The sequence below is a fragment of the Pinus tabuliformis genome, chromosome 7 (genome assembly GCF_031772625.1).
Source record: "Pinus tabuliformis cultivar Carrire ecotype Pingquan chromosome 7, CPIR1, whole genome shotgun sequence".
In the NCBI taxonomy this organism is placed as follows: Eukaryota; Viridiplantae; Streptophyta; class Pinopsida; order Pinales; family Pinaceae; genus Pinus; species Pinus tabuliformis.
Window position 1 is genome coordinate 1,616,567,274 of NC_142293.1, and position 72,089 is coordinate 1,616,639,362.

General features: G+C 34.7%; 2 protein-coding genes and 1 long non-coding RNA gene across 3 annotated transcripts; 1 reads left to right on the plus strand and 2 right to left on the minus strand.

Annotated features, from left to right (window-relative positions):
• The first annotated feature begins 8,418 nt into the window (after nt 1-8,418).
• LOC149254406 (uncharacterized) lies at nt 8,419-9,683 on the plus strand. The gene is made up of 2 exons (XR_016266290.1): nt 8,419-8,785; nt 9,421-9,683. It is a non-coding gene; the product is annotated as an uncharacterized LOC149254406 (long non-coding RNA).
• Nucleotides 9,684-13,075: 3,392 nt separating this feature from the next.
• LOC149254407 (FRIGIDA-like protein 4a) lies at nt 13,076-14,635 on the minus strand. The gene is made up of 3 exons (XM_089454772.1): nt 14,629-14,635; nt 13,772-13,872; nt 13,076-13,654 (listed from the first exon to the last, which is right to left on the minus strand). Exons 1-3 carry the CDS (start codon nt 14,633-14,635, stop codon nt 13,076-13,078), a joined length of 687 nt encoding a protein of 228 aa, XP_089310898.1.
• A 3-nt stretch (nt 14,636-14,638) lies between these two features.
• LOC149254408 (FRIGIDA-like protein 3) lies at nt 14,639-39,457 on the minus strand. Its single transcript, XM_089454773.1, has 3 exons — nt 39,406-39,457; nt 22,847-22,974; nt 14,639-15,073 (listed from the first exon to the last, which is right to left on the minus strand). The coding sequence occupies exons 1-3, from the start codon at nt 39,455-39,457 to the stop codon at nt 14,639-14,641; spliced, it is 615 nt and encodes a 204-aa protein (XP_089310899.1).
• Nucleotides 39,458-72,089: the final 32,632 nt, after the last annotated feature.

Genomic DNA, 72,089 nt, shown 5'->3' on the forward strand with positions numbered 1-72,089 from the left:
ACTACCCGCTAGGAATTTTTTTTTTTTTATTTAACCTTATTATCAGCACTTTATATGCACTTTTACCCATGGTAACATTATTCTTAGTAACAACACTTTATAAGTATTTTACCCATGGTAACATTAAGCGTAAGCATGTTAACATTGGATTATGGTAACAGTATGATGTTCGGATAATTGTTAGGCTTGACCCTATCCTCGATCTCGAGAAACATCTGGCGGTTTGCAATGATATTCATTACCTTTATGGTTTGAGTGATTTAAATCTTAATTAAGTATTCGTCCTGCGGATTCTGCAATTGCTATTTATGATTTTCATATGTGAACGATTACTATCCACATCAACATTTATTTAGACGGGCCTGGGTTTTCGCGATGCTGGAGAGCTTGCTCCGGTTATCGTTTTTCCGACTATACGTTTTTGGTACACGATGACTTGGACCTCCATATGTCGTCCACTTGGCGTGTAGGGCGTGCAACCTGCCAGCTAGCTTAAGCTACAGCATGCTGGTTATTACTCCGGTTACCAACGCTAGAAACGGAACTTAATGCGCCTGGTACACGGCACGAGCAATCCCATATGACAGCTTCCCTCCTGAATTCCTGCGCCCATTCCTACGGTGGAGATGAGACCTCCTAGATCGACGGTTGGAATCAATCCAGGTATGGGTAATACGACTTGAGGGTTTCAATGCTGTAATTGAACCCTTGCAGCTCATTCTCGTGGTAACTCCCGACTCCTACAGGTCTCTGGCGATTTGCATTCTCGCACAGCGCAGACTACCCAACATGCCCGTCCACGGTGGAGATAGAGTTCTGCCTACCAACCATGGTCACGGTAATCACACGCTTCCTTGCTCACGGTGAATGCCATCTTGTTTACAGTTTTGGGTCCTTTTGCTTTGTTACAGTTCTGGTGCTCACTCTTTTTCTTTGTTTTCTGGTAACCCCTCTGTCACAGGTGCAGAATACAGGTGTCGTGACCAGCGTATGGTGGAAGACTGGCTCCGTCTATCCTCATACCGCTTTCCTGGTAAGAGGAATCTGTCACCATAGATTTTAAAGTTAAGAGAAGACCCTGAAAGAAGGTCTGGGCCAACTCTCTTCTTGGCAGGCTTCCTGAACCTATGTTTGAACTATGGTGTTTTTTTGTTGTTTTGAGTCATTCCCTTAATATGGGAAATCAACGACCCGCTCTGGTTTCTCTGTAACAAATTTGGGTTCTGCCCAGAACTGGTTTGGCGGCGATGCCCAAATCGGGTTGCACACGCTACATGGCTCTTATTATGTATTTTAATACAGGGCCAAGGGTTAACCCTGCGGTGAACATTCATGTAATACCTTAGCTGTTACAGATATTTTAATTTCTCTTTGACTGGATAATGAATTGTATATATTTTCCATGGTAACGTGTTACTGTTCATTATGGTTCTGAGTTTTGTTGGGTTACTATTGATATTCTCATCTGGATTGTGGTTACGGTTGCTCACTGTGGAACGTTTGCTACATTTATCTGTTCCGAAGATTTTCCTGTAAATTTCAATTAGGATAATTAATCCCAAAGTTTTGCTTGCTGTTATTTGTTTGTTGAATGAGGGTTGCCGGTTTCGACTTGGTAGCTTTCGCTGGCATCCCTACCCTGTTCACACCGGCTACGGCCGTCCATTTTACAGTGGTGTTCCACGATTATTCGGAATGATTGATACAGGGTTAAGACAAGTTTATGGCATGGGCGCAAGCCCTCCCTTGCCCCTCAATACTGAGGTATTTCACTATCGTATTGCACATTCATAAAACTACATTTTTAAGGAAGAAGTCTTGCGGTCACTGTTCGGAAAATTAATCTAGAGAATACACGAGTCTATTTATTCTTATCGTCCTGTTGCTGCTTTCTTTCGTTTCATCAGTATCGTCTATGGATCTTTGTATACATATACTTCTATAATGTTTTCCGATTTAGATTCATATGCTGAAATAAATGTTCACAGAATTCTATTTCATTTAGCCGTTACTTATTTTATTCAAGATTCATTTTCAGAAGGAAATCAGTGAACCTAACTCTATTCTGGGTTTTGTTCTTTTTTCTTTTTGCTGTTCTTTCTTTATGGCAGATGTACAGGAATTTCATTCTTTAAAAGATTAATGTCTATACATATCTCATGTCTTTTATTGCTTGCATTATTTCAGAAAATGTTTTCCATATACCATTCACAGTTTCCTGCTCTGTCATAAATTTTAATTAATTCTACAGTGTATACAGACCATCAAATTCTCGGTTATTCCATACCTGTTCAGAGGCAAACCTCTTAATGCGCTTGTCAACCTCCCGACCTTAGGAGGGTCCTCCTCGACCTTCCACCCCCAAGCACTCCTGCAAGATTCTTGCTGTCTGCAAGCCCTCTGGCACTACCAGAGTTACGCTATCTGGTCCTTACCAGACGTAGCAGTTCCAAGGAGTTTTCTGCTTCCCAACATACGCTATCTGGTCCTTACCAGACTTAGCGTTCGCTGCCCAATTACAACCTTTCGAGCCTTGCTATCTGGTCCTTACCAGACGTAGCAGTCTCTTTTTTTTGACATTATGTATCCTCCCTCTATGAGGGTCTCAACCGTCATCTGAAGGTAGTTAGGTTTTTTTTTCCTTCTGACAGATGTCATATTTTAATTCTAATACCCCTCTGATGAGGAAGCACTATAACCATTATCAGTTGTTTTTCTTCCAACCACACTTAATGGCAACCAATAACAATTTATCAACATAATTAATTAAAACAGTAACAACAATAATAGTTACTCAGTTTCACCAAACATAACCATAGTCAACAGTTAAATTTACTGCCTTTAATTTAAACAGTAACGATTAACTAAGGGCATTACATTATGTCTATAAAATAAATATTTAAATTAAAAAAAACACCTATCAACTTAAATAATACAATTTAGCTTTATTTTTTTTTACAAATTCTAAAAACAAATGTCGATGACTTTTTCGGTAGCATTCGTAAGATCATAACAGTGCAATTTTCCCTGCAGGAAGAACATCTTTACGACTATGTAAAATTCTTAAAATTACGGAATTTATTCTTTTCCGCACAGACATGTTAGTAAGTATCTTTAAGACCTTCCCGTCTAAAACATAACGAACAATCCTCCACAAACTTTGGGAAGACTATCTTTATAAGACACTCTCCAGAATTAAAGTTAAAGTTAAAAACATAATGATTAATTTAACTTTTAAAAGCAACGAGGCACATCCTTACGTATAAGTTTTTATTTCTCGAAAAGTGTATAATATAAGCTTTCTTTATTATTAACTCTGAAAAAAGCTTTCTTTATTATTTGTCAACTTACACTTCTTGCTTCTGTAATGTGTATTACCTTGTACTTTTTCATTTCAATAAGCCTTGCACAGTTCTCAGCCAGATGGAGAGAATGCCACACTTCAGCATTCGAATCCATGGCAGGTCGTCCAATTTCTTTCCATCAACTTTTCTCGTATTTTTTCTGACTAACCAGAGAGAACCTACATTCTTCCCGTAAATCTTTGCTTTTAATGTATGGGGTTCAACAGTTTTTAATGCGAGGGACGCTCTAATTATCTTTTTGCCGTTTTTAATGCGAGGGACTCACTCTAATTATCTTATTGGGTACTGGACACGTGTGACCTCGTGAGGTCCGAATTTTCTGGAGTCCTTTATTTTCCTGTTTGTTTTACTGGATTCTGCGCAGAGATATTTTCATTACTCAATGCATTTGTCTGTTTGCTGCCTCTTTTCCAGTGTCTGATCGGATTAACTCTTAATTGTTTTGGGAGTCGTTGAATGAGGGGTCGTCTAAAGACTATGAGGAATTGCTAGGATGGTCAAAAGTGATCAGAATCCCCATAAAATTTTTTTAAAAAATCCTGTAAAGGCAGTGTTTGATGGTGGAAATGGATTCAGCACCATCAAAAACGTCTAGGACACCTAAAATTTTGAAATTTAACAACTATAACTTGGATTTACAAAAAATTTTGCTGGATTTTCTCTAAATATAACCGCAATTTCCATAACTTTCAGCGCACCTTGTTAGACTAGCCGATTGTTTTGAATGTGAAGAATGTTGTAGTCTAAAAATTATGTTTTTTGCCTTGAAAGTTATGGAAATTATGGCCATATTTTTTAAAAAATCTGGGTAGGATTTTTGTAGATCTAAGTAAAAGCTATCAAAATTCATAATTTTAGGTTCCATAGACGTTTTTGATGGTGCTGAATACATTTGCACCATCAAAAACATGATTCAAATACTGCATCTACAAGATTTTTTGAAAAAAAATTGTCTGGATTCCAGCCACTTTTAACCATCCAGAAATTCATGTCGTCCATAGACAACTATGTGAAGAATTCACTCTAATGCTGGAAAACCATTCACCCTCTCACAACATTCAATACGGCTAAATAATGAGAATAGTGTTAACATTAAATATTAAATATACAAATAATGTGAATAGTGTTAACATTAAATATTAAATATACTAATAATGTGAATAATGTTAGCATTAAGCATTAGAATATACTAGACACTTCTGACCTCTTTACATTGAATTTCTAAAGTCCTTTCTGTTTCGTATTTTTTTAATCATTGGACATTTCTTTATGTTTGAATGCTGCATAATAGGGTGAATAATTGTAGAATTGAGGCTTCTGTGATCTATATCATGTTTATAAGAGATTTTTTGGCATAAATCACATGAAATACCATTTGTCGATACATAAATATATAAAGTAATATTAATAGAATGTTAAGATAATAACTAGTTAGAATTAATAAATACATATTAGAATGAGAAAATAATATTAAGTTAAATTAAATATCTAAATGTTAAATTAACCCAAAAAAATAAATAATAATAATAAATAACTAACTTATTCAAAAATAATAATAATAATAATAAAAATAAAAATAAATAAATAACTAACTTATCCAAAAAAATAAAAAAAATAAATAACTTATCAAAAAAAATTAATTAATTAAGAACGAAATTGGTTATAAAAAGTACTAATATTCTAAAAATATCAGAAAAATAATTGTATATGTTAAATTAATTTAATAATGTCTAAAAAATAAAATAAATAAATAAATTAGAGGAGCCAAAAAAATAATTAATTAATTAAGAACGAAGTTGGTTATAAAAAGTACTAATATTCTAAAAATATCAGAAAAATAATTGTATATGTTAAATTAATTTAATAATGTCTAAAAAATAAAATAAATAAATAAATTAGAGGAGCCAAAAAAAACAATGAGGAGGGGGGCGGAAAAAACGACTAGGAAGAGAGTGCTGGGACCCAACACGTATTGATTTTCCAGCCATCCTCTCTATTGAGATTGCTCGGCCTCTTTTCAATCTCAAGAGCTTCCCTAAATTTGTGATGATGGAACTAGGAAACTCTAGCAATAACACTAGCCTCCTCAATACAAACATGATAGTAAATATTAAATATAGGGTGAATAATGTTTGTAGTAAATATTAAATATAGAGTTAATAACTTCTTTAGATTTGAATTTCTGAAGTCCTTTTTGTTTCATATTTTTTAAATGGCTAGACACTTCTTTAAGTTTGAACGCTGCATAATAGGGTGCATAATAGGGTGAATAATGTCTGTAGTAAATATTAAATATGGGGTGAATAATGTTTGTAGTAAATATTAAATATATTAAATATTTTTGAATTATTTATATTTAAATTTATGGTATTTTTCCATTTTAAAGTTTTTTTTTAATTATTTAACATTTTTATTTTTTTATATTTGAATGTTGCATAATAAATGGAATAATATGAGTATTAAATATTAAATATCTTAGACATTTTTGGTCTTTTATGTTTGAATTTCTAAAATTCAGTTTCATGTTTTTTCTCCATTTATCTATTTGTCCGTTTTCTATCATTCTTACAAACATACTTGTTTTGAATGTGAGAGATTCAATTTTATAACTCATTTTTTTCTCCATTTGTTATTTTTTTAGATGTTAACTATACAACATTTGATTAATATCGGCTTTACTATGCAGCAATGAAAGTTATTGGAAGGTGGGTAGTTATATATCATCAAATTATTAATGGTCATAATTTGATGAGAATATTCATCCACCCTCACATGATATTTAATGTTGTTTAACAAGGTGAATAATGTTCATCTTAATTATGTTTTAAATGTATTGAATATTTCTAACCTCTTTGTATAATTTCGAGAGCTCCTTTCCATTTCATGTTTTTTTTATTGAATTCCATGTGTAGATATATTCAGAACTCATTTATTTGTCTAATTCTTTTTCCAATGTTAAATGAGAGTAACTCTTACAGACATAATTGCCATTTCATGTTTTTTTATTGAATTCCATGTGTAAATATATTCAAAACTCATTTATTTGTCTAATTCTTTTTCCAATGTTAAATGACAGTAACTCTTACAGACATAATTGCCATGTTTACTAGACACATAGTTTGTTGGGAACCTTCATAGAAGCACATTGTAAGTGAATCTTGCTTCATCTATTTTTATTCATATCTTCTCACTATTCATCATGTAGATATAGGGTTGGACATCTCTTAAGAAGATCAACGTGGTGCAATTTATTTGGATGATAAGAAATATAAATATGTTATAAGCAATTTACCCATAACATTAGTAAGTCTATATGCAATTCCAAATTTGATGAGGGCATTAACAATAATATATATCAATTACATGCTAAGTCAAAGGAAAGTCGTAAATTGAGAGGAGTGCTTAAATATTTGGGAAGACCATTCACAAATAGAACTTTTTGACCAAATCAGAGGGAACAACAAGACACTAAGATAATTAACCAATAAGATGATCAATTTAGAAAATAATTAAATTGGAATATCATGTTTCATTGATTCATAAACACGCATTTATACTATAATTTCTTTTAAAAAATCGAAGGATAATTCTCTCGAAATATGAGGAATCATCTCAATCGGACTAATTTAATATACTCAATTGTAATGTCTCCTAATAATAATAAAAATAATAAATAATATAATGTAATATTAAAATACAAGCAAATAAATGATAAATAATAAATCAAAGATAATAATGGTAAATAAATAATAATTAAAACAAAAGAAAAGATAATAATAGTAAATAAATAATAAATAAGGAAAATAATATAATAATAAGAAATAAATAAAATAGTAAATAATAATAATGGAGTTTCAAATAAATATATATAAAAGTAGACTATAAAAATGGTAAAACTAAGTAAAGTTAACCAAAAAAAATAAAATAAAATAAGAAAGAGTTAAACTAAGAGAACTATAAAAATATTAAAAATAAGTTAAGTAAAAAAGAATTAAATAATAAAGAATTAAATTAAGAGAAATATTAAATTAAGTAAAACTTAAAATAAATAAATAAAAGTTGCATGTTGACACATGGAATGTGTGTATGCAGACTCATTTCTATTGTTTTGTCTATTTAATAGACGATGAGGAAGATGAGATTTATCATTCCTTCATCCATTCTCTTGGGAGAAAACTGTTGTGAGACAAAAGATTCCCTAGCAGTAATACGTTGATTGAGGACTCGGGAGTGGCCAACTGTAGAAAGGTTATGTGCAGCTGAGCATACGGTTGGGTGGAGAGTCGTCCTCAAAACTTTGTTGCAGTTAGCGGGATTCTAATAACATTCAACTCCGAAATCATATCATCTCGGGGATGGCCAACTGTAGAAAGGTTATATCCAGCTGAGCATACGGTTGGGTGGAGAGTCGTCCCAAAACTTTGTTGCAGTTAGTGGGATCCCAATAACATTCAACTCCGAAATCATATCATCACCATAGGTAAGTCGTATTTGCTCGTGTTTTTGAAAATTCTATATTAATTAGAGGAATAGTTGTGTGTTGATTATTAATCATATAATTTGATGTAATCATTTGTATATCTTAAATTGGAGTTGTTATATATGGTATCAAAGTAAAGTTGCAACCCTAAAGCTGATGAGTCCTAACATCCAATTTTAATTAAGAAATAGATGTACAAATAGATTATTAATTTTGTTAAAAATATCTATGATTTTATTGATTGATTAGATAAATTTATAACCAACTTTTGTTCCCTTATTAAATTGGAAATAATAAGAATTAATAATTTTATTTTAAATATTTAAAAAAATTAAAATAACCCTAAGGACATAGGTGTTAGGGGGTATTATTTAAAAATTATTACTACATGGATATTAATTATTTATAATACATACAATTATAAATAATATGTGAGCATTAATTAGGTGGATTTTATAAATAGGTATTATTAAATAATAGTATTAACTTTTAAATCAAATATTTATAATGGGTTAAATCAATGCCATATTAATAGTTAGTGTTAACTATATAGGAATGGTTAATTTATTACGCAGTAAGGCGTTTCCCTCTGAGATTAACTCCCCAAATTGCTTTCGTGTCAAAATATGTGCCATTGGATTTTGGTGTTAGACGATTAGGTAATCCTTATCCGTTGATTTGAATTGAGCAAGGCCAGCCGCAACTGTTCGTTCGATCCTGCAATAACTGCGACTGTTCGTTCGATCCTGCAATAACTGTCCACTATCTTCCTTACGAACCGTCAACCGACTTAATTTATTCTATCGATAATATTTTGCTGCATGAACAAGGGTTTTCTTCATATTTTCAGGTTATGCAGTTGGTATTTCGCAGGCAGAGGCGCAGCAGATCATTAATCCCCTGCAGCGGATCAGTGGTTTTCCGGGCTCAAATTTGTAAGGTAGATATCGTATTATTGTACTCACCATTCTATATTGTACTATCTTTTCAAAATTTTCCTTCGGTCTTGATACTCAATTACTGCAACACAGCAGGACCTACAAGAAACAGTCTATTATCGCACACAAGAAATTGCCTATTGTCGCAAGAAATTTACAGGAAAGAGTTTTTTTGCAGGGCGGAATCAAAGAATAAAATAATGAGAATTCTTTAAGCCAATATTTCAAAAACAAAGCTTCTACTTTTATAGGAAAAGAGTAACTAATCCATTCCCTGTGTATCGTCAAATTTGAACTATTTACATTTTGTACAGCAATGTGAACAAGTAGATGTAAAGGCAATTGCATTTTCACCAATGATTTTTGTATTGTATCATCTCTTTAAAAATTCCCATTGGTCTCGTTACTTCCATTAATGTATTCCAGTTGTATTTTCAATAAACAGTGCATTTTCACATGCAAGAAACAACCCCATGGCAAGAAGTTTACAGGAATTTTATTTTTGCATGGCGGAATGAAAGGATAAAACCATGAGAATTCATTAAGCCAATATTTGAATTCTAACTCATTTCTAAAACGATATACTTCCATTGGGAAAGAGTAAGTGATTGTTTACCCATTGGATGTGCTATATTAGAGATCTGGCGAAGTCCTTCAAGCACATCACATTCTCCCACATTTACAGAGAGCAGAATATGGTGGCTGATCTACTATCGAAACGTGGCAGATCTATCATGCTGGCGAAATAAGCTACAATTATTTTGTTAATGGATCCATTTGTAGCTCTGGATGTTTCAAATATAATGGTATACACTGCATTGTCTGTCTGCCCTTCTAAAGCAGAGACAGAGTATCATCATCGCTGAAATAAACAAGGAAAGATGTTCATCGGGTTTTTTATTGAGTTGAGAGGTTTTGTAATTCTGTCTTTCTTTTATCAAAATTGAGATTTTGCTAATGTAAACCCAAATTTATCATGTAAGCCCAGCCTTAAGCAGATTACAGCTCTATCCATAGAGCAGCAGTTGTAGTACTGTGTCATTTTGGATTTCAGAAGGGTGAATATTGTAACTATTTTTTCTTATTATAATGAAAGATAGCCTATTTTTTCTTTTGTGAAAATAGGTAATTGTTTACCCATCTGGGATTGGGTATTATAGAAATGTATGCGCGGCAGATGCAACACAAAATTCTGTTGTGTACAGTGGTGATTTCAAACGGGAAAAGCGATATTTGATGCATTGCAGTGCCTTAGCCCAAATTATAGTATAGGTATTTCGTCAAACACTTTGTGCACAACATCAAACAAAGGCAAATTGCTTCGTTTAAGCGTGTGCTTCACAAGGGTTTTCACACCGCCATTGAACCCATTATGGGTACCATTTTAAAGTTCACAATCAACATAATGAGCATACATTGTACCTTAGGCAAAACTAGAGTTAATCAGCAAAAACTTAACACCGACAAAGCAAACAGAAACAAACTTGTTTCAGGAATTTCTCCAAAAATCTAGGCTGAGAAATTTATACGAACACGGGGTAATGCAGTAGAATGAATACAAGCAAAGGTTCATTTAACGGCCATTAAAACGGTTCCATTCAATTCCATCATTAATTCAGTACGCGACAATAAAATAATGAGGACGATTTTTTTGGTAGAACACTCCATTAATGAGAAACTATATTTAGCTAGCATTACCAGTCAACTAATTTTCAAATCAACTGAAAATGAGGTCAGTCGCCATTGTTGGTTTCTTTTAAGCATGCCAAATAGCTTGACTAAAACGCGTTCCTCACTTGTAACGCGTTTAATATGGCTGAAATATTCATATTAACTAGCAAGCTCAAGCCAATTCATTTTGCTTCAAAATATATTTTCCAGCTGCCAAATATATAGAAAGTAAATGAAGAATGTAACTACACAGGCACTCACACAACCCATACCAAATGGATTTGCATGACAGAAAATCCACTGAACTCTGCAAAACACTTCGAAAACAGAATTTAATAATTCATACACGCAATTTTTTTTGCTATTTCTCAAGTCAAATTAATCTTCCACATAAAATAATTCATTTCCCAATTTACACTAACAATTCAAGCAATACAAAACCAATATGTGCATCGATTTGTTTCCATAAATCGATTTTCGCATTTATTTGGTTGAGGTGTAAGTTCAAACAGTGTGCATACATACTCATTTAGGTAAATGGATGTGACCATTTTGTTGAAGCATAAATTCAAATGGTCTGCATACATCCTCACGGTGGCTGAAATTAACCATTGTATACCCGAAAACATATGCCTAAGAGCCAGCATATCTGCTTTCGCTCCAATATCAAGAGAGTATATAGCTTTCCTGAGAATCACTATCCTAGCTGAAATCTGGATTGCAAGATTTGAATTGAAAGCTTTGGTTTCCCCAAATAAAGTGGCTTACCTTTGCATTAAACTGAATTTGTGAAATTTCAAACAATGGATAAATGTTAATGTAAGAACGTGAACTTATTCTTCCTCATTGTTTGTCTGTAACTTATTATTGCAGACTTTGAAATTACTACGAGGAGAAGGAGATGACCTACCTTATTGGACCAAGAGGTAATTGACAATGTCCATGGAATTTGATGAATTGATTGAGGATGAGTCCAGAGAAAACTCTGGGAGTTGTGACATCCAAACTCATCTATCACTTGCAATGCTTGGAGTTGATGATGATTTGGTATCAAACAGTAGTCCAGATCAAAGTGTAAATCTTGTACATGAGAGCAGAACATTGGAAGATTATTTCTATGGACATTATAGCCATTCAACAAGCTTTGATTGATTTAAATCTACTTCTCTGAGCTTCATAATTTTTCTTACTCCTTGCTTCTGTAAAAGCTTAAATATTTTATACTTGGTGTATTACTGTGAGCCAATGCCACTACTTAGCTATGTTCAATTTCAATCACTCTCCATATTGGCTGAAGCTGCGTCTGAAGTTGAGTGGAGTCCATGTAAAGTCCCTTGCCAATTCCTTGTATAAATGTGAAAGCCATTAGTGGTCACTCGTTTTGGTGACCCACTGGTGCTCACTAGAGCTGAAAAATTTTCTTGTCCTTGCCTTTGGAGCAATTGTATGTATGTGGAAGGAAAAGCAATTATGATATCGCTATTGATATGCCAAACCATTTTTATGTACTTTTTTAGGTCTGAAGATGTGTAACTTGTGGTTTAGCTTGGTACATTCTCTTGTATACCAGTTTACTTTGAATTTGTCAATATCATAAGCCCAATAGCGATTTAAGTGTATGTTTGCATGGCAGAACTGCATTGCGGTTGAACTTTTTCTAAAATTAAGTTGTATTTAAAGAAATATGGTGTCTAAAAAGCATAGAACTCCAAACATCAAATCTCTTTGCTCCTTGTAGGCTTGAACCAACATCTCTTCTAGAGAAATTCAACAATTCTAATTTAATAATCCTATCGGCCTCTCTTTGTACCTTTTGAGACAATTGCTAGTTCTAGATGGGACATATAACTCCAATGTGCGTTTTCCTCGTTACAGAGAACACAAAAATATTAATGCAGGGTATAACAACTATACCACTAGCACTACAAATCATTTCTGCTCAAAAAGGGGGATTTAAATATTTCTGCTCAAAAAGGGGGATTTAAATCATGCAGCAGCTTAAGAGGGGCAGGGTCCAGCTTAAGAGGGGCAGGGTCCAGTTTCAAAAATAGCCTTACAATTGGACTAATCAAAATAAAATCTGATTCGCTTCATAGGCGTAGAGTAAACAGGTACCAATGAGGTAACGTGCAAGTGGACAATTAAATCATATTCAGCACAAGACCAACCCTCGGCATACAATGCAATTGAAAGTCTTGTGTTATGAGCTCCGAACAAGATCACAAATGATATATTATTCACCAAATTTTAATCTTCCACAAAGAGACATATTGATCCTCTCTGATTTGTCAAACAAATAAAAAATACCAAAATTATGCATAGAATCATCTTTGAACTGTAAACACTACAATATATAGTAACCTGGGAAAGTGATGAAGCACTCAATACCATACAAAAATAAAATTCCTTAATAGAAGATTCCTTAATAGAAGAAAACACCACTGAAAATTGTGAAAAGCTGCCAAATGAACTTTGCCAATCTTTTAGATTTACATAAACAAAGTCAAAAAACCTCTTCAAAGCTAAGTGCTTACTACCAGCCACATCCAATAGAAAAGGTTTTATGGGGCCTGATAAGATCAGAACTTGCTTGACCACGGTAAGATAAGCACCGTACCTACCTAATGTATAAAAGAAGACTGATAAGCTGGAGGAGGGGCAGGCAGTCTACTGCCAAAGTGATAGTTGCTATAATTAGTAGAGGAATTGTAAGAATCGGAACCCAACAATGAAGGCCCCATGTTATCTGATGGATACATATATGGCCTTGAGAGCGAGACTGGAGTCCTATTTCCAACACCATAGCCTGCTCCATATAATCCTTGGTTTGATCTGTCATATGCATTTTGGCCCTGTAGGTTGTAGGATGTAACACCTGGAGCTGCACCAGAATATTGTACTCTATCAAAATACCTATAAAAGCTTCTGTCTGCACCATTGGAAGAAGCATAAAGAGTCGGAGTTCTTTCATCTGCACTTAACGGAGGCATATATACACCAACATTTCCTCCATTAGCACGAGGACCCTTAGGTTGAGACTTAACAGCACCTGCAGACCTTTTTCTGTCAGCCTTAGCTTTCTCTAGCTGAGCTTCACGCTTTTGAAGAGGATCTGGTGAGAACTGCGATTCAAGTTTGTGCTCCTCAATGCACTTTATAACAGCTCTGTAAGCAGAAAGCTCTTTTGTATTTACTTCATTCTGTAGCAGCAAATAAAAATATCGGTCAAAAAAGGAACTTCCGATATAACCAACAATACTAAGCCAAAATGATCATCACATAACAAGACATTTTGTATAATAGTAATACAATCGTACTTGTGCAACAGTAGAGTTATTCCCGCTTTTTAAACTTGCCTGAGAAGCTTTCTTAGCATCTTTCAGATATTCCTTCAACAAAGGAACAGGTGCAAACTTCTCTGTCAGCCCAAATGCATGAGCAAAGTTGACTGCCTCAATTTGTTTTCAACAAAGGAACAGGTGCAAACTTCTCTCTCAGCCCAAATGCATGAGCAAAGTTGACTGACTCAATTTGTTTTCCACTATTGACCAGGGTTTCTACAACATCTGCATGAAATTGTCACAAAATTTTCAGTTAATCTGAATATGTCACAAACATTTGAAATACCAAAAGACAGTTTACTGTGAAAGAAAAAATAATACAGACAACTTCAACGGATTTGTCAATAAAGATAATAGCTATGCCAGCTTGAGACCATTTTCGTAAGTAAACAGTTCCCCACTCATGAAAGGCCTTATGACACTTTACCATAGCTGATCATCTTCAGGTGCCTTTATTAATATCAACAAAATAACTTACATACAACTTTCTACCTCATAAAAAGATGTCTACCTAGTAGAGGCCACTCAGTATCTGCCTTGCATATGAAATGTTGAGATCTAAAGAAAAGACTACCAACCCCGTCATCTTAGAAACCCGTTCACTGGACTAAACAAAAAACGTTGGGAAGGTTTACTACAGCCAGGATTACCAAAATTTATCTTCAACTCAATCAGCCACAACCAAGTATACTGATAAAATCCACCAGTCCCTCAAAAAAACCAAGCTAGCCATGAATGCCAGAAAAACAACAAAAAGCCTATCTACCAAAATGGATGGAAATTTTGCCAACCTGGCCACTGAGGCTAACATTACAGAACACCAGCCAACCAACCTGGCATTTTTTATTCAATTCCAAGGGAACGACAGAGTTCAGGTGTCTGCCTGCACCGTGCAAATGCAAGAACAAGCTTGCATAAGTCATCTTTATCAAACTCTGACGCAATTCCAAAAGTAGCTAGAAGTTGCAAGAAGGCCTGGGCCTCCAACGAATTGCCATTGGCAACATCTCCTTCAAGGTTTATCTTCGACTTCCATTCATGTGCAATACTTTTGACTTGCTCCTTTATATTTAAGGGCAGAACTGGATGTTCAACACCCAAAATAGGATCTGCCAAAACAGGTACAAGAGATTCCAGTAATAATGTACAGGCCCGGCGTAGAGCCAGGAGCCCAAACTCTTTCTTGTCACTTGACTTTTGTTCAAGAGAATAAAACCCCTCCAAGGACTCCAACACTAACCGTGGTGGGTCAGTTGCAGAGTTTAATGCAGAGGGAACCTAATTGCAAAGCCCTATTTCCAATTGCAAAAGTCATTAAGAATGGGAAGAAAGGATTTAGGGATTATAATATCTGAAAATTTCTATTTTTAAAGTATTATAAAATGAGTTTAGATATTTATATAACAATAATAAGTGGAAATCAGAAAAAGAAAAAGAAAAGAAAAGAAATTGATTGGAGATAAACTTTTTATAATTTTGTAAATGTTATTGAGTTCCAATGCTCAAACAAAATATTTATAAAAGGTAATTCACTGGTCTGTGGATGAAGCAAGCATTTGGAGGCTAATTCGTGAAGTCTGACAATAAAAGAGGTGAAATTAGAATGAGTAATGATAAGACAGACATCCTTGTATAGAAATTGCAATGAGGTTCTTCTTAAAGGTGACTTAATTGTATCACATTGATTTTGAAATGACAACATCAGCAAAATGATATAAAAGTCGTTGCAACTAGTACATCTATGTTTGGTGCATTAATCACTATATGAGATTGAAGGAATCTGGCGCATTCTCGATCAGAACTATTGCTTGATTGACAACAACATGAGTCTTGTGTTGTACAACAATTGTATAATTGGTGCATTAATCACTGTATGAGATTGAAGGAATCTGGTCGCATTCTCAGTCAGAGCTATTGACAACAGCATGGGCCTTGTGTTGTACAACAATTGTATAATTTGATTGTGAAGGATTTAAGGAGAAGTAATGTTGTTTTTTCTGATCCTAGCAAGGATTAGCAAATATACTATTTATTGGTCCCTGTTGTATACATTGTTTGGACCTTGTTTTCTCCCTTAATTGTAAGTGCATAAAAATATTAGATTCATAGGACAGGGTACCATTAATCATGTGATCCAATGATCTTGGACGTTTTTTATTGAATTCTTCAAAACTTATTTCCATTTGATCTTCCAAAATGTGAAGATAGTTTTATTGGTTGGAACAATGCTACAACTTACAAGTTATAATAACAAAGATTCTTTTCTGCATAATGCTTTCCACCTTGCAATCTTTTTGTGGATATGGTTAAGCAATATTCTCTTCGAGTAAAGAATAAATTATTGTGTGTAGAGTCATTGGGTTTACTATAGTAATGATCGTAACATTTTGTAGTCTTTTGTTTGTTGTTATGTGGTTTAGTGGTTGAGACCGTGCATTACCATGTTAATGACCCAAAGACAAACTTAGAGCTCAGAGCCCTCAATTATAAGTTGGTTGAATTTTATGAGATTTATATGCAATATTAATTCAATAATTAAAAAAAATATAGACTTAAGCACCCTAAATAAACTTCAATTTATACATCTTTAGAATCTCATTTATGCTACATATCTGCATCTTATGTACATTTTCCCATTCCCATGTCGGAATTGTTCCTCAATTTATGCCTTACGGCGTTTCCTTTGCAACATTTGGTGCAAATGCTAGTATTAAACTATTTAAAATATATATAATTTTGGAGTTGTGAAAAATGGTCAAACAAACTAATCCATATGTCTATCTGACAATTACATAGCCATTTGTTGCATGTAATTATTACTTCGATTTCTAAAAATTGTCCAACCTGATTTCCCAAAACAATAAAATTCAGCACTCTCCTTTTAAATCAAGGTACACTTTGTTAATTCAAGGTGAACTTTGTTTTGTCATGGTTACAATCTATGGTGGTTGTGATGGTTGCAGGTTAAACCCCACTCGCTCACCCGTTTGAAAAAAAAAAACTATCCTCGAAATTGTGAAGGCTTTATCCCTTGAACTACTAGTAAATTTTTCAAGTGGTCAAAACATACGACCCATAAATTCATGCATGGTGGTCTTTTAATTACACACAAGAGAACTAATACATAGGAACTTAAAGTTTTATTTGTTAGACAGTGATTATTTTAATGTTTCGATATTTTTAATATAGAAAACGTTAGGTATATATAAATTGTTAAATTTAAATAGGAATATAAGAATAAGAAATGATTTTATATTAATAATTATTATATATGTAATTGATTAATAAAATGATCATAAAAATGATGAATACAAAATTTAAATTTAAATTATTTTATGCGACATTATAAATGGGTTAAATAAGTGTATAATTGTTAGAGAGAAATTTGATAAGTTATTTTTATAATATAAAAATATTGAAAAATTATATTTAAAATGCGAAGTTGAATTATGATTATTTTAATTTTTAAATTTTGTTAATAACATTTTTCATTTATAACAATGTATCGAAAATAATGTATCCAAAGTAATTTTGTTTTCAAAGCAATTTGTAATAATTACTTAAATGCTTATTCCTGTTTAAAATCTTTTAAACACAAATACGACCGTTTTTGTTCTTAACAAAAATATAGTTGAATTATTGTCCTTTATGGAACCAAACTCACTCACGCATCGTTAATAGCCGAGCCAAGGCAACCTCATCTTACAAATATTATTAAATCAACATGGCCCCACAACTTAACATTCAACGCCCAATCAACAATCAATGCTATACGCCCTTCATCCCATGGCCCACTCACTATGTTTCAATTATAGGCACTTCAATACGTAGGCCTTTAGTTGTTTACTTAACTAAATAAATGAAGAAAATGATCGTATTTATTTAATATTTATGTTGGAGATCAGATGCACAGCGGAAATTTAAACAAAATAAACAGCAGAATAATCAAGCACATAAGACACAACAATTTAACGTGGTTCACCCAACCAATCTGGGCTACGTCCACACAACATAGGCATCGGCAATCTTATTAATTAAACAAGAGATTACATAATGAAATCCTCACAAAACTCTCACCCTCATAGCAAACAATCCGAATGGTTGCCTGTTATATAGCAAAGAGAATCTAACAACCTCATTAACTCACTCACATCAAATATAGGAGGCATTAATCATCTCCCAACAACCTGGAGCTAATATAGGAACAGATTCCTATTGTTGTCATCAACTGAGATTTTGCCTATCTTACTCACAACAGAAAATCTCAACAATCTCCACCTTGACAACAATTAGCCTGATGCCCTGTTATTATTATTTTATCTTTTCTGCAAGCCAAGAGAAGCCAAACACCAGCGTAGCTTCTCTAACAAAACTGGTTTTGTGAACATGTCTGCACAGTTTTCCTTTGTATGCACCTTTTCAAGAGAGACTCCCCTTTCAGTGATAACCTGTCTTACAAAATGGTACTTAATTGGAATATGCTTTGATTTACTATGATAGGTCGGATTCTTAGCCAAATGTATTGCACTTTGACTATCACAAAGTAACCTGATGTTGTCCTGTAACCTACCAAACTCACCAAGCAAACCTTTCAACCAAACCGCCTCTTTGCAAGCATGCGAAGCAGCAATGTATTCTGCTTCAGTAGTGGATAACGCGACAATGTTCTGTAGCTTTGACATCCAACTTATAGCTCCACCTACAAGAGTAAAGACATACCCCGAAGTTGACCTCCTCTTATCCAAATCACCTGCAAAATCGGAATCAACATATCCGCAAACAAATTCACTACTCTTATTGTAAGCAATACAATAACTACTTGTGCCTCTCAAGTACCGAAGCACCCATTTCACTGCTGACCAGTGTTCTTTACCCAGATTTTCCATGTACCTGCTGACAACCCCAACTGCATGTGAAATATCTGGTCGCGTACAAACCATCGCATACATTAAACACCCTACTACATTGGCATATGGAATTCGAGACATATAATCCTTTTCTTCATCTGTATTAGGACATAAACTCGAAGAAAGCTTAAAATGGGAAGCTAAAGGGACTGACACAAGTTTCACATTATTCATACCAAACCTCAAAAGTATTTTCTCAATACACTTTTGTTGTGATAGCCATAGCTTACCATTGCTCCTGTCTCTGAAAATCTCCATGCCCAAAATCTGTCTTGCTGCTCCTAGATCTTTCATATCAAATGTCCTTGCCATCTGAGCCTTCAACCTGTTGATTTCTTCTATGCTTTTGCTTGCTAAAAGCATATCTTCAACTTACAATACCAAGATAATGAATATGCCATTATTCAACTGTTTAAAATAAACACAATGATCATATTCACTTCTAACATATTTCTGACTCAACATGAAAGAATCAAACTTCTTATACCACTGCCGAGGCCATTGCTTCAGGCCATATAATGACTTCTTGAGCCTGCAGACAAATTTCTCATTGCGATGGTGAACAAACCCTTCCGGTTGTTCCATATATATTTCCTCATCTAAGTCACCATATAGAAATGCAGTCTTAACATCTAACTGCTGCAACTCTAAATCAAGCAAAGCCACTAATGCTAACACAATTCTAATTGAAACAATTTTAACCACTGGTGAAAAAATCTCATGAAAGTCAATACCGGCTTTCTAAGAAAACCCTTTTGCAACCAGCCGTGCTTTGTACCTGTCTTCCGTATCATTCACACCCCGTTTCAGCTTGAAAACCCATTTACACCCCACAGTTTTCCTACCTTTCGGAAGCTCAACCAGATCCCATGTGCCGTTCTTACCCAAGGCCATCATTTCGTCCTTCATGGCTTCTTTCCACTTATCACTTTTCGAACCTTCTATTGCTTCCTGATAGCACAAAGGTTCATCGTCATTAGCAGTAAATGCAACAGAAGTGACATAATCATCATACCTTCTCGGTGGTCGTTTGATTCTTGTCGACCTCCTTAAGGATGTTTCTGGCGCTTCCTCGATTGGCTGACTACCATCTGTAGGAACTTCTTGTCGATCCGTATCTGAGACCTGTTCATGATCTAAACCTGAACCCTGTTCATGTTCTGATTCTAAAACCTGTTCATGACTAGTATCTGAACTATGGTCATCATGACTATTGTTAGAAATGCTATCAAACTGAATGTGCTGAAAATCAGATACATCATCCTGTGTCAATCTACTATCTACATCTAACTGTACAAGAGAGGATTCATTAAACTTTACATCTCTGTTGATGATGATTTTGCGGGTAGTAGGATCCCACAATCTATATCCCTTTGTTCCAACACCATACCCAACAAAGATATACCTTTTAGACTTTGGATCTAACTTAGTTCGCTGATGTTTAGGCACTAGAGCATATGCATCACAACCAAACACTCTGAGTTTAGAATAGTCACAAGGGTGTCCTTTCCATACCTCTTGCGGAATCTTGCAATCTATGGCCATCGATGGAGATCGGTTTATCACATAACAAGCTGTTGCCACCGCTTCCGTCCACAACTCCTTCGGCAACCCGGCGTTACTCAGCATACTCCTTGCTCTCTCTAGAAGAGTTTTGTTCATGCGTTCAGCAACTCCATTTTGTCGAGGAGTATAAACCGTGGTCTTATGCCTCTCGATCCCTGCATCCTTGCAATAGCTGTCAAACTCCTTGGAAGTAAACTCACCACCATTGTCAGTTCTTAAACACTTTATTGTTCTATGAGTACTATTTTCTACCAATGCTCTAAACTGCTTGAAAACTGAAAAAACATCAGACTTTCTTTTCAACATGTAGACCCAGACCTTCCTAGAAAAGTCATCAATGAATGATACAAAATAAGACGAACCACCATATGAAGTTGTAGGAGCTGGACCCCACACATCTGAATGGATATAATCAAGTATGCCTTTACTAGTATGTTTGCCTGTTTTAAACTTTTGTTTACTTTGTTTTCCAAACAGACAATGCTTACAGAAATCTAACTTTCCAGACTTTAGATTTGGAAGTAACTTGCGATTAGCCAAAATTTTTAATCCTCTTTCACTCATATGCCCCAATCTTTGATGCCATAAGTGAATGGAACTACTGTCATGTTCAGACACAGTAGACACAAAATCTGACCTTATACCTCCTTCTAACTGAAATAGATTTCCTACTTTCTTAGCTTTCATAACTAGTAAGATGCCTTTGTAAATTTTCATTACTCCACCTTGAATTACAGTTTTATATCCATTTGAATCAAGTGCTCCTAATGAAATCAAATTTTTTCTTAAATCTGGTACATGCCTCACATCAGTTAATATTTTTGTTGTCCCATCAAACATTTGCAGTTGTATGCTCCCAATTCCCACAATATTACATGTTACATCATTACCCATGTACACAACACCATCATCAATTGATTTATATGTTTTAAACCATTCTTTATGGATACACATGTGGTTTGATGCATCGGAATCTAACAACCAATGTTGACCATGATTTGACACATTAACTGATAATACTTCATCACTCATACCTGAACCAGATGTCGAACCTGTATCTGTTGTATTTGCCTCCTTCTTCTCTGTCGAAGAATCTGCTTTTGAAGTTTGCTGCTGTCGCTTCCAACAATCCTTCTTTAAATGCCCTGATTTGCCACAAAACCAACACTTTAGCTTACTCTTCTTCCCTTTCGACTTTGAACGTGAGTCGCTCGGCCTCCTGGAGTGTCTTTCTTTCGAACGACCTCTAACCATCATAGCTTCTGATGTAGAGGTTTCAGAATGCGACCTTCTCCTTGTTTCTTCCGATAATAAGGATGCAACTACATCATCAAACTCAATAGTTTCTGATGAACTAAGACTTATAGAAGTAACAAAATGATCCCATAATTCGGGCAACGAGCACAATAAAGTAATAGCTTTATCCTCGGATTGAATTTTTACTTCTATACTTTGTAATTGCACAAGAAGAGTATTAAAAGCATTTAAATGATCAGCAATCGATGTACCTTCCTTCATTCGCAAACTGTACAACTGTCGCTTCAGGAGAATCCTATTGGTTAAGGATTTGGTCATGTACAGTTTCTCATGTTTCATCCACAAACCAACAGCTGTTGTCTCCGACACGATATTAAACAGGACATCATCAGCTAGACACAGTCGAATAACACTTATCGCTCTTTCATCCATCTCGGCACACTCATTATCTGTGATGTTGTAAGGCTGTTTGGATTTGCCCAACAATGCCTTTGCCACACCATGTTGGACAAGCAAATCATACATTTTCACCTTCCAGATCTCGAAATTATTCTTGCCATTAAACTTCTCAATTTCAAACCGGGCACTCTGAGTTTTCACCTTTTTGTATAAAAAAAAACACAATAATCTCCAAAAAAAAAACAATCCAATGTTTCAATACCAGCAATTAGCAAAACCAACTGCCTATGCCTTTCTGTCTTTGCCTTTAAATAAAACAAAAAACAATAGTTTTGCTGTGTGAATCACAATGTACCAATTCTGCAATTTATATATCTCACCGCACACCATAAAAAAAAAGTTCGAATCACCAATGGAAGAATTGATCCGCTCCACAAAACAATCTACTCCACCATATGCGTTCACCCACTTTAATATTAATCCACCATTTTACACTTTCAATTACGTTAAAATGGTTTGTAACATGGTGTGTAACATATGCGTTTCAACTTTTTTGTTTTAACATATATATGTTATATAATTTAAAAAATCTGCCCTTTAAAACTGCCACAAACTCCACGCAGCAACGGTTTTGAACATATATATGTTATATGATTTTATTTTTTTTTAAACTGCCCTTTAAAAAACTTCCACCAGTTCCACGCAGCAACGCATACCAACTGTTAAAAAACAAATAATTTGACACAGGCTGCCACGCCAAACAGCGTCCATGCAGCGACGCCAATGGAATACCACGCAGATGCTCAATCCATAATTAACACGCACGCAGATGCTCACTGGTTTCAACGCAGGTTTTTTTAAAAAAACAAAGAAAAAATACCTCCACTCAAACGTTTGCTCTCCGGTGTGCAGTTCTGAATACCTCCACGCAAACAGCAGTGCGCAGGTTTGCTCCGCTTGTTTGAACAGCAGTGCCTTCAGTCTTCTCGCAGGTAGGAAACACCAGCGCTCCACCAACCACGCAGCAATCAATACAGCAATACTCCAGTGCTACACGCAGGTGCAGCAACACGGCAATCTCTTATACTCCTCAGCGCTGTAAACTTCCACGCAGGCGGACACAACAGCAGTCCAACACGCCTTTGCGCTCCACCTCCAGCCCGGTCCAGCTGAGCCACGCCTCCAACTGCTCTGATACCACTTGTTGGAGATCAGATGCACAGCGGAAATTTAAACAAAATAAACAGCAGACTAATTAAGCACATAAGACACAAGAATTTAACGTGGTTCACCCAACCAATCTGGGCTACGTCCACACAACATAGGCATCGACAATCTTATTAATTAAACAAGAGATTACATAATGAAATCCTCACAAAACTCTCACCCTCATAGCAAACAATCCGAATGGTTGCCTGTTATATAGCAAAGAGAATCTAACAACCTCATTAACTCACTCACATCAAATATAGGAGGCATTAATCATCTCCCAACAACTTGGAGCTAATATAGGAACAGATTCCTATTGTTGTCATCAACTAAGATTTTGCCTATCTTACTCACAACAGAAAATATCAACAATTTAGTTGTTTAGTATTTCATTGTAATTATAGAAGTGTGTGTCTGGGATATTTTGTTCAGTGTCTGAAATAAGGTTAAAATACAAAGTAAATTTTATAATTTTTGTGAGAGTGAGGAATTAATAACATTGATAAATAACAAAATAAATAGTTATTTTGATATTTTGTAATATTTTTTCTAAAGGCACATTAATTCATTATTATTATTTAAGGAAAATCATATCACTTGAAATAAACTACGTGTAGGATATATATATCATTCTTATAAGAAGCTTTGTGTCAAGCCCACGAATCAGCGATTGATGTATGACGGAGTGGGGCGACGCATCCTTGGTTAAACGCGACGAGTCGGTGGGCGACGAGCCGGTGCGATGAGTCGGTGAGCGAGCGAGTTGGTTGCGACGTTTGTTGCGACGATGGGACGAGTTGGTGTTGCGACGGGTTGGGGTGGTCGGTTAAAAGCGCCCGGGACATAAGTTTCAATGAGCCAACAGAGAGTCGAAAAACTGAAATTTGGCTAAGTGTGGCGACTTTGCGAAGGTAAGCTTATACGATGCAAAGTTGGGCATGTGGACCCAGCAGGGCGACGACATGGGCAAGCCAACATAAAGTGGGGGCGAGTTCGACGAGTTGAGAGGTCAGCCTGGGCAGGTCGACCTGTGTTATATCCCTGGAGAGGCGTATAAGTAGAGGAGGCCATAGAGGAGAGAAGGCATCACTTCAAGTTCACAAACAAGTGCAAGCTCAAGGAGAAGGGCGAGCCAAAGAGGTGGATGAATAGGCGAAGGAAAGGTGCAGGCGGCTCTTGACCGAAGAACCAAGCCGAGGAGTAGGAACACAGAGTTCGAGAGTCGCAGGTTGCAGGTTGGGCACTCTGCCTGACGGGTGAACCAAGTTGGGCGCTGCTACAAGCGGTGGGCACGTCTATCTAACAGGTGACCCACAGAGGGCGCGCTACATGATGGGGCAAGCTGAGCCGAATGACAAGTCTACGGAACGACTGCGGATGAGTTCTGCGATGCGGCTACGAGTGTGAATACGGTAAGTCTGTGGTTGTATCTACGGACGGGTGAAGTGTCGAACGTTGGGCGAGACGTAGACAGGCGTCGAGTAAGGCGACACGCTAAGGGCGAAGGCTGAATGGGCACCAAGTTGTGGTGAATGGTGCACTGCACTGTTGTGATCGATTTATGCGATAAGCTGCAAAACGACATGCTATGAGTTAGTGTGGAGGGCGGCCCGGGGGTGGGCGCCTCTGCCTTATGAGTTGGGCGACCCGACCCGGCAAGGGTGGGCGCTTGCTAAACGGTGGTTTGAGTACGGCTGAATGTGCAGGTTGAACTTTTGATTTTGGTAGAAATTGTAAGAAAGAAGTTGGGGTTCCTCTTCAAAGACTGTAATTGTATATTTTATAAGATTATTATTATCATTGTGGGCAGACTCATATTCAAGGATTTGCCCCTCCCGTTAAAGACTGTATCCGTTGTGCATATGTTGTAAATGATAATGATGATGAAAAATGATTAAATGAATGTTTCCACTGTGTTATGAATGTTAATGCTTAGAAACTGAAAAATAAACTAAGTATGGAATGTTAGGCGTAGTCCACACTTGAAAGTATTTTTGGAAAGAAATCAGGTGGTGGTGTCGCACCTATGTATGAGCAGTTAAAAGACTACCTCCAAGATAGGGGTGTGATATGTGGTATCAGAGGTCTGGATTCTGCGGGCTTTGTTGAAAAAAAAAAGTGTTACTACTGCACTTCGTGATAGGTTTAGCAAGGGTGAAGCTTTGTGCTTGGGCCAAAATGAATGACGAGACATGGCAAGTTTGGACGAATGCCAAGGGAGGCTCTTGTTGACCTTATATAGGTTGAAGTGGATGAAAGAAGAGAACCCATGGATTCGAGATGAACTTGACATCTTGGAAAAGAATGTTGAAGATGAACTTCTTCGATTTGGTTGGGCAATGGAGTAGGATGTAGCTACATATCACGATAATGGAGAAGAGGAAGTCGTGATGTTTGAGGATGTTGCAGATATGACGATGATGGAGGAGGAACTTGAAATTGCTCAAGTTGGACTAGGATCGTGCATTTTGTAGACATTGGTGGATGAGGATACTCACATGGAGGAGCCTCATGATGAAGTAAGTATTCCTACTTTTACTTGTGTTTCATTGGAGCTTTTGGAGGATGGTCCATATGCAGTGAAGGGAAAATTCAGTTTGTCGATGCAATGGACAACCTTACCATGGATGTCTACGGTGAGACCTTATATGTAGAAGCAAGGACCATTGGTTGTTGGAGAGCTTGTTGGGGTTGTTTGTGACCTTATTGTAGAAGATGCAAATGCCCATGATAAGGGAGGAACGTGATGATCATTGTGGAGGATGGGTCATGTTTTAGCCACATAAAGAAATTGGCTAAGTGCCTGGCATGACTCATGGACTGATTGGAGACGGGCACACACATTTTGATGATACTTGGGTGGACTTATTCATGGCCAAGACCAAGAGGAAGTCTTAGTGGACCCTTTAGTGGGGGAGCTATGATGGAAGGGACTCATATGACATGATGTTTTATATGGTTTAGGTGACCGAAGGGCACTAGACCTGATTGAAGACTTGGATGAAGATGACCAATGTTGTGATGGGTCTACTTAGTTGGACAACATTGGAAACTTGAGTCATGGACATCGAGTTGGAGAGATGGAGCATGGGCGGCCTTATGCAGGGACATTATGCAGGATCACTTGTAGAGATGTTACTTATGGGCATCAAGTGAGGAGTGCCAAGGCAGTGATGTTGTGCGGATGGCTTTGTTGATGTTGATGGAGATGATTCATGGTGCTCATGATGACATGAGATTGTTGCAGTGGTTTGGGACTTCATATTATAGTGGGCTTGGAGGATCTGATGCATTGAGGATCTGAGGTCAGTGATTTTGATGCAGTATGGGGTGCATACTTTTGAGAACATTTATGGGTGATCTTAGGAGAGTGACTTGGTATGGAGGATCCAGACAAGACACTCTGGAGTTGATGGAGTTGCAACAATGATGATGCCTTGGTGGCAACACTTGGGCATGGGTTGAGCCAAGACTTAACCACTTTTGACACATAGGAGTTGATTGGTTTCGACCATGGGTAGCACATGGATGATGAGACAAGAGTATAATTGTTCTTTGGCAGACTTTAGGGATGGCACATTACAAATATGATGGAGGTTGCTTCATGGACCTGGATGTGGAACATCGAGAGTCGATTTGATGAGAGGATCTCTTCATTTTGAGGAGATGAATCTTACACATATATGGATAATGATGTTGGGATAAATGCGGCTGATTGACATGCAACACATTGACACCAAACAACATGTTGCGGATGAGATGGAGATTACTTCGTGGACCTGGACATGGCTTACTTACATTTTGGAGATGGAGATGGATTCTTGATCAAGTTGATGTTGTGACAGGATGCTGAGAGAAATGACCGATGATGGCATGAGGAGGTGCATTCTCATGGCTTAAGCGCGACAGGTGGATTAACTACCCAACTAGTTTGAGTCATGGGGCTATAGCAGTGTACTGATATGTGTTATCATTGTGTTGGAGTATCATGGCAGTAGTTCACATGATGACGATACATGATGAGTTCAACACGATATATGTCGCAGTGAGCATGTAGCTTGAGTTGGAGGGACCAACCTTCCATGGTGGGGTAGCGTGTGGAGTTGCGACGAAGGTGGTTTATGATCATGGATTGAGGAGACTTTCTTATTCATGGAGACATGAGCCTTTATGGTTTATGCGATGGTAGAGCAGAGGTGGGCAACATGGACATTTTGGATGTTGGAGCTAGCGACACTTTGTGATGTCGTATGATGGTGTTGTCAAGGACGATAACCATTTAGAGTGGGGGAGTATGTCAAGCCCATGATTCGTCAGTTGACGTGCAACGGAGTGGGGTGATGCACCCTCGGTCAAACGCGACGAGCTGGCATGCGACGAGTCGGTGGGCAACGAGTCAGTGGGCGACGAGCCGGTGTGACGAGTCGATTTCAATGATGGGACGAGTTGGTGTTGTGATGCGTTGGGGCGGTCGGTTAAAGGTGCCCAGGACACGAATTGCGACAAACCAACGGATAGTTAAAAAACCAAAATTTGGTTAAAAGTGGCGACTTTGCGGAGGTAAGCTTATACAGTGCAAAGTTGGGCATGTGGACCCGGCGAGGCGACGACATGGGTGAGCCAACATAAAGTGGGGGCAAGTTGGCCGAGTTGAAAGGTCAGCCTGGGCAAGCCGACCCATGTTATATCCTTAGATAGGCGTATAAGTAGAGGACGCCATGGAGGAGAGAAGACATCACTTCAAGTTCACAAACAAGTGCGAGCTCAAGGAGAAGGGCGAGCCAAAGAGGTGGATGAATAAGTGAAGGCAAGGTGTAGACAACTCTTGACCGAAGCACCGAGTCGAGGAGCAGGAACGCAAAGTTCGTGTGTTGCAGGTTGCAAGTTGGGCACTCTACCCGACGGGAAAATCGGGTTGGGCGCCACTGCACGCGGTGGGAATATCTGCCTGGTGAGCGACCCGCGAAGGGCGTGGTGCATGACAGAGTGAGCTAGGCCGAACGACGGGTTTGCGAAACGAGTGCGGATGAGTTTTGCGGTGCGACTACAATAAGTCTATGATTGGAGCTGCGAATGGTGCAGACGGGTGAAGCATCGAACGTTGCGCGAGCCGCAGACAGGTGCAGGGTAGGGTGACACACCGAGGGCGAAAGCTAAACGGGCGTCGAGCTGTGGTGAACGGTGTGTTGCACTATTGTGACCAATTTGTGCAACGAGCTACAGAACTGGTGTGCGACAAGTTAGTGTGGAGGGTGGCTTGGGGGTGGGTGCCTCTGCTGGACAAGTTGGGCGACCCGACCCGGCAGGGGTGGGCGCTTGCTGAACGATGGTTCGGGCACGGCCGAACGTGCAGGTTGAACTTTGGATTTTGGCAGAAATTGTAAGAAGGAAGTTGGGGTTCCTCTTCAAAGACTGTAATTGTATATTTTATAAGATTATTATTATCATTGTGGGCAGACTCATATTCAGGGAGTTGCCCCTCCCGTTAAATACTATATCCACTGTGCATATGTTGTAAATGATAATGATGATGAAAAAATATTAAATGAATGTTTCTGTTGTGTTATGAATGTTAATGCTTAGAAAGTAAAAAATAAACCAAGTATGGAATGTTTGGTGTAGTCCACACTTGAAAGTATTGTTGGAAAGAAATCAGGGGGTGGTGCCGCACCTGCATATGAGTGGTTGAAAGACTACCGCTAAGATAGGGGCATGACACCTTGGGTCTTGAACCATTAACATGTTTCCTTAAATCCAAAAAAAACAAACTCTTCAATATTTTTATTATCTATTTAAATATTTAACTCCATTAAAAAAACCATTTCAATATTAAAAGATTTTCTTTATTAAATTTTTTATAAATATTTAAAATAAATAAATAAATAAACAAACAAGCAGAAACTCACTTTACCATAATATTTTTTTTTGAGTATTTTCATGACTGGTAATTTAAAATATTCATTAAACTTGGGAAAAGAAGTCAAAGATGAGACTATTTTCTAACTTACTTAAGTAAGAATTATTCTTTGATATTTGAATTATTTATTGATGGTTTATTTGAATTATTCAGTGATGGTTTCAAATACTTTTATTAGGATTATTAGATATTTTTGGAGTTTTTAGTTAGAACTACTAGCTTTCTTCTTAAAATTAACTTCCATGAATCTTTTTGCAAAGCAATGTTGGCCGTTAAACCTAGAGGCAATTTGATTACCATTTTTCCTACTACGCATTAATTAACACATTAACTACAAATCTCGATCAATTATGCATGGAGGGATTATGTTCCATTTAATAGGTTCTTTTGAAATGTGGCATGAGGCACCTCAAATTTTCATAAATCCTACATCCCCGGTTCAAAAGTTTTGAACTCTGGAAAACGCACCCGCAAATTTGAAGACATTTACATTGAAGTTGATGGTGAAACTTCGATCCAATTCGTTATTATGCATTCATGCAAATATATATGATCTCAGCAAGATTTGTATATATTGATCTTCATTCGGCAATAATATAAGCTTGGATGAATTTTCAATACAATACAATTATCGTAGTGTTAATTTCCTTTCAATGGTCTTTAATAATCTGATTCATGAACCCATAAAGCAAAGAAAACAGGCACAAATGTGGTTGAAATTCTTCGCAGAGTTAGAAATATATATATATATATATATATATATATATATATATGCGAGATACAAGTATGGAAACATTACACTCCTTATGTTATGGTACTGGACTTTAATGGAACATAATTCAAAGCGGTTCATTCCATCTTTCTAGTATACTGGACGCTTCTGACCTCTTTATATTTCAATTTCCTGGACCCCTTTCTTTTTGCGAAATGTATAATCTATGTTTTGTTAAAGTTCTCCCGTTTTATGGAATATACTCTTCCAATAAAACATTGTTTTTAATGCGAGGGACTCTAATTATCTTCTTGGGTACTGGACGATTCTGGCCTCTTGCTGTCTGATTTTTCTGGAGTCCTTTCTGTTTCCTGTTTGTTTTACTGTCTTCCGCGGACAGATGTTTTCATTACTCAATTTATTTGTCTGATTACTGCCTCTTTTTCAGTGTTACTTTTACCAACATAATGAGTAACTCATACTCATATTATCTTCTTGGATACTCGACACTTCTAGCCTATTTATTTCTGAATTATAGTCTTTTTGTCTGTGTATAGACATAACGTCCTGCTATGTATTATTGAATGCTATGCTAGGTTGGGTGGATATACGTCATCAATAAAACAGTGATGCATAGCCGCTTATCCTTTGGCACCATTCAATGCTGTTCAACAAGGTGAATATTCACCTTAAATATTAAATATACTGAACACTTCTGACTTCTTTATATCTGAATTTCCAGTCTTTTTTTCCATATATTTATTTCAAAAGTTATCTTTTAATGGTTGGGCACTTACTCTTGAATGCTACATAATAACAGTAAATAGTAAATATACTAAACACTTTTTGCTATATCTTTTTAATGGTCCGGTACCTCTGCCTTCTTGTGTCTAAATGTTGCATCATAAAGTGAACACTGTTTGCAGTAAATATTAAATATATTAAATACTTTTAACTTTTTTATACTAAACACTTTTTCATATATCTTTTTAATGGTCCTGTACCTCTGCCTTCTTGCGTCTAAATGTTGCATAATAAAGTGAATACTGTTGGCAGTAAATATTAAATATATTAAATATTTTTAAATTTTTTATCTCAGTTATTAAACATTTTTTATATCTTTATGTCTGAATGATGCATGACAGGATGAATAATGCTAACATTAAATATTAAATATTTTGGACATTTCTGGTTTCTTTATCTCTGAATTTCTAAAATCTTTTTTTTTTTCATGTTTTTTTTAAATAGTCAGCGTAATCATATAATTCAAATAGTTTATAAGAATTAATTAGATTATAATTTTATTTAATAACAAATTTGTTTAAGAATAGTAGTCATATAAATTAGGGGAATCAAAAGGTTCATATGAATTAGCTAAATTATAATTTTATTTAAAATAATAATAATAATAATTTTCAATGATAAAAATAATTAAGATATAATTTAAACATATATATATATATATATTTTTAAAAAATACTTAAAGTAAAAAAATAAATCACTATTTTGTAAATAAATCTCAGTATCTGATTTATGTATACTACTAAGGGTCTTTAGATTTAGGTGGAGAAGATAACAATCATTTTTCTGAATTCAGGCCTGTGATCTTATATTATACACTTTAACAAAACCGGAGAAATTCTATATGCAATTCCAAATTTGATGGGGGCATTAACAATAATATGTATCAATTACATGCCGAGTGAAAGGAAAGTTGTCAATTGAGAGGAATGTTTAAATATTTGGGAAGGAAAGTTGAGCTTTTTTTGACAAAATGAGAGGGAACAACAAGACACTAAGATAATTAACCAATAAGATGATCAATTTAGAAAATAATTAAATTGGAATATCATGCTTCATTGATTCATAAACACATATTTATACATATAATTTCTTTTAAAAAAAACTAAGCATAATTCTCTGAATCTCAACCAGTGTAATTTAATATACTCAATTGTAATGTCCCCTAATAATAATACAAATAATAAATAATATAATATACTATTAAAATATAAGCAAATAAATGATAAACAATAAAGAAAAGATAATGATGGTAAATAAATAATAAAAAATAGAGTTTTAAATAAATATATATATAAGTAAACTATAAAAATAGTAAAAATAAGTAAAGTTAACAAAAAGTAAAATAAAATAAGAAAGATTTAAACTAAAAAAATTAAGAGAAATATTAAATTAAGTAAAACTTCAAATAAAAAAATAAAGTTGCAGTTGACACATGGAATGTGTGAATGCAGACTCATTTCCATTGTTTGGTTTATTAATGGACGATGATAAGATATGGATGCAGACTCATTTCCATTTTTTGGTTTAACTAATGGACTATGAGAAGATGAGATTCATCATTCCTTCATCCATTATGTTGGGAGAAAAGTGTTGTGAGACAAAGGATTCTCTGACAGTGGTACGTTGATTGAACGTTCGGGGTGGCTAGGTATAGAAAGATTATGTGCAGCTGAGCCTACGGTTGGGTGGAGAGTCGTTCCCAAAACTTTGTTGCGGTTAGCAGGATTCCAATAACGTTCAACTCTGAAATCACAAGCAAGGAATATCATCGCCATAGGTAAGTCGTCTTTGCTCGTGTTTTTGAAATTTCTATGTTAATTAGTGGAATAGTTGTATGTTGATTATTAATCATATAATTTGATGTAATTATTTGTATATCTTAAATTGGGGTTCTTATATATGGTATCATAGCAAAGATTCTTAAATTGGAGTTCTTATATATATGGTATCATAGCAAAGTTGTAACCCTGAGGCTATGAGCCTTAACATCCAATTTTAACTAAGATCTAGATATACAAATAGATTATTAATTTTGTTAAAAATCTCTATTTGATTGATTAAATAAATTTATAACCAACTTTTTTTCTCTTATTAAATTAGAAATAACGAAAATTAATAACTTTCTTTTGAATATTAAAAAAAATTAAAATAACTGCATAGCGGTTAGAGGAATATTATTTAAAAATTATCACTAAATGGATGTTAATTATTTATAATACATAATATTATAAATAATATATGGTCATTAAGTGGATATTATAAATAAGTATTATTAAATATAGTGTTAACTTTTAAATCTGAATTAAATCAATGCCCCATTAATACTGTTAATTATTTTATTTAAAATATATTTAATCCATATGCCTATTTGACAATTACATAGCCATCTTTTGTATGTAATTATTACTTTGATTTCCAAAAATTGTCCCATGTGATTTTCCCAAAACAATAAAATTAAGCACTCTCTTCTTAAATTCAAGGTACACTTTGTTTTGTCATGGTTACAATCAATTTTTGTTCTCGTGGTTACAGGTCAACCCCTCACCCGTTAAAAAAATACCTATCCAAAATTATTAAATGCCTAAATCTCGAGATTATGAAGGCTTTATCCCTTGAACTACTAGTAAATTTTTAAATGGCCAAAACATACAACCGAGAAATTCATGCATGGTGGTCTTTTAATTACACCAAGAGAACTTATACATGGGAATATAAGGTTGTATAAAGTTTGTATCTGTTAGATATTAATTATTTTAATGTCTCTATATTTTTAATATAGAAAGTGTTAGTTATATATAAATTGCAAAGTTTAATTAGGAATATAAGAATAAGAAATAATTTTATATTAATAATTATTATATACGTTATTGATTAATAAAATGGAGATAAAAATGATCAATACAAAATTCTAAATTTTGATTATTTTATGTGATATTATAAATGAGTTAATATTTTGATTATTTTATGTGATATTATAAATGAGTTAATTAAGTATACAAGTGTTAGAGAGAAATTTGATAAGTTATTTTTAGAATATTTTATATTGAAAAATTATATTTCGAATGTGAAGTTGAGTTATGGTTATTTTATTTTTTTAATTTTGTTAATGATATTCTTTATTTATAAATAATGTATGCAAGGAAATTTTGTTTTCAAATTAATTCGTCATTTTAATAATTACTTGAATGTTTATTCGTTTAAAATCTTTTAAAAGCAAATACGAGAGCTTTTGTTCTTAACAAAATTATGGTTAAATAGTTAAATTATTATCGTTTACCGAAATTGAACCGACCAACACATCGTTAAGAGCCATCCTGTCTACCGGCCAAGCCAAGGCAGCCACATCTTAGAAATATTATCAAACCAACCTGGCCACACAACTTACCATTCAACGCCCAATCAATAACCAATGCAATATGCCCTTCATCCCATGGCCCGCCCAGTATGTTTCAATTATGGGCACTTCAATAGGTAGGCCTTTAGTTATTTACTTAACTAAACAAATGAAGAAAACGATCGTATTTATTTCATATTTAGTTGTTTAGTATTTCAGTTTAATTATAGAATTGTGTGTCTGGAATATTTTGTTGAGTTTTTTAAATAAGGTTAAAATATAAAGTAAATTTTATTATTTTTTTGAGAATAAGGAATTAATAACATTGATAAATAACGAAATAAATAGTTATTTTGATATTTTGTACTATTTTTTTTAAGGGTAATAGTTAATATGTTGAATTTTTTTATTAAGATAATTTTTAATCTATAATTGTTTGATATTATCATAGTTTATGTTGGTATACCACATTAAAAAAAATGGATATTGAAATTAATATAATTTTATGGGGTATGTTTTTCATTAATACAATATTTATTTAAGTTAAGACAAGTATGTTTCAAGTGTATATTGATAACTTTTTTTCTTAGTTTAGTGTATGATTTTGACAATGCCCTGAAAGAATTTTTGTTCTATGAAGTTGTTTTTGAATAATATTCAAAAGTTGATGCAATAATTGAAGACCAAATTTGGTTACTTACACAATTATTGAAAGATATGTTAATAACAACCTAATAATAATGATGTGAATTAGTGGGTTAGAGAGGATGGAGCAATTGAAATTTTGGATTCATGGTGAATGTTGGAAATAATGGATAGCTTATTCGTTGACTTTACTCCAAGGATGTAGCCTCTTGAAAAATGTAAGAATGGTAATAAAATCCTAACTATTGACATTAAGACAAGGTCATTAGATATGGAGTGATATGTAATCATATAATATGCTCAGCTCGTTGAAGACATTAGTTATTAATACAAGATGTGAAGGAATTATAAGAGGTCAAAGTTAGAGAATAATGGTACAATTCACTAAAAATACATGTCAAATGAAGTTGAAACTAGAAGGAAAAATAATTTAAGATGGTATGCAACAAAGCTGGAAGGACAATAAATATATTATTAGAATGAGATGATGGAATATTAAGTATAAAGAGAACAATTTTAAGAAAGGAAGTAAAGTTTCTAAGTTGATTCCCAATATTAGCAATATAGATTTGATAAAGTTACCTTAGGGAATAAAGGAAAAGGAGGAACTTGTAAGTTTTATAATGAAGCTAACAAATGATAGCCTTCATAACTATGACCAATGTAGAATGAGGAAATGAATAGAAAAGAGTAATAGATAAAATATTAAAAAATGAGTGGGTAGAAGATTCACAAATGACTGTAAGTAATCAACAAGAGGAACTAGCCTATCTCAGAGCATAATAGAAAGATTTTGGGTCACGTGCTGGAAAATGGACATGGAGTTACAAAAATATTTCATATAAAAACATGATAAGGATCACTATGAAGTTTAACTGATGATGATGCCTACTAAGAAGAAAAATATTTCCAATCCATGAATGAAGTTAACTGACCATGATATTGATAAAATTCATTTCCAAGAACTGCAAAAAAAAAAAATATGATTGTGTTGGCTTAAAGAGGTAATTAACCCATGAATTCCTATAGGATGGCGGTGAATAGGAACAACATTCTTAGCTGGGAAGTAGTAACAATATTCTCAATTTCAACAATTTGAGCATATAATAGAGAAGAGAAAGAAACCACAATGACTAGAGGTCAGAAATTATAGCCAATTTGTTAATATATTTTTAAAATTGAACAAAGTGAGGAAGTTTCCATTATTGAAGCTAGTAGACATTGACTATTAGATAATTGAGACTAGGGAAAAAATAAATTATATCTATGAATATTCAATATGAGGAAGTGAAGGGGTGATTCAACCGAGAAGAAAATATCTTAAATATATGATGAGTGGATTGATAAACATGATTGGTAAGGGTCAAAGTGATGACCTATAAATTTAGAAGTGTCAATGTAGGAAGTTCTGAGCACTTGTGATAAACTAAGAAAGTATTTCGAGGATAATGATTTTTAACTCTTGGAAAAAGAAAGGCACTATGTAAGCTAATGAGAAAACAATGGGAATAAATACTATTGGAAATTCTATAATGAGACTTTGAGAATGACTACACATAAATTGGCAGAAGAATTGAGAATCAACTAATAAAGGGTGTACCTGGACATCTTAGTAGTGTGTGTCGTTAGTATTGAAAGAAGATATTGCCAAACACATTGAGCATACCAAATCATTCATGGATGATAATGGTGGTAGTGGTTCCAAGCATTTCAAATTCTAAACTAAAGATTTAATGAGTGGAAATTAAGATGAGAGTATCCCTAGTCTAACTTGAAGATGGGTGAATCTATGATAAAAGAAATCAAGTGGGAACTTGATGAGATAAGCAAATCTTTTAAGATGAATAATGAAAATTATGGGAATGATGGAGAAATCACTAGGGGATAGAAATCCCTCATGCGGGTGGATTAAGCATAACATAAGACTTAAATAAGGATGACCTCGTGTATGTGTGTCATTTGGATAAGTACAATATATATAGTGATCATGGAATTTTAACTTGATATTGATGATTTAAATGATGGTACAAACGATAATATCTTAACAATGAATTTCACTAAAATTTCCTTGGGGAAGGAAGAATATCTGACAAGAGATTAAGGCTCAAGATGATGAGACTCATTTGAAATTTAACAATGTACTTAGATGAGTATACCTACGGTGTAAATGGTCAACTTCCTAATAGAAAGAACAAGAAATGATTATTGAAAAGTAATTGATATCTTGATGAAAACATGACACTAATAGTATTGATGAGATAACATAGATCCTAGATGGATGTTGAACAATCTTAGTTCATAGTTGGTATTTAATGTTTATACAAACAAATGAAATTGATTTTTTTGATGAATCATGATAAAAATGTTTATAGTGTATTATTCTATATTTGATAAGTATTGAGATGATTCTCATATTGATGATGTTTCATGATATGATGGTATGAGGATAATGATGCATATGTGGTTCTTATTCATTTAATTTGATATGATAATGATGTTGTATGATTATGATGAATATGATATTATGTTGAGTTATATTGACATGTGGTTCATTTATTATGTGATGATATGTATCTAATGTTGAATGTTTATGTTACAGCTTAGGATGATATTATGATGTGAAGCATGTGGTAATTGTATGTAGATTTATGACATGCAACATTTTGTGATAAAAATGGTGTTATGTTCTCATGATGACATGCAAGGCTTTGCATGTGGATTATTTTCTATGATACTATGATGTTATAGTTAATGCATTGGATGTATGTTGAGATGTGGTGATTGACCGGAAATCCATAGATGGGCCAAGAGGGCCAGTTTATTTAATGATCCCGTGGGAGTCCATACCTGCGAGGGAGAATATGTAACACCATATGGGTTGGTGACATACTCAATCAACAATACATATTCCAGTGGTTCCTTTGTCTTGTATAAGTATTGATGGATAGCTCTTGAGGGGTTATGGGGCCATCTTAAGGAGGTCAAGTGGCTAATATTCTAGGCCAAGTACCTGATATTGGATTGGGATGCCGAAGTTTGGTGGGGGTGTAAGGACTTTGATGCTTGGGATTGTGTAACGTAGTGAGTGTGGAGGGAGTGGACTAGCATTGCGAGATGCTCGGAGTCATTGAGTATTGGGATCGATGCCTGCCTTGGGGTAGACGAGGTCTGACTCGTGCGTGAGCCTTGGGCTATTGTACAGACCGATGAGGATTATGCTTGTTTCTGAAAGTGGGAAAAAGGACAAATATTCCTTGAGATTTCCCAGGTGTTGTGGAAACTTTCGATGCTTGCTAGTTATTCTAGTTCAGTAGAGGGTGTACGGAAAACGTGAGGTGATAAATAACTAAATAGATAAAATTTTAAATGATTCAACTTAACTTCGGGACAAAGTTCCTTAAAGAGGGGAAGTATGTAATGTCCCATAATAATAATAATAATAATAAATAATATAATATAATATTAAAATATAAGCAAATAAATGATAAACAATAAAGAAAAGATAATAATGGTAAATAAATAATAAAAAAATTAAAGAAAATATAATAATGGTAAATAAATAATAAATAATGAAGAGAATATAATAATAATAAATAAATAAAATAGTAAATAATAATAATGGAGTTTTAAATAAATATATATATCAAAGTAAACTATAAAAATAGTAAAAATAAGTAAAGTTAACAAAAAGTAAAATAAAATAAGAAAGACTTAAACTAAGGGAACTATAAAAATAGTAAAAATAAGCTAACAAAAAGTAAAAAGGAATCAAATAAGGATTTATTTTTTTGTTTGTAAGCTTAGCAGTACCTTTCATTCATTCATGTATAAACAAGCACTTGATCCTGGTAAATCAGATTGCAGTTGGACCCCTTTCCATTGTTTGGTCTATGTAATGGACGGTGAGGAACATGAGATTAATCATTCCTTCATCCATTCTCTTGGGAGAAAAGTGTTGTGAGACAAAGGATTCCCTGGTAGTAATACATTGATTGAGGGCTCGGGGGTGGCCAATTGTAGAAATATTATGTGCAGCTAAACCTATGGTTGGGTGGAGAGTCATCGCCAAAAATTTGTTGCGGCTAACGAGATTCCAATAACATTCAACTCCAAAATCGCAAGTAAGGAATATCATCGCCACAAGTAAGTCATCTTTGTTCATGTTTTTGGAAATTCTATGTTAATTAGTGGAATAGTTGTGTGTTGATTATTAATCATATAATTTGATGTAATTATTTGTATATATTAAATCGAGGTTGTTACATCAACCTTAACAACCAAGATCCATCTAGAGATTTACAGATAACACTAACTCGCAAGAGAAATTACACTAACTAACACTTCCCCTTAATTACAACTAGTAGCGGGAGAACTTACATTATCCAACACTCTCCCTTAATTGAAAATATTTCAACTAGTAGCACAAACAATTAAGCACTTCCTCTCGAACTCAAAAATGTCTTGTGCCAATGGTTTGGTGAAAATGTCTACCAGTTGGTCAAGAGACTTACAAAAATGTAGAATGATGTTGTCATTGTTAACAAGCTCGTTGTAACATACCCAACCCCTTAATTCTTGATTAGGGATGTAGGGTATCTAGACCCAATCTCTAAGGCTAAATTATGGATATGGGGTTATCAAAATTCCTCTTCTTTAAACCACCTCAAGACTCATTTCCAAGACCGTGATTGCCTTCTTTTCATCGAGATCTTTCCAAATCCCGACGATATAAATTTCATCCGAATCAAAGTTCTGGATGCAAAGTTATATTCATTTGAAAATTTGTCTTTTAAGGGCCACAACAACATCCATAAAGTGCCACTTAGCAGACACATGGAAGCCATTTCTCCCATGTCTCACCATTGTACATTGCTAGCATCTTGTCGCATCCATTGGCAGTTGTAATGGCCATTGCCACCAACCCCCTCGGGAAAGATGTTATCAGGTTACATGCCTTTCCTCTCGTTTAGCCCCAGTCCAACCAAGATGATGAATCATCAACTAATGACAGTTAACCTTATTGCCACTTACCATTTTTGTGTATTGAGTTACCAAGCCACTAGGTCATTGGGATACTTAATGCAATGCACTTAATATTTGACAAAATATCCAATAGCTGACATCTCGAAGGTTCGCATCTGGCTATTTGATGACGCACCTTTCTATAGCTACCAAAATTGTTAGGATTTGCTAGTATTACGAGTGTGAACACATTCATTCCCTAATGTTCCTATACCTAACATCCCAACGCCCAATAGGAAATAGCCCAACGTCATGAAGTCCATGCATCTTTGCCTCGACTACAACTCGGTTGCCACCTCAACATCACTGCACACACTAATCCACATCATCTTATCATGTCATCTTAGCACATTGATATGCCACATCATCAAGTACCTTCCTTTGTGTTGTCTCATCATGACACATCACCTCATCATGTCAGCATGCCACACTAGTGCCATGAGAACACCAAACATGCCTTGTGCCACATCATCATGACATGTCATCTCACCAAGTCAAGTCCATGTCACCTTGCCACATCATCAAAACCCACTACCACATCATGCCATGCCCATTATCGTATGAGGCGTCGTCGGTATCGGGAGGAAATCTCAATTGTTGGGTCTTAATCTCCCTATACCTGAACTATAAAATCCCATCACCTAACACTCGATATGCCAACATGTTGATATTCGATAGTTGATATCCATCACTTGACATCTCCCAAATCTCATGTCTCCATTAATAGATAGATATTTCATTATCTGTTAGCATTTGTTCTTAGAATTTGTTATTGTTGTTCATCTTTCCTGGCATTCGAAACCCAATAACCCGATACCCATAATTGATGAAAATGATGTTTCTAGTTGAAAAATGTGTCAATTTTGTTGGTATTGAGGTGAACACCTGATAACTAGTATTTTAGTATCTAAAGGTTGATGCCTAATGGTGGAAGGGTTGATGGCCCTTTTGGCTTGGCTCTTGGTCTAGGTTCCTATCGACCATGTGACCAAGGGTTGGAGACAAGGACTCTAATACCAGCATTCCCAATTTTTTGCTAACACTTCCCTAAAATTAAGAAGGGTCGATCTCTGAAGGTAATAATATGACTGTGATAGGGAAAATATTTTTCTTGAAGACTTATGAAGCTACAGGGTCTTCACAATCCATGAAGGAATCCATAATCGTTTATCTGTATCTGTCTAATAGGATTTTTTCTTCCAAGGAGGTCAAAGAGGCCATTGTCCATAGTTTACCCCCCATCTGAAGCCTTCAAACCTTTTTTGTCCCAACCAACTCAAAAGTTCTTTAGTGAACTCTATAACACTTTTCCTCAAAAAATTTATGAAGACTCTTTCCATTTGTTCACCACTATATATTCAGGGCCTTTTCCCTCATTTGTAGATCCACGCCATATCATTTAAATAAACTAATACGATTATTTAAATATTATTTTTCGAAAACTAGTAATATTTGGTTTTAATAAATTGATTTAAATATTATTTTTCAAAAACTAGTCGTTTAATATAGCCATTACCTATTGATATTTTTAATAAATTAATGAAATAATATCATTATTGAAATATTTTTTTCAAAAACTATTCGTTTAATATAACCGTTACTGAATAATATTTGTTTTTAATATATTAATAAATTAATATCATAATTTAAATATTATTGTTCAAATATAGCCGTTACTTGAAATTATGTCTCTACATTGCTCTCTATTTAAGCCTTTTCCATGGTCTACCTCAGGGAAAATTTTAAGAACCCCCGCCAAATTTATAAATATAATAATTGGGCGAATCTCCATGGTATATAGGAAAAATGGAAGGCGAATTTATCAATACTATAATATGTATATATAATTTTCTGGCGAATCTCTCACCAGGCATGGCGAATATTTTACTCAATTATAACATGAGCAACATCAAGCATGAACACATATAACTCATAAGACAGAATCAATCACACATAACACAAAATATGTCACAGGGGAAAGCACCAGCATAAAACCCCAACTCTGTATTATCAATCAAGTGGAAATCTTCAACAACTTACAAAAAGAATCAGCTCAAAAGCTATACTACTCTCTCTGTACTATGATGATGAATATCATAGACTACCTAGGCCTCAATATATAGGCCACAAATCCTCCAGTCTCCTATAATACATATTTCTCTTGGAAATAGATCCTTCTCCATGCAAGGAATACTTACTAGAAATATCCAAGCATCTGATAGTACACTATCCCTCATCTGATCTCAACTGGGTCTCTGTCTGAACTGACATGCATCAGTGATCCATGAGGGAATGCTCAATTATCTGAAATATTAGTTGTCACATGCATGCAAGCATTAACATACTATATTTCATTATTTTAACAACTTGTTCAAATAATCTAACTGGACTTGACTAAGTTAAACTAAGTCAACTGATCCTCTCAATATAGAACTGAACCTTATCTCCTTTAATCAAGGGATAAATTCCTAAATCAAGGGAGAAATTCCTTTAATCAAGGGATAAATTCCTAAATCAAGGGATAAATTCCTAATTGCATGATCTCACAAAGACTTCAAGTTTAATTTTCCATAACTAATTAACTCATGGAGATTAATTAATTAATATTTTAATCTGTTGTTAAGACTAAATTTGTTTTTACTTCTTATAGTTAGACCAGGGGCTGCTAAAAATAGGAAGGGACCCAGAAATGCTATTTTTAGAAGATTCTGTTTTTAGCAGTTTCACCTTTCACCCAAGGTGGCCAAAATGCTCAATCGCCAAATTGCTATTTTTAGAAGTGTTATTTTTAGGAGTTCTATTTTTAGCACTTTCTAAATTTAGCATTTCCTGTTGAACACTTTTCAACATGAACTGGACATGAGCTGAATCTGCTTGAGTAACTGCAAATGGTATGGTCACATCACTAAGACATAGTGGCTGGAATCTCAACCCCACCTTAAAGGGGCTATGGCAAGTTGAGCTATGGAGAGCTCTATTGTAGCTATGCAGGACATAGGGGAGATTTTCATCCCATGTGCATGGATGCTTCGAGTTGTACAAGCTCAAAATATTCACAATCATCCTATTGATGACCTATGTTTGGCCATCAATTTGGGGGTGGAAGGTTGTGGACTTAGTGAGCGTGGTATCCAACATCGACCAGAGGCTTGACCAGAACGTACTCATAAACCTATTGTCTTGATCTAAGATAATGGACGTTGGGATCCCAAAATGTACCCACACTCATTCAAAGAAGAGCTTAACAATGGCTTGTGCTATGATACTCTTCTTGTAGGTCGCTAGAATGACCATCTTAGAAAATTTGTTGATGACCACGGACATGTAGTCATTGTCATGCTTAGTAGAAGGAAGGCCGGACATGTAATCCATGGAGATGGATTCCTAAGGCCTACTAGGATTAGGCAGGGGTGTATATAGGCCTTGCTTCTTGATTGTTGGTTTGACAATGGTGTAGGCAGTGCTTGATATTGTGTACTTCCCAACATCCCGTCAAAGTTTCGGCCAATAAAAATACTTCTGCAACACTGCCACTATTTTCTCTACTCTGAAATGTCCAACGACCCAAATGTAGTGCACCTCCAAAATCATCTTGGAATGCTCACTTGTAGGAACATAAAAGGTGTGCAAGGTGGCATAACATGTGCCCTGGAGGTGAAAATCTCGAACTTGTTTGCCTTCCAAGAGCATTTGGTATGTGTTGCCGAATTTTGGGTCACTCTTGTAAAGATGCGGCCACTCCGAAGTCTCGTGTCCACAAGAGTCGAGCACAATGGTCAGCGCCATAATCGGTGGTCAGCTGAGACAGTCTGCAACATTATTAGTGTTTCCCTTCTTATACTTGATGTTCAAATGGAACTGTTGTAGATATGTGGACCATTTTTAATGGCAATCGTTCTCTAACTTCCCGTGTGTCTGTATGAATTGCAGGGATCGGTGGTGTGTGAGGATGACTATTTTGTTCTCCATAATGTAATGCTTCCATTGTCGGCAGACCTGAACAATAGAATACATCTCTTTGTCATACGTGGGATACTTTCAGACTGTATCTGAAAGTACCTCATTGTGATATTCCCCTGCTGGGTAAGAATTGCACCAATAACATGGTTAGAGGAGTATGTCTCAATTTCAAATGGTTGTTATAGATCTGGGCGCAGTGGGAGGGTTCCAAAGGAGTTTGTAGGGGGGCAGTAACCCCCTTGCCTCGGGTTCCGGGGTAGCGCCCCGAGATTTTTTTATGCAAACCCAATAATAGTTGGGGGACCCAAGGATGGTGGGCGAACCCAAAGATGGTGGGCAGACCTAGCCATAATTTTGTGCATATATTCTACACATGATTTTGAGCATGATGATTTTCTTCCCATGGTATTTTGTATATCTGGTCAAGGAAACTACAATTATGTTCTAATCTAAGGTTAATGGATTGGGGTTTATGAATGCTTCGGCATGTATATATGTATTGTGACATTAAAACGAATATAATGAAAAATCAATCTGATAGTCCTGGTTTTGGGATCGAGCGGAAAATCTTTGTGTATATATTTTTATGTTCTTGCCATTGTATATTTTTTGTTTTAAGAATTTGTTTGCAGGTAATTTTTGTGCAGGGTTAAAAACCTACAAAACATTAGGTATTTTTTGGTTTTCACCTTTACCAAGGACTATAGCCTACATGGATTGATAGGGTACTTCGTCTCTTAGGCAATTAATTTCTTGGGAACATTACAAACTAGATGTATGATGTGCATTAATTTCAAAGTAATAAAATTAATAGTGTGCATTGAATTTAGTGTAAGCACAAAAAAATTATTGACGACATGCTTTGGTTTCCGTGTTACATTTTCAATCCATAAATAAAATACTTCAATTTTCATCTTAAATAAAATGTTCACTTACCTTAAATGTTTTCTTCTTGAAACTATAAACTATTGTAATTTACTACATTTTTATTATTCCCATTCTTTATCATTCAACATTGTTAGTTACTTTGCATTCAAACTAGGCAATAGAAAACAACTAACATTGACTTGGTGTTTGAAACTCCATAAGTCACAATGATTGACTTTGGAGAAGACTACTATTAATATTGGAGAACAACAAAGACAAGGTATGGTGTTTACTATAATAGCTCAAGTTAAAGGTTTGATTGGCCTATGATTTCAAACACCATTTTTATATGATCGATATGAAAAGATGGAAAACCTATCATATATGGCAATAAGAACACAAGAACAAAATAGTTTGAGGTTTATCACAATGAAAACTATTTATAACTAAGTACATCCTTATTATTCACATTTTCTATCATTCAACGTTGTTACATTGTCACTTTGCATTCGAAAATTTTATTTCATCATTCAAGTTATAATAGTCTCCATCAGCTCGACAAACTGAGGTAACTGAGCAAATTTAAAACTAAAATGGTCAGATCTATAATACACATATTTAGCATATTTAAATGATCAGAATAATTAAATGTTTAAAAATTTTTGTGTGATCCTGCATCACTGAAACCACTCTAGATCCATCTTAATTATGGATCTATAAAGCAATGAGAGACATCAAATCACTCGAGGTGCAAACATTTCCTAATTTTGCATTAAAAAAATGTTTTGCACCAAAAAAAATGAATCCCATAGCCTTTAATAGATTTAAAGTTAAAATAAATTTAAATTAATAAATAATTTAAGTAATTAATAATTAATAAGTAACCTATAAATTTTTAGTGAATTTAAAAGTTTGAATCAAAACTGGTACGGTTTTTATGATTATGTTTTATCATATCTTTTATGATTATGATTTATCAGGTATAATAATATATTTTAAACGTAAATATGTTAGTAAAATTAAAATAAAATGAAAAAAAATGAAGAGAATGAAACAATCTCAATTGTTACTTATATCGAACAACAGCATTTAAAACTGACATCGCTCTGAAAACAAAAGCCTATGAATTTAGAAAGTATTCTTATTTGAAATTAATATGATACGTACATACAATCAAGAAAAATTTCCGTTAAGATATATATGCTATGAAAATCAATGAAAATCCTGTAGCTCGTAATACTTCATTAAAAAAAAATGGTAATTAGGAAAAACTCTATCTCCTCATTTATCTCAGAATTCCTGAATTTTTTTGATATTTTAATATGTTGTACTCGCACCTGTAGGTGGTTTTATATGCCTCCAGCTTTCATAGTACCTGTGAATGAACATTTACTTGACCAACCTCCCAATTTTTTAGTGAAATTTGGGCCAGTCATTCAAAAGATAGTAATACCTGTGAATAAGCATACACTTTGAAAGTGATACTTTGTGAATAAACATCTCCCAGACATTTTAAAAGGGAAATATTTTTCCTTCCACTCCAATCTCCAACCATCTCAAATATTATTGATTCTCGTGAAAGTTGATGGTTCACTATTCCTCTTACTGCCGTTTGTTGCCTGCTACTCATGTGGAAGAAAGTTAGAATGGAAGCTAATGTGACGAATAATTGGCTGTTGCTAATGCATTATTACTTCTATGCAACAATCAATATATTGACATCAGCATTATGCTCTGATTTTAAATCAACTGAGCTGTGTTTGAGGGCCTCAACTACACCACCACCCCATAACTTGATACGATTCTCGGCAGCAAAGGCCTGCATTTCCACGGAGATCAAGAACTGAAGTGTTCAACATATAAACAAATACAAAATAAATACAACTATTCCATCAGTTCATCTCCAGCTTTCATAAGATCATTTCATAGTTCATACCTCTTTGTTCCAGTTTGTGAAATATACAATCAATAACAAAATCAAGGTTTGCAGTGCAGTTCCACCAATCATCCCACTCCAAATACCCTCCTCACTCATTTCAACATCAAATATACACAAAAAGTTAGATGGCTGAACAAACTTTTTCTTTCACTGAAGGCAATGCTTACAACAAGATCAATTTTTAAAGCTTGGAATAGAGAGACCAGAGAAGGCCTACTAGTCTTGCCTTCTACTCCAATAATGGTTGCAATGCTGAAATCAGTGTGTTGGAATCATAACGAACAAAGCATAAAAAACAAAACATGGGAATGCCTAGTGCACCTTTACTCCTAAGTCAAACTTGTAGCCCAAAAGTAGACCAAGAGGTACACCAAAAACATAATAGCATCCTAAGTTTATGTAGGCTATCAAACCTTGCCACCCTCCACCAACAACCACACCTGATAACATTTCCAAGAGAAAAACATGAGTATCTTGAAAACATTACACCTTGAAACCATTAGGGTTGACTGCTAATTGTTTGGTTTGACTTCAAATCACTAATCTACTTTCTTTGAGCGTTATGAGGAGAGTGCTCTGGATCAGAGGGACCATTATGATTGAAAAAATGTGATGATTGAAAATTTATAAGCAAAGGTGAAAACCTCCCAAGCATGTAGGTTGGAGATATGAGCTTTGCCCACTCAAATCAAAATCAAATATAAGAGGATTGAATGCAAATCACATACAAAATATTACCTGATAGAACTGGCTGTACACGATTTAGAAGCATTGTTACTGCAAGAAAGATTACTAATTTAGACACTGCTCTCATGATCACCTCGCTGTCAGTAAATAGTACGGCAAATTTTTTCTTCACGAGAAGAACTATAACCATGCAAATAATGCCAATCAATAGTGATTGTGCAACCACAACCATAACACAGAATTTTGTAGCTCTTGGATGGCCAGCACCTAGTCCATTGGAAACTCTCACGCTGCAGAAGATGTGTTGAATAGAGTAAACTTAAAATTGAAGTTTGAAAGAGAGAAAAGCAGGATACAACATCAAAAATATAGATAAAAATAAACAATTTGTTAGCAATGTGCTTCCAAGACATGGGAAAGGCCATCATTTCTTTGTAGCTTAGAACGTTCTGTTGTCCCATCTACATAAGGTCTGACATGCCATATTTCAACATGTTTAAAAAAAAAACAGAAAAAATAATTGTAAAATAATATTGTTGAAATAAAGAGGGTATGTGGAACTAAAATAGCTAGCTTACCTGATGGCGGCATTAATTCCAAAGAAAATCATGGCTTCCCATTATGTCAAATTCATGCTGAAAGAAGATTAGTTAGAAATACTTAAATGTAGTAATCACATTCAAATTCATGCTGAAAGAAGAATGGTTATAACTTATTCAATGAAAATCATGTCTTTCCATCTATTCAAATTCATGCTTAAAAATACTCAAAAGGGGAGATCACATTCAAATTCATGTTGAAAGAAAGAATGGTTAGAAATACTTAAAAAGGAAAATCACATTGAAATTCATGCTGAAAGAAGTAATGGTTTTTCCAATGAAAATCATGGCTTCCTTCCATTCAAATCCATGCTGAAAGAAGAATGGTTAGAAATACTTAAAAGGGGATATTACATCCAAATTCATGCTCAATGAAGAATGGTTATAAATACTTAAGAGGTGAAACAACGGTCAAACTTGAGAACAATCGCTTGAAACTATAACAAGGTTACCAGAGAGAATCCTATATCATTTGGAAAAAGGTGCTAAAGAACCCATACATGGCCTATGGCTTAGCTTCTGTTGAGACACAAAGGTTAGACTAATTGGCTTCTGGTGGCCATATGCACTTCCCACTGCTTTGTTCTATATCTCTTGTTGCAGGGTAATTCCACATCTTATGGAGATCTTCCTCTTCTAGAGTGGCTCTATAAGGGAAGAAAATGTGCATATTCCTCAAAGCCATGCCAGAACCTGGGCCAGTAAAGAAGTGCAGGTAGTGTATTTGAATGTCGATCCTTACGGAGAATAGCCATCTCGATTGTCCTTTGAACCTCCTTCCAAGCCTGTTGACCTTGCAAATTTCCAGTGCTGTTTCTATATGGTGATCAATTTTGGACATAACATCAGCTTGAGTGAGTATGCCATTGCCACGGTCTTGATAGTTTCTTCATTAATCTTGTGGAGCTAGGTGTCTTCACCTATTTTCACATTCAATCCATTTCCTATTCTCCACATTGCCAATTGCCCAGCAGAGGAAAAGATTGAACAAGAGCCTTTTAACCATTGAGACATTTGTAATAATTTTATTTGGAAGTCTAATCCATTCCTCCAAAGATCATAGGTCCACATATTTTTGCCCTATGACTTGATGCCACAAACTTGCCCCTGTATTACTTTCCATATGCTCTTGGAAACTACAGCCTTGCCATAATAGTGTGTATTTTTTTAAACTCTCAAACTACAGCCTTGCCTTATTTTGGTTTGGCTATTTCTTTCCATTTTATGAGGGAGCATCCTTGATTTTAATTATGTAACTTACACACACATAAGCTATAAATGATAAACTTGAATTTTATTAGGACAATAAGTAATATAACTTTAGATCGTTGAAAGTTGCAGTTTGAGTAATGAAGGCATTTCAGCCATTGATGAATGAAGGAATTCCTCCATTGGTTGTTGGAGTATATGTGATTTGGTTCATAGTTCTTTTGATGTTTTAAGTCCACAAACTAAGGTTCATCATCAGGACTTTAGTGTCAAGATATTTCATCTTTCCTCGGTATATATATTTACATGCTTCCTTAATTTGTTAATGAACTAATTTGTTAATGAAAGATCAGGCCAAGCAGTTAGACCGGATTTTAATCAAAGTCAGATATACAGCCAAGCAACCCATCAAGAACCTTGCTGATATCTAGTGCTGTTTCTGCATGGTGGTCAAATTTGGGTCCACAATATCAGCTTGAGTGTGTGCCATTGTTATGCAGTGTCTCAATAGTTTCTTCATTAATCTCCTGGAGCCTTTTAAACCTCACCTAGGGATCTTCACCTATTCTCACTTTCTCTCCATTTCCTATTCTCCACATTGTACTTAGTTGTAATATGTTAACATAGCCATCTCGATTGTCCTTTGAACCTCCTTCCAAGCCTGTTGACCTTGCAAATTTCCAGTGCTGTTTCTATATGGTGATCAATTTTGGACATAACATCAGCTTGAGTGAGTATGCCATTGCCACGGTCTTGATAGTTTCTTCATTAATCTTGTGGAGCTAGGTGTCTTCACCTATTTTCACATTCAATCCATTTCCTATTCTCCACATTGCCAATTGCCCAGCAGAGGAAAAGATTGAACAAGAGCCTTTTAACCATTGAGACATTTGTAACAATTTTATTTGGAAGTCTAATCCATTCCTCCAAAGATCATAGGTCCACATATTTTTGCCCTATGACTTGATGCCACAAACTTGCCCCTGTATTACTTTCGATATGCTCTTGGAAACTACAGCCTTGCCATAATAGTGTGTATTTTTTTAAACTCTCAAACTAAAGCCTTGCCTTATTTTGGAAACTACAGCCTTGCCTTATTTTGGTTTGGCTATTTCTTTCCATTTTATGAGGGAGCATCCTTGATTTTAATTATGTAACTTACACACACGTAAGCTATAAATGATAAACTTGAATTTTATTAGGACAATAAGTAATATAACTTTAGATCGTTGAAAGTTGCAGTTTGAGTAATGAAGGCATTTCATCCATTGATGAATGAAGGAATTCCTCCATTGGTTGTTGGAGTATATGTGATTTGGTTCATAGTTCTTTTGATGTTTTAAGCCCACAAACTAATGTTCATCATCAGGACTTTAGTGTCAAGATATTTCATCTTCCCTCGGTATATATATTTACATGCTTCCTTAATTTGTTAATGAACTAATTGTATAACCGGCTGAACATGAATTATAATAGACTTTTGTTATCATTATTAAGCCACAGTAAAAGGGGTAAGCTGATTATGCTTTTCATGATATAAAATATTCTAAGATGCAAGTGTGAGAACCCAACCTACAACCTAGACTACTGAGCACAGGGAAAAACTTCAGTTGTTGCTTTGCACTTCATTATTCCTAAGAGATGAAAGCCAACTACAAGTCTACAACTAATATTTAATCCATCATCTTGCTAAAGACAACTTGTATTAGTTTCTATTTTGATGGCCTCTTTGATCCTTCTTTCATAGTAGTTGTTCCATCAACTAGTGAATGTGTGAACATCTTTGAACCAAAAAAGCCCAGCAATAATTTCTCTGTATCGTATGTAGATCCAGTAAACAATGGCTTCATGCATGGTTCTGAAGGACATAATCCAGGGCCTGGTTTCACAGCTACTGAAGCTAGCCTGTCCACTGTGTCATACCTGAATGACAATACCTACAAAGGTACAAACACATTACCCTATCAGAATCCTCAAGAGGTGGCTTCAAACTATGGTTACAACTCAGATCCAAATGATTGGGAAAGATCAGGCCAAGCAGTTAGACCGGATTTTAATCAAAGTCAGATATACAGCCAAGCAACCCATCAAGAACCTTGGGCATCCCATTATTACACAACTGGTCAAAACTCTGAAAGGGAGGAGGAACCTGGTAGTTCAAGTTACATGCAGAATCTGCCATATCCATAAGGCACCGCCATTTTTAACTTTTTCCAGAAGGCATGATTACCACGCAGATGGAAGATAAGGGTTTAGACAGAATGGTGTTTCAATTTCAATAATCAAAGAACGGAGATGATGATTTAGATGGGATGGAGGGTAAGAATTATTATTATGCTCAGGGGTTTGGTTATGCTGGGTAATACAATAAGCCTGACAAATAAGGGAGGGAAATCTGAAGGCTATTATTGCGTTGCCTGCATGGTAGCATTCTTATCTTTTCACTCATTATACATTTTACCGGAATTTTTTTTCTTGGTTTGATCCGGTGTTTCTTCTTCTCATTGCCTTAGTGGAGTGTAAGATATCTGGTCAATATTAGAGTTGTTCCAGTCCTCTATTCAAGCAAAATCCTACATATTAAGTGGGTGTCTTTTTTCCCAAACTCAAAACATAGTTCTTCATAGTGTAGGCACTCCCATAGGTTACCAGGTTTTTAATTCTTTATTGGTGCAATCTTGCATCTTATGTAACTGGAAATAGCTACATGCAACTCTTATCTTTGGGTCCTAGTATTTTTGGTTAACCAAACCTGAAAGTGGACCATTTTAGAGTGCACTATACAAAATGCATGGGCAGGCATGCTTGGATCATTCCTCGAATGGTCCAACAATGTAGGCCACTTTGCTTGTTAAAAACGTGTTGTCAGTGGTTTATCAAAGTCCAAATGACCGGGGTAAATGGCAAGATAATGTTAAATATGAAAAATCCATTGCATGCTCTGAAAAACATAGTAGAATAAGTGGAAGCAGAGATTTAGCCATGGGTAAAATTAAGCGAAAAGCAAATTTTTGCAATGCTCGACATGGTCTAGTCAAATATTACGCATACTACGAGCAACTCCAGTGTTGTATATAAAAACAGTCACCATGGATAAACTTGGCAGCAAAATAAAGCAACATTCAATACAGTTCAGCATACCTTATAAAGTTCTCATATGTTGAAACGCACTCACGTGTTGAAAACTATGATCTCTGTTCAACTTTTCTATCAGATGTAAAAAGGTCATTATCAGTCATCACTTCCTCAATACTTCCACCACGGTACAAGGCCTCGGCCACAATCAGAATGGACCATTTCCTGAAAAGTCAATATACGATTCAGGTTAATTTTGAAGCGAAATCTTCTTTCCAAAATATGAAATCCAAATCAGCATAATGATACTTCTACATGTTTTTTCAGCTTTAGTTATTTTCTTTTGGTTTTGGGTAATAGGCAGATGGAGAGAATCTTTAACAAAATTTGATATCCAACCATTAAAAAAAAAATCATGGTCTCTTGCAACCACGGTTATATTTGCTTCCAAACCAACGGAAGCATTCAACGTTCACTGGCAAAGTACGGTTATATTTGCTTCCAAACCAACAGAAGCATTCAGCGTTCACTGGCAAAGTGATTATCACCGAACAACTGCAGGAGGCATGAATCCACCTAATTTGGCCTTCCAGAACAACTGATAATCTATATCATACTCAGCAACTATCTTCTCCTGTACTTCAAACTTGAAGAAAAACAAGACATATGAAGCCAACTTACACTGATTCAAAAGCTGACTACAGATGGGCAGGACCTACATAAAGGGGCCTAATTTCTCGCGCTCAGCCAACAATTCTGTCAAGTACCGACTGTTGTTGTTGCTGCTGCAGTGGCATGAGCCGTTCAAATCCAAGAAACCATGGATACCAAAACAAGAGAAGAATAAGCGGATTGAAGAATGAAAATGCAAGAATATCGCACCGAAACTGCTGCTGCTAACTAGAACATTTAGATTTGTGAACTATGATGAAAAAACCTATTTCAAAACCATTTTTATACAGGACCATGGAGCCATATACACCCTGAATCCGGAATTCACGAAAACAACGGACTGAATCCGTGAAAACAGGGAGCCGCCCTCCATTTGAAAAGAAATTAAGCTCCGCCCTCCATTTCAAAACAAATCTAACTTCCGAGGACCAAATCGACCCTCACAAACCACTGCCAGGACCAAATCGACCCTCAAAAACCACTCCCAAACCAAAAAACCCGAACTGTAAATCAGAAATGGCGATTTTGATCTGCCAAACTGGGAGCAAATATCAAAATGGGGCGATTTTAAGAAAATACGATTCGGTTAGTTTATCCGCCCTGGGCTAAAATAAAAAAATAAATTAATTTTTAAATAAAATGAGGGCTAATTATATAAAAAAAAATTTATTATTTTAATTAAAAATTCGCCCCATTAAAATATAAAAAGCCTTAAATTTCGCCTTTGGGCTATTATTCGCCCCTAAAATTAACCTTGGTCTACCTCTTCATCTAGTCCTGATGATGAACCACACTTGTTGGTTCGAAATGCGTTGGCCAAAAATTTCTCTTATGCGATTTCTATCGAAAGACTTTGCTTAATTCATTATGGATCATAGAAGCTTGAATACAAAAATTTTGCAATATTTTTTTTAAAGGGTAATAGTTAATATGTTGAACTTTTTTTATTAAGATAATTTTTAATCTATAGTTGTTTGATATTATCATAGTTTATGTTGGTACACCATATTAAAAAAAATGGATATTGAAATTAATCTAACTTTATGGAGTATGTTTTCCATGAATACAACATTTTCTTAAGTTAAGACAAGTATGTTTCAAGCATATATTGATAATTTTTCCTCTCAGCCTAGTGTATGACTTTGACAATGGATTGAAAGACTTTTTGGTCTGTGAAGTTATTTTTAATAATATTCAATAGTTGATGCAATGATTTAAAACCATATTTGGTTACTTACACAATAATTGGAAGATAAGTTAATAACAACCTAATAATGATGATGTGAATTAGTGGGTTAGAGAGGATGAAGCAATTGAAATTTTGGATTCATGGTGAATGTTGGAATAATGGTTAGCTTATTGGTTGACTTTACTCCAAGGATGTAGCCTCTTGAAAAAGGTAAGAATGGTAATAAAATCTTAACTATTGACATTAAGACAAGGTCATTAGATATGAAGTGATATGTAATCATATAATATGTTCAGCTCATTGAAGACATTAGTTTTTAATACAAGACGTGAAGGAATTATAAGAGGTCAAATTTAGAGAATAATCGTACAATTCACTAAAAATACACGTCAAATGAAGTTGAAACTAGAAAGAAAAATAATTTAAGACGGTATGCAACAAAGTTGGAAGGACAATAAATATATTATTAGAATGAGATGATGGAATATTAAGTATAAAGAGAACAATTTTAAGAAAGGAAGTAAAGTTTCTAAGTTGATTCCCAATATTAGCAATGTAGATTTGATAAAGTTACCTTAGGGAATAAAGGAAAAGGAGGAAGTTGTAAGTTTTATAATGAAGCTAACAAATGGTATTCTTCATATCTATGACCAATGTAGAATGAGGAGATGAATAGAAAAGAGTAATAGATAAATATTAAAAAACAAGTGGGTAGAAGTTTCACAAATGAGTGTAAGTAATCAACAAGAGGAACTATCCTATCTGAGAGCATAATAGAAGTATTTTGGGTCACCTGGGGGAAAATGGACATGGAGTTACAAAAATATTTCATATAAAAGCATGATAAGAATCACTATGAAGTCTAAATGAAGATGATGCCTACTAAGAAGAAAATATTTCCAATCCATGGATGAAGTTAATTGATCATGATATTGATAAAATTCATTTCCAGGAACTGCGAAAAAAAAATATGATGGTGTTGGGTTAAGGAGGTAATTAACCCATGAATTCCCATAGGATGGCGATGAATAGGAAGAACATTCTTAGCTGGGAAGTTGTAACAACATTATCAATTTCAATAATTTGTGCATATAATAGAGAAGAGAAAGAAAACACAATGACCGGAGGTTAGAAATTAAAGCCAATTTGTTAATATAATTTTAAAATTGAACAAAGTGAGGAAGTTTCCATTGTTGAAGCTAGTAGACATGGAATATTAGGTAATTGAGACTAGGGGAAAAAATTATATCTATGAAAATTCATTATGAGGAAGTGAAGGGGTGATTCAACCAGGAAGAAATTTCTCTTAAATATATGATGAGTGGATTGATCAACATGATTGGTAAGGGTCAAAGTGATGACCTATAAATTTAGAAGTGTCAATGTAGGAAGTTCTGAGCACTTGTGATAAACTAGGAAAGTATTTCGAGGATAATGATTGTTTAACCCTTGGGAAAAGAAAGGCACTATGTAAACTAATGAGAAAAAAATGGGAATAAATACTATTGGAAATTCTAAAATGAGACTTTGAGAATGATTACACATAAATTGGTAGAATAATTGAGAATAAACGAATAAAGGGTGTACTTGGAAAACTTACTAGTGTGTTTTGTTAGTATTGAAAGAATTTATTGACAAACACAGTGAGCATACCAAATAATTAATGGATGATAATGGTGGTAGTGGTTCCAAGCATTTCAAATTCTAAACTAAAGATTTAATGAGTGGAAATTAAGGTGGAAGTATCCCTAGTCCAGCTTGAAGAAAGGTGAATCTATGATAAAAGAAATCAAGTGGGAACTTGATGAGATAATAAAATATTTTAAGATGAACAATGAAAATTATGGGAGTGATGGATAAATCACTAGGGGATAGAAATACCTCATGCGGGTGGATTAAGCATAACATAAGATTTAAATAAGGATGACCTCATTTATGTGTTTCATTTGGATAAGTACAATATATATAGTGATCATGGAATTTTAACTTGATATTGATGATTTAAATGATGGTACAAACGGTAATATCTTAACAATGAATTTCACTAAAATTTCCTTAGGGAAGGAAGAATATCTAACAAGAGATTAAGGCTCAAGATGATGAGACTCATTTGAAATTTAACGATATACTTAGATGAGTATACCTACGTTGTAAATGGTCAACTTCCTAATAGAGAGAACAAGAACTGATTATTGAAAAGTAATTGATATCTTGATGAAAACATGACACTAGTAGTATTGATGAGATAACATAGATCATAGATGGATGTTGAACAATCTTAGTTCATAGTTGGTATTTAACGTTTATACAAACAAATGAAATTGATTTTTTTGATGAATCATGATAAAAATGTTTATAGTGTATTATTTTATATTTGATAAGTATTGAGATGATTCTCATATTGATGATGTTTCATGATATGATGGTATGGGGATAATGATGCACATGTGGTTCTTATTCATTTAGTTTGATATGATAATGATGTTGTATGATTATGATGAATATGATATTATGTTGAGGTATATTGACATCTGGTTCATTTATTATGTGATGATATGTATTTGATGTTGAATTTTTATGTTATAGCTTAGGAGGATATTATGATGTGAAGCATGTGGTAATTGTATGTAGATTTATGACATGCAGAATTTTGTGATAACAATGGTGTTATGTTCTCATGATGACATGCAAGACTCGACATGTGGATTATTTTCTATGATATTATGATGTTATAGCTAATGCATTGGATGTATGTTGAGATGTGGTGATTGACAGGAAATCCATAGATGGGCCAAGGGGGCCAGTTTATTTAATGATCGCGTGGGAGCCCATACCTGCGAGGAAGAATATGTAACACCATATGGGCTTAGGATGCACTCAATCATCAATGCATATGCCAGTGGTTCCTTTTTCTTCTATAACTCTTGATGGATAACTCTTGAGGGGTTATGGGGCCATCTTGAGGAGGTAAAGTGCCTGATATCGTAGGCCAAGTACCTGATATTGGATTGGGATGCCAAAGTCTAGTATGGGTGTAAGGACTTTGATTCTTGGGGTTGTGTACCTTAGTGAGTGTGGAGGGAGTGGACCAGCCTTGCGAGATGCCCGGAGTCATTGAGTACTCAGACTGGATGCCTGCCTTGGGGCAGATGACGTCAGAGCCAGGTGCGAGCCTTGGGGTCAGCCTTGGGCTATGGTACAGACCGATGAGAATTATGCTTTGTTCCGAAAGTGGGAAAACAGACAAAGATTCCTTGAGATTTTCCAGGTGTTGTGGAAAATTTCAATGCCTGTTAGTTATACTAGTTCAATAGAGGGTGTAAGGCAAACACGAAGTGATAAATAACTAAATAAATAAAATGTTAAATGATTCAACTTAACTTCGGGACGAAGTTCCTTAAAGAGGGGAGTATGTAATGTCCCATAATAATAATAAAAATAATAAATAATATTTCTAGGAAGAGGTCCCTCACCATGGTAAACTCTATTTCCAGGTCAGCCTTTAAAAAAGGCTGACATTTTTATTAGTTTATTCTATAATCAACTTGCATGTGAAGCAACTAAAGCATATCTCTATATAAAAAATGCTTACCCAGATGCTTGTGATACCTAGATGCTTGCAGATGCTTGTGATCGTGATTCAGAGGTTCATGACGATGCTTGTGATCATGATTCAAAGATTCATAATAGGGATTCAGAGCCAGATGTTAGGGATGAAGCACCAGCTCTTCCAAACGAAGAACCGAATGATCCTGGTGGATTCTCCTAGCAAACAACAGCCATATGTGTTCGACCATCCCTCACTTGGTTCCTCCCTCCGCCTTCAACAATAATAACAAGTAGTTCATATAGAGCCTAAGTCCTCACGTAAGTTCTCTTCCTATTGTAGAGCCTCTACTTTGCACTTGATTATCCATCATTACCTACAGTTTTCCCTCACTAATCTTTCTCTTTTGCCTCATTTTCCTTGTAAACATACCCAGATCATTACATTAGATGTCTTTAAGCATGATTAAGTGAACTTTGCTAATGTGTGACTGTTTTGTTTAGATTTTGACATACTTACAGAGATTCCGCAGCTGTCTGGCAATTCCGCAGCCATTCAGCGATTCCGCAGCCATCTGATGATTCCGCAGCCTTTTTGTTAATCTTAAGGTTCCACGTGTCATTTTGCAAAACGAGCCACATGGGCATGTAGGGATAAATGTGCTCAAGGTTCCTGTGCTGTTGGTTCGGTCAGCCACATCATCTACACCTCCGGTCAACGAGGGTCAAGCCATGGTCAACAAAGGCAGCCTAAACGGTGTTGCGTAAGCTGTTGGGTCACGTCAATGCAACTGGTGATTTGTTCGTGTTACGCAGGTTGTGGGAAACATAATCTAACCCTGGATTCAATTCCCATAACGACCAGAACCTCCAGCTCATCCACGAGGCTTATGACGTGTTGCTGAACCTTTATTACGCATGACAGATTAGTTAATTTTCAGTTTCTAGCTTTCCGCATTAGGCAATCGTTTAGATGCCTATAAAAACTAGCGTTTGCATACGCTTAATGTTACTTTTTAGTTGCTGTGTTTTATGAACTTGTTATAATTTTAGTGCATTTCAAGACTCTGTTTTGATAGTGCTGTTCTAGCACTCTTGACTGTAATTTTCTGCATATGGAGTAATAGAAGACAGCGTTGTTCTGACGTTTTCAAGTCCTTGAGTCTTCTTTGGGTTGTATGAATGGAGGGCCCCTGTTCATGACTGCCCTTGTATAGTATTTTATGTTCATATTCTTGCTATTTCTTTATTTTCCATTCAGCATTTCCTTTTCTTTGAAACATGTACAGCTTGATTCACTTTCATTGTCATTTCATTTACAACATTCATTTTGACTGATCAGATTTGTTTTTCTGCAGGTTTTTAAACCCGGGATTGTGTGTGTGTTTGTGTATTTGCTTTATATCTAGTGGTAGTTTCAGTTGACAGATTCAAAGTTGCTGCCTTTACTTTATTTTCATAGCTGATTTCTAGTTTAGTTTCTCAAAGTTTTCTGCTAACATATTGATGGTCTCTTTATCACAAATTGTTCATCTTTTAGAGATCAGAATACTAATAAATTACAGCTGGCTTTGAGTACTTTTTAGACTAATCTTTAACTACTTTCTAATCGTGCTTTACATAGTACCATATGATAGAAGCAGAGAGTTAGAAAGAGCTGAACATTATAACTAGTCTTTAAAGTAGATTTTTCTCATTTTTGATCACTTTTTAAACTTATCTTTAGCTACTTCCTAATCGTGTTTTACATAGTACTATGTGTTAGAAGCAGAGAGTTAGGAAGAGATAAACCTTATCATTGGTTTTTAAAGTGATTTTCTTACCTTTTTTGCAGCAGCATGAATGGTGTCTAATGCCATTAGAAAGTGGTTCTTTGCTTTCAGTTCATTTCAAGTTATTTATTTCTTTCAAGCTTTTCCTTTTCAGCAAGTAGTTAGAAACCACTAATCACACACCCTCACTCATCTAGAATTCACCTTACACACACCATCACTCATCTGTTTATAAAATTATCACTCCATCTTAGGAAGATAAATTAACCACAAACAACACCCCAAACGACAAAAAGCTCTAAGAGGTTGCTTAAGTACATATAGTACACCTTCACTTCATCAGCTTACAAGCCCCGGGTTGACAATTAATGACATCAATTTAGGAACACTAAATTGACTAAACACCTATTCAAGTGAATTTTCTTTCTATTCTAGCTATTTAAAAGAAATATTGTTAATGCAGAGAAATATTGTTACTGCAAAGCAAAGAGGAGGTGAAATCTTGTTTTTCTTGAGGCGTCGTGGGGATAGATATAGATACAAAACGCTTTCATACTGATGAAATACACCTAGTTACATGTAAACAGAACGGTGGCACCCTACATGTAAATAGAATGGTGGCACCTGTTACATGCCAACAAAAGCAGTGGCAGGCGTACATGTAGTTGTGGCAGCGTGGAAAATATAGGTGGCAAGCATACATGTAGCGGTGGCAGCATGGACAATATATTTTATCCATCGCAGCATGCACAATATAGTTTAGTTGTGGCATCATGCACAATATAGTTTAGCGGTGGACAATATAGTTGGTTTAACATAAAATGTTTGAGATTTAATACTAGCATTAATTCATTTCAGTTTCAAATTGTTTCAAATCGTCTTTCATTATCTATTTTTATCTTGAGATTTAATGCTAACATTAATTCATTTCAGTTTCAAATTGTTTCAAATCTTCTTTCATTATCTATTTTTATCCTAAGCTTTGGCCTCATATGCCTCAGTATGAGGCCAAATAAGACGATGAAAACTAATACTGAAATTTCATTGGTTGCAAAAAATTTGGGGCTAAAAACATTAGGTTATATGTCATACAGAGTAATGCTAAAGGGACCATTTCGATTACTATAGTCCCATGCTTGACGGAAGGGAATAATAATGGGATAGGTACAATAGATACAACTTATTATAATGGGATGACAAGGGCACTTATGTGAGTTTACGATTCATATTTATTAAAAATATGATGTGAGTTTACGATTCATATTTATTAAAAATGTACCTTTTATTATTTAAAAAAATGCATTAGAACAATATATTTCTCTAATTAATTATAACAAAATATAAATATAAGATTTTCAATTTTTAAATTTAAATGTATGTTCTAGTTTAATTTGTTCTTTTTCTTTGTTAAATAATGGGAAATATATAATAATTTAGGTGTTAAGTTAGTAGTGGTTTTTATCCACTAAGGCACATTATTATTCAAGGAAAATCATGTCGCTTGAAATAAACGAATGGTAAAATAGAAATATCACTCTTACAAGATGCCTTGGGTCTTGGACTATTAATATGTTTCCTTAAATCCAAAAAAAACAAACTCTTCAATATTTTTATTATCTATTTAAATATTTAACTACATTAAAAATATCATTTCAAAATTAAAAGCTTTTCTTTATTAAAATTTTCTATAAATATTTAAAAATAAATAAACAAACAAGCAAAAAAATTACTTTACCATCATTTTTATGGAGTATTTCCATGACTTGTAATTTAAATTATTCATTAAACTTAGGGAAAGAAAACAAAAAATGAGACTATCTTCTAACTTACGTAAATTTGAATTATTCATTGATATTTGAATTATTTATTGATGGTTTATTTGAATTATTTAGTGATGGTTTCAAAAACTTTTATTAGTATTATTAGATGTTTTGGAGTTTTTAATTGGAAAGGGGTGAAAAAAATTGGTCAAGTCTTGATTTAATCATTTAAATAGGTAACAAATATATAAATTCAAACTCTGAAAATCTTGAGACACTTGAATTGCGAATATTTCACAACTCACACTTGTAATTCCAAAAAATCTTTACAAAATCGAAATAAATTAAATCGGAAAATAATAAAAAAACCTCCAAAATTTCTAACAAATAAACTACTAGCTTATTAAAACTAACTTCCATGAATCTTTTTGCAAAGCAATGTTGACCCTTAAACCTAAGGAGATTTGATTACCATTTTTCCTACTACGCATTAATAAACACCTTAACTACATATCTCGATCAATTCTGTCGAGAGGGATTATATTCCATTTAATGGGTTCTTTTGAAATGTGGCATGAGGCACCTCAAATTTTCATAAATCCTACATCCCCATTTCAAAAGTTTTGAACTCTGTAAAACGCACCCGTAAATTTGAAGACATTTACAGTGAAGTTGATGGTGAAACTTCGATCCAATTAGTTATTATGAATTCATGGAAATATATATGATCACACCAAGATTTGTATATATTGATCTTCATTCTGCAATAATATAAGCTTAGATGAATTTCCAATACAATACAATTATCGTAGTGATAATTCCCTTTCCATGGTCTTTAACAATCTGATTCATGAACCCATAAAGCAAAGAAAACAGGCAAAAATGTGGTTGAAATTTTTCTCAGAGTTAGAAAAAATATATATATTTTTTGTATATGCCAGATACAAGTATGGAAACATTACACAACTTTATTTTTTATGGTACCATATTTTTAATAGAACATAATTCACAATAAAAGTCATCTAAAATGTGGATGTTTGTAAACATAAAGTTATAACAAAGGTGGTCAAACTTAGTTCCAGGAGAGAGTTACATGCATTTTCTCTCGTTTAGCCCCAGTCCAACCAAGATGATGGATCATCAACTAATGACAGTTAACCTTATTGTCACTTACCATTTTTGTGTATTGAGTTATCGAGCCACTAGGCCATTGGGATACTTAATGCAATACACTTAATATTTGACAAAATATCCAATAGCTGACATCTGGAAGGTTCATATCATGCTATTTGATGACGCACCTTTCTATAGCTACCAAAATTGTTAGGATTTATTAGTATTAGGAGTGTGCACACATTCATTCCCTAATGTTCCTATACCTAACATCCCAACACCCAATAGGAAATAGCCCAACGTCGTGAAGTCCATGTATCTTTGCCTCGACTACCACTCGGTTGCCACCTCAACATCACTGCACACATTAATCCACATCATCTTATCATGTCATCTTAGCACATTGATATGCCACATCATCAAGTACCTTCTGTTGTGTTGTCTCATCATGACATATCACCTCACCATGTCAGCATGCCACACTAGTGCCATGAGAACACCAAACATGCCTTGTACCACATCATCATGACATGTCATCTTACCAAGTCAAGTCCATGTCACCTTGCCACATCATCAAAACCCACTACCACATCATGCCATGCCCATTATCTTATGAGGCGTCGTCGAAATCTCGATTATTGGGTCTTAATCTCCCTATACCCGAACTATAAAATCCCATCACCTAACACTCTATGCCACCATGTTGATATTCGATAGTTGATATCCATCACTTGACATCTCCCAAATCTCATGTCTCCATTAATAGATAGATATTTCATAATCATATTACTAATTGTGATTGACTAATGAGTTTTGTTATTTGATAATAGTTGTATTAAATAAATGTGAAAAAGTAAACATGTATTCATGGTATACTATTTGTTATTCAATAATTTGCATAGAAATTTTCTAATTTTATTAGGTAAATGTGAAAAGCTATTTAGAAATACAAACTAGTAAATATTTAAATTTTTATTCATAGAAATAAGAAATAAGAAATAAAAAATAAAAAAATATACCAACATCTTTCAATATGACTATAAAATAAAAAATTAAATTAATATATATATATATATATATATATATATATATATATATATATATATATATTAAAATTTATAATTAAAGATTTGTAAAGGAGTAACTGGTTAGGTCTTTCATCTTACCCGAATCTATCATCAGCTTTCCACACTCCATCAAGAGCTCCTTCTGCTTTTTCCTGCCCCTCTTCTTTCCTGCATTTCTGGTAGCTAATCCTGGAGTTGATTTCATTATTTTCACACCTTTGCACTCCTGCTTGTCGATGGTTTTTCCTTTATCTAACCCCCTTTCCTAAGTTTTCCATAAAAACAACTGTTGTATTCTATTGCATTCATCTTGAGGTAATGAATCTATCCCCACCGTGGTTCCCTGCTTCAAGAAACCTTCCAGATCTAGGTTTTCTTTATCTAGAATTTCCTGAAGTTCATGATCCTCTAGATCTATTTCACTCTAGGACATTTCCTGATCCATCGCTAGTTTTGTTTCATTCATCATGGTTTCTTCATTATTATCAGTATTTTTTGTTGGGTTGTGGCTTTCCTCCTTCTCCTTTTCATTAGGGCCTTCCTCCATAGATTGATCTTCATTTGGCATTTCTTCACTCTCTTCCAGTACTTGAAACTTATTCTGACTGATCTTTTGCCCCTCATTATTTTGTTGCTTTGGTCCTTTTTTGCTTCCTTTTCCTCTACTTGCCACTTTCTGAAAGCTTTCAGTATCCTTTATTGTATTGAGTTTGCTTTTGTGTTCTGCTTTACTGAGAAGGCAGTCTCTAATCAAGTGTCCATGTTCATGGAATTTACTGCATCTAAACGGAATATGCTCATAGTCCACCGTTTGCACCCATTCCTCATCAAAAACTTCCAGGATAACTTCGTCCAGAAGAGCTCTTGATAAATCCATTTCCACACAAATCCTTGCATAGGAAGTATATTTTCCCCTTCTAGTGGCTTCCGAAGCTTTGACAAAATGGCCTAGTTTGTTGCCTATGGCCTCAAGTAATTCATTTTGCCAGTAATCTAGAGGAAGAGAATAGAACTGAAGTGAAAGTCTCCCGCTCTGGAACAAAATTCATCACCCAAGGCCTCATATAGAGGCCAGCTGCTGCAAAAAAGTAGGGTCCTCCTTCGAATATTCTATCTTTGTCTTCGATATTTGTAAACACCACGGTGAAGAATCCCTTTGACCCTAGATGAAGATCGATGTTGCCTTTGGGTTTCCAGTGATACTTGATCCATGTCTGTAAAGCCTTTTCAGTGGGCCATAATCCCATGAATTTACATATTATGGCGTAAGTTTCCATATGTTCCCTGTGCTCCTGCAGTGCAGGATTATTTAACACTACTCTAGGAGTGATTTCTGTTTTGGGTCTGCAAGGTCCCTTTTGTTTTTTCTCCCTTGTTCCCTGGTTTTTGTCTTCTTCCTCCTTGTCCTTTGTGCTGCTATTTTCCTTGGACTTGGCCCCATTTGTCTCCTTTTCATTATTACTGTTTTCTTCCTTCTCTGATCCTCTGACATTATCCAGATGTGACTTGCCTCTGCTGGCAACGACATCTTTGTAGGAGGGAGTGGAGCTCCCTCCTCTGCGGCCCTCCATTAGGGTCAGACTCTAAAACTCTCAGAAACCCTACGCGTCTTTCGTCCTCTTCCGCCTCAGTGACTCCTTCAATTCTTGTACAGTCGTCTGGATGTCTGTATTGGGATTTTGTGACTCATCCCTCGGCTGCACCCAGACCTCAAGATTTCCTTCCTGAAATGGTGTTGGTCCTGTTCCCAATATGGAACTGTGTAGTGGATTTTCAGGTCGCCTCATACTGACTTTTGCTGCCTCCTACGCGCACATCATCAAGAGTGTTATTTCTGACTCCAGAGGTCTCAGTTTTGGAAACCTGAGCTGCTCTGATACCATATATATATATATATATATATATATATATATATATATATGTATATAAAAGAAAGTATATTTTCTTTTGTTTTACTATACTACCACAGCGCTGACTTTAATGGAATCTTGACATGATAATAGCCTAGCTATTTTATAACAATAAAAAAAAAATAACCATTACAAGGCATGGAGATAGACTTCAATTTAAACCTTATTAATTATTCCACAATGGTCTCATACCCCAAGGTTGCGATTTCAATTAACATATGAATGGCAATCGTTTCAAACTTAATAGCTTTTAGTACTTGTTGTAAATGGTGTTTAATACATTGGATTTCATTTCTTAAGAGCCTGCCATCTATTTAAGTCCCATTAATGGCCCTGGCTATCCTGGCCTAGGTGGCGTACTGTCATACACCACACGGTCCACTTGCAGCACCTTCCTTGGGATCTATCTCCCTTATCGACGGTCCTTGTCAACTTGGATGATCTTATGGTTCTCGAGGGTTTTGAAATTTACCTTTCGGTGGTTTTGTTCCTGTTTAGCATTACATTTCTCTGGAACCCCGATGGGCTTCAGCTCTACTCCAGTCCGGTGACTTGGGACCTGGCTCATTTGGTTGCTTTGCCAGATGTAGGGGCCTACCTATCTACCAGTTCTTTTGCCCAACTTCTGGTTTGTATTCGAGCTTGTTTGCGAACGGATTTGAACGCTTGGCTATGCTGGAGTTCCCCTGCTGCAACAGGGCTTTCATGCTGTTATTCAATGGTAATATTTTTCTATCAGTTTTGTTTAAGTTCAGTCTTTGTTCCTCTATCGAGACTTTGATTCATATTAGCTTGTTGATATAATCTTACAGATTTACAGTGGGGTTTGAATATATTGTATTAAGTTATGTATCTAAAAGAATGTTGAGAACTTTCTTGGTTTCCTTTAAAAAAAGTCTTTGATTTTAATATGGTGAAGGATGGGTTGATTCCTCAGTCTAGGCTAGCGTAAAACACCTCATAACTATTCCATGCCGAGTCTGGCGATGGTTCAGAATTCCTTGATTTCGTATTTACAAATTCTCGTTTCTGCTTAGAGTTTAAATACTAAAGCTCTTAATCTTCTGTAAGGTATCCAGTCCGCATGGAATCCCTCGGGGAGTGCCAGACAGTTTCGAAATACCTGTGCTATTCTACTAGTTCCAGAGTCTGCTGGAATCTGTGTAAACAGCTAGGGTTTGCGACCGAGATTCCTATTTTATTGTAAATAGCTAATCAGGGAAATTCTGATGTTTACCTATTTTTCATTTGTATAAACAAATTACTAAACCCTGTAAGGGTTCTTACTGTTTAAAGAAGAGACTTTACTTTCTTTTTGTAATTTGTTTTATCAGTCCTTTAAACTTAGAATTCTCCTATGGAATGAAATCTTTTGTAAATTCTTTCAACTAAACTTATCTGTTTATAATACATAAATCAGTATGCATTTGTCTGTATTTACTACTGGATTTGTTCCGTTACTAGCTTGTCTTTCATGGATTTATATTTGTTGTTTCCCTATATATTTACTGTGAATTTTCATTCTGAGTAGTGAAGGTGTTTTTTTGTGATACTTGTTCATCCAATTACTATTCAATAACTTTGCAAAGAGTTCTTTACTTCTATTAAAATACACCTTACTGATATGATTTCTAGGATCAACCAACCGGAAATTAACTCACTTAATAACACTAAATCAAATTTAACAACTCAGGATAAGACTTATTAATCTACGTAATTATAAGCTTTAATCAAAGAATATCACTTATCTGATGTTGTAGCTCCGAGCAAATTTTAACTTATCTGAGTTTGTTGTTCCCGTTTTGGTCTATACATAGACCTGCACTGTGTTTTCCTCCCTACCGTGAGATTTACTATATCAGTAAATCTCCCCCCGTGCTATCCCTGCTCCAGGGAATTCTTTCTCCTTCGAGACTAAGTGTATATCTAGCTATCTGGTCTTAACCAGACATAGCTAACACAACTGTCTGACCTCTCAGCATAGTTTTTCCTCTTTCTTCTTGATCTCAGATACCCCTATCCTCTTGATCTTTTCCTTTCAAATACTTTCCAAGATTTAGTTTCTTTCTTGGAACAGGTAACTACTTCTTTTAACTAATTAATCAAAAGAAACATCCTTTTACTAATAATTGCAAAATATTCCTTCTCATAACTTAATTTAAAAACATTTTATAATTTCAAAAAAGTAATAGTTTGTTTGGTTGCGGTAAAAAGAAACAATATTACAATATTTACATTAACGGGGCATGTTACATCTTTGAATATAGGTGGGAAGATAATAATCATTTTGTGGAACCCTGGAGATACCCAATTGACTCCATGGTACCACTTGTTATTTGACAATTTCACAGTTGTATTCGATAAATGTGAAAAGGTAAACATGTATTCACATGATGCCACTTGTTATTTGATAATTTGCATGGTGTAAACATGTATTCACATGATGTCACTTGTTATTTGATAATTTGCATGGTTCTCCCACCCTCGTCGAGTTTAGGCTCTTGGCTCTTGGTAAGTCATAAATTCCTAATATATTTGGCTTACTAGCCATTGGGCATACTCTTGGCATTATAGATACAGCGCCTAGGTACGATCTTGGTGTTATAGTTGGAGCCCCTAGGTACGATCTTGGGTCTCACCCAAATTATTCCAACAAATTTAATTGCATTAGGTAAATGTGAAAAGTTAAAGATAGATTTAGAGATGCAAGTAGCCAATATTTAAAATTTCATTCATTGATATAGAGGAGACCACTATAAAACACCGACATTTTTATTTATCTATAAAATCAAAAATTAAATTTACTTTAATTTTTTTTACAAATTATTTTTTTTAACAAATCTATTAAAAAAAATGGTTAACTTTTTATATAGCACGGATAAGATTACAACAGTGCAATTTTCCATAAAATTATAACAATGCAATTTTCTATAAAATTATGGCAGAACAATTTCCATATTGAAGAAAATCTTTAAGACCCTCTATAGAAAATTCTCTCTAAAATTACAGCAATTTATTATTTTCCACACATACATATTAGTAAGAAGATCTTTAAGACCTTCGAGTCTAAAACATAACTCACAATCCTCCGCAACATAACTAACAATCCTCCACAAACTTTTGGAAGACGACTTTATATGACACTGAAGAATTAAACTTAAAAACATAATGATTAATTTAACTTTTAAAAGCAACGAGGAACATCCTTACGTGTGTGTGTTTTTTTTGTCTCGAAAAGTGTATACTAGCAATTGTGACATATAGAAGATCATTGAATATAAAAGTTAGTAAAGAAAATTCCATTCAAAGCTAGAAGATAAAGATAAATCACTTACCTTATGTCAAATTTACAAATTCTATAACTTTTCCAACATAAATTGCCTCTCAATCTTCAAAGATGCTCTTTGAAGTTCCAATAGTAAATAGTTGATGAAAAAGATGCTTTTTTTCAATATTGAACCGTCTCAATTGATCAAAAGCTTACATTCTTTTACCACTTACTCTTAAGGTGATTAGATTTTCCTTTGTTAACTTATTTTGGGCATTTTCACTGGTTTGTGACACCAGGTTTATATTCAATAGCACTAGATGAACTAGTTTAAAGAAAATCTATGAAATAGATATATCAATATATTCAATAGCACTGGATGAACTAGTTTAAAGAAAATCTATGAAATAGATATATCAATAAAGCGAGTCACTCACATAACAGCTTTACATTGTTTGATAGGAGAGAAATGGATATTTTATTGAGAATTGATTAAATAAGTATTCTATCTGACATAGCAAATTTAATTCACTACTTAGAGGTACCATGGTGAACTCTTATGGTAGCATCCATTAGAGTTCCTTTATATTTATTCAGCATGATACTCTGGGAGACTTGGCTATGTATTTGATATGTATTTGACCACGAAGGGGCCTATAAATAAATGCGAAAGTATTTTTATGACTCAAAAAGCAAACTATATTCCCAAAAAGTGAAAAAAGTTTGCAAAGTGTACATTTGACGTTGATATTATTTACTTCCACACAGGTTTGGTGCATATCTCTTTCTCCTCTCATAGTCATTTCTCACCATTTTTCAATATTGAACTATCTCACTTCCAAAAGATTGCAGTCTTTTACATTCTACCTACACATAATTTGATTCTGAATGTGTTGATTTCTGCATTATTGTATGTCAAGGTACAATGAAGGAGAATGATTGATGTCATATATAAATTTCATAATTATCATTAAGTTAATCAAAATGCATGGAAAAATATAAAAATAAAAACATAATTGTACATGTGCATTTTCGTATCTTCTAAGAAAATATTTTTCAATTTTTGCTTCACATTGTTCAATCCACATTCTTTGGAAAAGTTATGAGCTTGCACCATGCTACATGGGGATCCATCTAAGCTAAGACAAGGGAGTCAATCTCACGAATCTGCTTTGCAATTTTTTTATTTGTAGGTTCTAATGCTCTGAAATGCCCACACCACGGTGGGTATATCTACTAAGAACAAACAATTGTCAAACAAATAAATATAGATTGATTAGTGCTTCTGTAAGAAGACAAGACACCTCTACCTCATAAGAGGAATGTCTTTACATCCTCAATCTTGGCATGCATTAAACTGCATGGGGGTAGTCATGCCGATAATTAATGCATTCATTGTTATGGGGTGACAAAAATCACCCCCGTAGCCTATTTGTCTTGCTAAGCATCCCCATGAATAATAGATTGATTAGTGCTTCTGCAAGAAGACAAGACACCTCTACCTCATAAGAGGAATGTCTTGACATCCTCAATGTTGGCATGCATTAAACTGCATGGGGGTAGTCATGCCAATAATTAATGCATTCATTGTTATGGGGTGGCAAAAATCACCCCCCGGCGTATTTTGTCTTGCTAAGCATCGCCATGGGGGATTTTTTTATTAATATTATTTATTTGGGTTTTCTTTATTTCTTTTAATTTATTGGTTTATTGATTTATTTATAATTTTTATGATCATGTCTATGTGTAAGTTATAGTTTTTAAAATGTTATAATTTTTAATTTAAGAAAGGAGTATTAGTGATAGTAATTTTGTTTGATTCTATTTTTGTTTTTAATATTTTGGTTTAAAATGTGTTATTTAATTTTTATTATTTAAAAGGTGTTATCCATAGAATAATATGGATTTACTATTCGCTAATCACTTTCAAAGTTGGGAGTCAATTTTAAGGCTTGTTTCAATACTTTAGTTGTAATAGTAGTGATTGTTAAAAAATTGTATTAATATTACTAACACTTTTTGATTTGTGAGTTAATTTTAAAGGTTTTGTCAACAACATTATGAAATTATTAATACCATTAACAATTAAATTAAATTTATTACACCAATTAAATTTAAATAACTTACATAATTAAAGTTTAATAAATAAAATCTATGAAATAGATATATCAATAAAGCTAGTTGATGTTTTTAACAACACTATTGTTTACATATTCATTTATAAGGAAGAAAGAGAATGGAGGAAAATAGACATGAATGGGAGGTAATTATCAAAGGCACCAAGCATGTGTTCACATGTCTTGTTGGTGGTTGTGTGGGGATCTTGAGTCGATCTAAACAACTTTACATTGTTTGATAGGAGAGAAGTGGATTCTTTTGTTGAGAATTGATTAACTAAGTATTTTAGCTAACATAGCAACTTTAATTCACTATTTAGAGGTACCATGGTGAACTCTCATGGTAGCATCCATGTGCATTCCTTTATTCTAGGAGACTTGGCTATGTATTTGACCACGAAGGGGCCTATAAATAAATGCAAAAGACTTCTTCTGACTAAAAAATCAAAAATTATTCGCAAAAAGTGAAAAAGGTTGCAATGTACATTTGATGCTAAGATGCTAAGATTATTTCCTTCCATTTAGGTTTAGTGCATATTTATTTCTCCTCTCATAGTTGTTTTTGACCATTTTTCAATATTGAACTATCTCACTTGACCAAAAGCTTGTCGTCTTTTACATTCTACCTTCACATAATTTGATTCTAAAAGTGTTGATTTCTGCATTATTGTATGTCAAGATACAATGGAGGAGAAGGATTGGTGTCATACATCTATTTCATAATTACAATTAAGTTAATCAAACAAAATATCTGATAGATGAAAAAAAAAACATAATTGTACATGTGAATTTTTGTACCTTCTAAGCAAATAATTTTCAATTTTTGCTTTACATTGTTCAATCCACATTCTTTGGAAAAGTTATGAGCTTGTACCATTCAACATGGGGATCCATCTACAAGGGATTCAATCTCACGAATCTGCTTTGCAATTTTATTATATGTAGGTTCTAATGCTTGACAATGCCCACACCACAGTGGATATATCTACTAAGAACAAAAAATTGTCAAACAAAGAAATATAGGTTGATTGGTGCTTCTGCAAAAAGACACCTCTGCCTCATAAGAAGAATGTCCTGACATCCTCAATCTTGGCATGCATTAAACTGCATGGGGGTAGTCATCCCACATCGATAATTAATGCATTCATTGTGATGGGGTGGCAAGAATCACATCGATAATGCAATTTTATTATATGTAGGTTCCAATTCCAATGCTTGACCATGCCCACACCACAGTGGATATATCTACTAAGAACAAAAAATTCTCAAACAAAGAAATATAGATTGATTGGTGCTTATGCAAAAAGACACCTCCGCCTCATAAGAAGAATGTCCTGACATCCTCAATCTTGGTATGCATTAAACTGCATGGGGGCAGTCATGCCACGTTGATAATTAATGCATTCATTGTTATGGGGTGGCAAGAATCACCCCCTAAACTGCATTCAATCTTGGCATGCATTAAACTGCATGGGGGCAGTCATGCCACGTTGATAATTAATGCATTCATTGTTATGGGGTGGCAAGAATCACCCCCTAAACTGCATTCAATCTTGGCATGCATTAAATTGCATGGGGGCTTAATGCATTCATTGTTATGGGGTGGCAAGAATCACCCCCTAAACTGCATTCAATCTTGGCATGCATTAAACTGCATGGGGGGCCTATTTGTCTTGCTAAGCATCCTCATCGAGGAAAAACTTTTATTATTATTTATTAGGGTTTCCTTTTTTTCTTTTAATTGATTGGTCTATTGATTTATTTATAATTTT

Coding starts and splice junctions, on each gene's coding strand:
- LOC149254407 (XM_089454772.1), bottom strand. Junction 13,655..13,771: donor ATAACTCTACTGTTGCACAA/GTACGATTGTAT, acceptor TTGCTGCTACAG/AATGAAGTAAATACAAAAGA.
- LOC149254408 (XM_089454773.1), bottom strand. CDS start 39,457: ATGGCCATTACAACTGCCAATGGATGCGACAAGATGCTAGCAATGTAC. Junction 22,975..39,405: donor GATGCTAGCAATGTACAATG/GTGAGACATGGG, acceptor ACCTGCGTGTAG/CACTGGAGTATTGCTGTATT. Junction 15,074..22,846: donor GCACTGCTGTTTGCGTGGAG/GTATTCAGAACT, acceptor CTTTGCAATTAG/GTTCCCTCTGCATTAAACTC.